Source organism: Emys orbicularis, chromosome 2 (genome assembly GCF_028017835.1).
Source record: "Emys orbicularis isolate rEmyOrb1 chromosome 2, rEmyOrb1.hap1, whole genome shotgun sequence".
Taxonomy (NCBI): domain Eukaryota; kingdom Metazoa; phylum Chordata; order Testudines; family Emydidae; genus Emys; species Emys orbicularis.
In genome coordinates, this window is record NC_088684.1 from 100,885,802 (window position 1) to 100,957,890 (window position 72,089).

Here is a 72,089-nt window from a genome sequence, read left to right on the forward strand (position 1 = left end):
TTCAGAAGGGCTTAAAGGGTTCAGATGCTCAACTCTGATTTCCATTAGACATCAGCTTCCCTTCATTCTCCTGCACTTTTTTACAGATAGAATCATAGGACTGGAAGGGACCTTGAGAGGTCATCTAGTCCAGTCCCCTGGTGTTTATCTAGCCTGCTCTTAAAAATCTCCAATGATGGAGATTCCACAACCTCCCTAGGCAATTTATTCCAGTGCTTAACCACCCTGACAGGAAGTTTTTCCTAATTTCCAACCTAAACTTTGCTGCAATTTAAGCCCATTATTTCTTGTCCTATCCTCAAAGGTTAAGAAAAACGTTTCTCCCTCCTCCTTGTAACAACCTTTTACGTATTTGAAAACTGTTATGTCCCTGCTCAGTCCTCTCTTTTCCAGACTAAACAAACCCATTTTTTTTCAATCTTCCCTCATAGGTCATGTTTTTTAGACTTTTAATCATTTTTGTCGCTCTTCTCTGGACTCGCTCCAATTTGTCCACATCCTTCCTGAAATGTAGTACCCAAACTGAATACAATACTCCAATTGAGGCTTAATCAGCGCAGATGGTCTAAAGACACAGTAAATACTATCAAATTTGCTCTTGATTCCAGACTGAACATGCCCTACTTTATTCACCTGCAATTTCACTTCCTTGGCTATTTCTATGATAGCAGAGTCGTCATTCCTTACCAGGCAGTTTCTAAAAGTCAGAACTTAATTAAGATTACCATTGTTTTTCTTCCATACACACTTTAAATATAGATTCAAAAAGAAAGACAGGTAAAAGTTCTGACACATCATCTATACCAGGATACCCCAAAACACTTCTATTATTTTGTTTACTTTTTGCATCTCACCTTGTACAACAAAAAATATCAACTCTGCTTCTATAGAGGGACAATTTATACTCCATACCACAGATATGTGGAATTTTCGCAGATCAGTGCAAAGAAGAGTTAAAATGCATCAAAACTTAATGTCACCATTTCCATTTGTTCTAAGTTTTCTAAAATCTTTAATTTAGTGTGTGTAAAGTGTGACTTGTTCCCCCTAAATCTGCACATAAAACTTAGCTCAGTAAATATTTGAGTTAGTAGTAATATTTGGCACCTAAACAATGTTGATTGCCTAATTTAGACTCCATACAAGAGATTAAGCTTAAAAACTACCCTCTATAGAGTACATATGTTCATTTTTAAAAAAAAACTACAACCCAAAACTATTTAATGACTGTTTGAATTTCTAGGTTTTTTTCCCCCCGAGGTGGTGGTGGTGGGCGGGGGGGACATTTTCACAAGGATCTATTTTCAATTGCAGTTTAGATTGGTACCACAAAGACAATAAGCTTTCAAATAAAAGGGATATTACCACATACTGTAAGCCATATGCACATCTCAGCTTTAAGAATAATTGACAGACACTCAGGCCCAGACTGTCCCCCTGAGATCTGTTGAAGAATCTTCCCAATTATGCAGCACCCTGCCCTCAATTGCCCCTGTATGGTAAGGGGCTAGGAACTTGGGAAACATGCATTAGCCCTCCATTGCTTATTTGAAAATACAGCCGAGGACTATATTCTCTCTTCTGTAGAACTAACCTGGGGGCAACCCTTCATAGCATTATCCCAATCCAGCTGAACTACCAGGGACACAGACTATAGGCCTGGGCTCCTGCGTATATGCCACAGTAGAGGGCAAGCACTGTAGCCCTTCCCCTGGCACCAATGAAATGAGGTAACTTCCAGTAGCAGATCTCCAAATGTTTCTTTTCATACAGGTTTTTCTGGATGAACAGGGGCGTGGTGCAGGAATTTAAGTTTGACAGCTTTTGGAGAGGCATATTAAACACACACGTATTATACAGGTTAAACCATAACACACGCACATACATCATATACATAAACAGCAGTACACTCACCATTTCAATGAAAAATCTGTGCACTGTGGAGCCACCTGACTAAATGTATCCACAACTTCTTGGATACATTGGGCGGGGTCACAGAGCTAGGGCCCTGGCAGTGAGACAGAGCTCCTCCAGCCCTAGGGCCAGAGAAGTTCTGTGCCCGCACTACAGCCCCAGGGCTGGAGGAACTCACTGTCCCTGCCACGGGGAGCTCACACACTCTATTATCTTTTAAAGACTTACAGTATGCCTACACAGCAACATAAGCCAGCGGCTTGAGCCCAGGCTCAAGCCTAACCCCTCCTGTGTTCACACACCAATTGTGCTAATTTAGGGCTCAGGCCCTGCAGGGCTGGAGGGTCTGAGCCTGTTAAGCTGTGACCTAGAGTCCAAGCCCTATTGCTTTCTTATATGCACATAGCCCCGGCTTGACTTGGGTCCCAAAAATCCTCCTCCTCACTCTGGCACAGAGCTTGCCCAGAGCAGGGAGCAATGCTGACAGGCAGAAAGCAACTCCCAGCTGCCAGGCCACTGGGGGGTCATCCCTGCCCTGGCTGTGCTGAGCCATGAGTTCTACTGCTCCTCTCGTCCTGATCCACTCTCTGGCCATTGCTCCCAGGCCTTCCCGGGAGCTTATGTGCAAGCACAGCTGGGCAGCATGAACTATCAGGGCATGGAGTGGGAGCTAACCACAAAACCTGACCACATTGAGGAACTAGCGCCATCACCATCATGCAAGGCTGCAGGTTGTTTTGGGGCTGACCCCCGCCCTTTACTGCCCGGGCCCCCCTGCACAAACAGCCCCAGGAAGGGCAGGGGGGACCCAGGGGCCAGAGAGCGGAGTGGGACCAAGTAGCTACCCTGCAGGGTGGGGTAATGGTAGAGTTCCCAGCTCAGCACAGCCAGGGGAGGGATGACCCCAAGCAACCTGGCTGCTCCCCCTCTGCAGGGCAGCCAGTTGGTCCCACTCCACTCTCTGGCCCCCACTGCCTTCCCTGGGGCTGCATGTGCAGGGCTGCCCAGAGGATTCAGGGGGCCTGGGGCAAAGCAATTTCAGGGGCCCCTTCCACAAAAAAAAAAGTTGCAATACTATAGTAACATGTATTTGGAAATGTAAAAAATAACCAGTGAAATACATTCAAAAATTAATTTGTAATAATTTGAAAATACACTAAATACATGTAAAAATCATTAAATGCTTTAATGGTATGTATACATTTGCAATTACATAATGGGCTGTCGCTGGGTGATGGTGATGGTTGGTGCCAATGGGCTGTCGCTGCCTGGAGGTGGTGCTGCTGTTGCCCAGGGCTAGGTGGGAAGCTGAGCTTTGGGTTGGGGGATGCCCGGCTCACAGGGGCTGGACTCAGGGCTGGGGGGGGGGGGGGGGGTGCCTGGCTCACAGGGGCTGGACTCAGGGCTGGGGGGGGGAGGGGGGAGTCAGGGGTTGTCTGGCTCAGAGGGCTGGGCTCGAAGCTGGGGGTCAGGGCTGTGGGAGGGATGGGGTCGGGGGGTGTCTGGCTCAGAGGGCTGGGCTCGAAGCTGGGGGTCAGGGCTGTGGGGGATGGGGATGGGGTCGGGGGGGGATGGGGATGGGGTCGGGGGGGGGTGCCCGGCCCCTTACCATGCTGCTTACCCCCTCTCCCAGAGCCTCAGCACGCCGTGTCCAGTGCTGCAGCGGCATGCTGTTTCTAGCGGGGCCTGAGCTCCCGCCGCTCGGCCGCAGCCCCGCCCCCTTACCAGCTGAGATGCCGGGGGATGGGAGAAGACGGAGGTGGGGGGAGCCTCCGACATACTCGTGGGGGCCCCTGTGGGGCTCAGGGCAAATTGCCCCACTTGCCCCCCCCTCTGGGCAGCCCTGTGCAGGTGTGACCAGGCAGTGTGCACTATGAGGGCAGGTGAGTGGGGGCCAGCCCCAAAACTTCCCCACTGCCTCCCAGTGGCAGCTTCAGTTCCTCCTTGCTGCTGTGCAGCTTGGCCAGAACAGGAAGCAAAGTTGACAGGCGGGCGGTGGCTCCTGACTGCCAGGGGTCATCTCTCCAGCAGCTGTTCTGAGCCAGTAGGTCTGCTGCTCACACTCCCTTTAGGGGGCAGCTGCTTGGTCCCTCTTCCGGTCTGCCTGGGAAGTGCTGGAGCACACTGCACCCACAGTCCTAGGGATTCATGGTAGCCAGCAACAGCCAGGCTGGACTGTGTGTTTTTCCTGTGAAACTTACAATTTATGTCAAACTTAAAACCAGACAAAAATAAATTAAAAACCAAACAAAAACACCTTTAGTGCACATCCCATTTTAAAAATGAAGAATTGCGAAGTTTCATTGTAATAGTTTGACAGTCCTGGATACGGATGTCCTAATTATCCTCAGAACAGGTGCACATGGGCATTTTCCTGCCCATGTGACTCAGCCTAGTGGAGAATCCAGTCCTCAGATTAGATGGCAAATCAGTATAAAGTCTTCTCAAACTGCATTCATTCTACTGAGACAGCCACCAAAAGAGCTAATTATGTAGTATATGTACTCACATGCTCCTTATTGGCACCTGAGTTCCATCAATAGCACCATCAGTTATAAAACAGGGTGGGCAGTTTTCCCACAATGCAACCCATTTGTAGGGCTGGAGTGTTGACACTGTGGGGTGCAGGGCACTAGACGCTCTTGGATAGGGTTATTTTGATTCAGGTCTGTACACTGCTGTGTGGACACCAGAGCCCCAGGTTCAAGCACAGGTCAAAAAATCCTTAACCTAGGTTAACCAGTGCGGACACTCAAGCCCTGGGTTCTGACACGAGTCAGCTGACTCAAGCCCACTAATCCTAGGCTTACATTGCTGTGTAGACATACCCATAGAAAAATCCATCTGCTGAGCTGGAATTAATACATTTGAGAGACAGAAAATCCAATTTTATAGGAATATGGGAAGATACACCAGGGATTTGCTTTTATTCATGAATATTGTGCATACAAACACACAGAAAAAATAGTAGCAGAAGTTAAAAACATTGCCCCAGAAAATGCAAACAGCAAGATTCCTCTGCCAAAGAGTTATTTTCATGGTAAGTACAAGTTGTATGTTACCTTTTTTCCTTAGTACTAAGAAGGAACACAGTAAACTGAGTAGTTACTGCAGATTTAGATAAAGAGTTTCACTCACTAGGAACCATAGCTTCAAGTTGAAGATTTCCTAAAGGTTTGACTCAAGTTGTAGGATAAGTTATAGTCACGTCAGTAGAGCTCTGGTTGCTAAAAGCAATATTTTGCTCCTCTTAGAAAAATTACCTGTTGTGGAAATTACATAAAATATTTCCCCCCAAAAAGGCAGAACCAATAAAAGAGCTTTTGATGTGTATGTTTTTTTCAAAATAGATAGGGAAATAATTGGGACACTTCATATAAACATTATCCTAAGTTTAATTTTCACTGTGCTTCAGTGATGGTTTTCCAAAGAGCAACTGAATTAAGCAATCTGGCTTTTTTTATGGTAGCACTCTGTACCAGTCCTAGGTACCAAGATGTCAGGAAGGTCTTTTAAGTAGGCCATTGTACAGCCTGACATGTAGGTCCACATATTGTATAGGCTACACTCTACATATGTTTACAAGCTTTACGGACCCTTAGACCTACTACCACAGAACTTACTCCCTTTTATTTTTAAATAAAAGGTACAAAAAATGGAATTTGTTTCTTTATGTAGAAAGAAAAAAACAATTGATTTGAAAGAAGTGCTAGACTGCAAGCAAAGAATACAAGATTATGGGTAAAAGGTAAAATGAACAGTATTTTCATGGACACATGCCCACCAGTTTTCATAGTTATTTAGGGCTGAAGGATTCATATTAAATTCAGACAGAACCTTAATAAACATTAAAGAAGCAATGTTACAAGTTTCAGGCTGGTACATACATAACGTCTGCTGAAATACAGAAATCAGCGTTATCTCAAATGGTTCATTAGAGAATATAACAGTGTTATACAGAAGATAAACACTACCTTTAGCGCTTAAACAGTGAGTAAAAGGTAGCATTAAGAGGAAAGTGCACAGCAGAAAGTTTTCTGGAAAAGTTCAATTTTAAAAATTTCTCTTTTCAGCTATTATGCTTTTGTCAGGAAGTGTAGTGGGTTAAGATGGCTTCTGTTTTCTTTCCCAAATCAGTGTCTCCTTTTATTGGTTCTCAGAGGATGCTTACTCTGACATGTAGAAATGATACATCAGGGCCACAATAATTGCTGCTATTCCTGGGATCACCCAACTGGTCCACCAACTAGAAGGAATCACAGTGAGAATTATTTTCATGCAATGTCTAACAGCTGCTAAATTACAGACAAGATATTTTATTGCTTATAAAAGTTTACTTTGTAATCTCTTCTTTTTCCACCCTTCAAATGAGGATAAGAGCCTTTGACTGGGGGAGTGTTTAGGTTGGTCTAGTACTAAATGCTGGTGATATGCTCTTGCCAGCCAACATGATAGTGTCCACAGTTAGACTTTGAAATAAAGTTTTTGTAAGTTTGCTGATTGGAGAACAATAAGATTCCAGTCAAACTTAAAGTCATGACTTGTCGCCACAGAGCTGTGCCATCCACTGAAGAGCAGATACAGGTGAGCTTTCCCAATAAAACTTTTGGTACTTCAATTCCTCTATTGGAAGTGACGTGGAAGGTTCTTGAGTCACAGGATTCCTCTATGTAATGAACAGTATTAATGCATGAAGTTCTGGCTGGATTGTGTTGAAATGCCCGGAACATTTGTGCACATTTTAAAATTCTACTATATGTGCTGCTCTACGTTTAGCCCAGAATCCTTTTTATATTTAACTTAGATGCAGCAACAATAGCAAAGACTTTTCTGAGCTGATGCTGATCAATAAGGCATCCAGAGTAGCTAGCGACAGCAGCAGCACTAGTGAGTAAGATCACCAAGCATCTCCTGCATTAGTAGCATACCAGCTCTTCTCTAGAACAAGGTAACCTCTTAACTTCAAGATGAAGTGTAAAATCTTCATGGTAAGATGACAACATGCCCTGGAGAGTTTTGAGAGCAAACCTGGGATTTACATATGGCAACAGCCTTCACATGTCATCCATTCCTAGGGTCTGATTCCACAGGAAGTTATTCCCTGTGTGGACACACTCATTCTAGAATAAAGAGCATCCACACAGAGAGTTCATCAGGAATGCCTTTTTGCTTTAAATTCACTCCTTATCTTACTACAAATTAACTTCCTAGCATTGATAAGCCCTTAATATCCACCATCTTATTTGCTAGTAGTTTGAACTGAACCGTATTTTTCCCCCCACTTCATTGAATTAGGGAAGGGCAACCATGAAGCACCATTCTGTTTTAATTTATGACATTACAAGCCATACTATACCTGGAATTAGAGTCCACAGTGGTAATAAGTGTTTCCTGAAAAACAAAGTCATAACTAAGATACTGAACATGAGTGACAATTTCCCCCCACCTCCCCGCAGAGAACTGGCTAAAGGAAATGGATTCACCATAACACTTTTGTTTGTACCTTTTCCTAACAACTAGTCAAAGCAAGCCACAAATGCAGCTTTCGTGCCAGGATGAAGGCAGCCTTATAGTTAAAAGCTTCAGTAGTAATTTGCTAATCAGATAACATTCTGATCCCATGTTTCCTGCTGCAATTTATAACAAAATGGTTACCTAAAATTGTTGCCAAGTAGTTTTTTAATGTCCCTCTCTTACTAGTTAGTGGTTGCATTAACATCTGTAGTTAAGGTTATATCAAGAGACTATGAACTGTTTAGATATTCTTTGGGGCCTAAACTTTCCATGCTTGTTTCAATCTCAGGGTAAACATTTCAAAAGCTGAATTATTGCAATGGAAAAACAAAATCATTTTAAGACCAAGGCTTCTTGGTTGCCAATAATTCAAGCTAAATACTCCAAATTTGTACATAAATATTCTTTATTGAGAATGAGGGTGGAGTGATTAATTCACTTGATTAATTTACATCATATTGAAGCTTTGTAAAACTAATTTGAAGTTTTGTGCTACTGCAACTTTAAAGTTAATAATAAATTATTATTTTTTTAAATGCCACTGCTGTTAGGATGTCTTATTCAAACAAAGAAACTGCTACTGGCAGAAACAAAATATTTAACATTTAGACTCTGATCAACAGTTAAGCAGGTATATAGCTTTACTCACATGAGTAGCTCTATTAACAGCAATGGAACTATCAATGTGCTTGAAGTTAAGCATGTGCATAAGTATTCACATCAAGGGTTAACATTGTATTCAACAACTTCATTAGTGACATTAGATTGGTGTCATGTCAAAAGCATATTGCTTTAGTGTTAGATATTTAGACTTCCAATACATTAAAGTTATTGTGATTTTGAAATCCGGAGCCTAAAGTTAGGCTCCTATAACCCCTGGATAGGCATTAAGGGTGGGATTTTCAAAACACTTAAGAGACTTTGGAGCACAAACCTCAGTGACTTCAAACAGCAACTCCTAATGGAGAAGTATAGTCTCCATTTCAGTTTTCTTGATTTATGGAAGTGCAACACATCAGAAGATAGTTTTGGTTGTAAAGATAGCACAGGCTATTTGCTTATCAATTCTGTGTTGTTCTCACAGGAAAAAAACAACAATGAGCTCCTGGACTTGTCATTCAGCACAGATCTAAAATGTGAAACTTCTTAGTAGAAAATCTATGGAAAACTGAAATTCCACTAACAATTAAGAAACAAGTACAAATTGCTAAAGTAGGTGTTTTAGGACTATATAATGGGAAGAAAGTAAAGAACTAGCAACATGGAAATAAAAACTTTAGCTTTTTAAAATTGATTAAAAACTATTTTTTTAAATCATGATTTTTATCCACTCTTCAGAGTGGAATTAAAGACAGGTTATCAGCAACTGAAAAAAAGTCACTACTGAATATACTCAAGCATTTGCCAACACGTTACAAAGCCCAGTGATGTTACAAGGGATATAACAATGCATAGTCTTCCTTGTTCAACTAAAACACAGGATGCTGGGACTGTTCACAAAAGGAATACCAATTCTTATTGAAAGAGTGAACTCTCTCTGTGTAAATCCTTCAGAAACACAAAGACCCTGGTCCCATATACCTGCATGTACATCTTCATAGAATATTAGGGTTGGAAGGGACCTCAGGAGGTCATCTAGTCCAACCCCCTGCTCAAAGCAGGACCAATCCCCAACTAAATCATCCCAGCCAGGACTTTGTCAAGCCTGACCTTAAAAACCTCTAAGGAAGGAGATTCCACCACCTCCCTAGGTAACCCATTCCAGTGCTTCACCACCCTTCTAGTGAAAAAGTTTTTCCTAATATCCAACTTAAACTTCCTCCACTGCAACTTGAGACCATTACTCCTTGTTCTGTCATCTGCTACCACTGAGAACAGCCTAGATCCATCCTCTTTGGAACTCCCTTTCAGGTAGTTGAAAGCAGCTATCAAATCCCGCCTCATTCTTCTCTTCTGCAGTCTAAACAATCCCAGTTCCCTCAGCCTCTCCTCATAAGTCATGTACTCCAGCCCCCTAATCATTTTTGTTGCCCTCTGCTGGACTCTCTCCAATTTTTCCACATCCTTCTTGTAGTGTGGGGCCCAAAACTGGACACACTACTCCAGATGAGGCTTCACCAATGCCGAATAGAGGGGAATGATCACGTCCCTCGATCTGCTGGCAATGCTCCTACTTATACAGCCCAAAATGCCATTAGCTTTCTTGGCAACAAGGGCCCACTGTTGACTCATATCCAGCCTCTCGTCCACTGTAACCCCTAGGTCCTTTTCTGCAGAACTGCTGCCTAGCCATTCGGTCCCTAGTCCGTAGCAGTGCATGGGATTCTTCAGTCCTACGTGCAAGACTCTGGACTTGTCCTTGTTGAACCTCATCAGATTTCTTTTGGCCCAATCCACTAATTTGTCTAGGTCCCTCTGTATCCTATCCCTACCCTCCAGCATATCTACTCCTCCTCCCAGTTTAGTGTCATCTGCAAACTTGCTGAGGGTGCAATCCATGCCATCCTCCAGATCATTAATGAAGTTATTGAACAAAAACGGCCCCAGGACCGACCCTTGAGGCACTCGGCTTGATACCAGCTGCCAACTAGACATGGAGCCATTGATAACTACCTGTTGAGCCAGACAATCTAGCCAGCTTTCTATCCACCTTATAGTCCATTCATCCAGCCCATACTTCTTGAACTTTCTGGCAAGACTACTGTGGGAAACCATTTCAAAAGCTTTGCTAAAGTCAAGGAATAACACATCCACTGCTTTCCCCTCATCCACAGAGCCAGTTATCTCGTCATAGAAGGCAATTAGGTTAGTCAGGCATGACTTGCCCTTGGTGAATCCATGTTGACTGTTCCTGATCACTTTCCTCTCCTTTAAGTGCTTCAAAATTGATTCCTTGAGGACCTGCTCCATGATTTTTCCAGGGACTGAGGTGAGGCTGACTGGCCTGTACTTCCTAAGTGTTTATATTCTTTAATGACTTTTTTCAAATGTGCTGCTGCCCTGTTAACCCAACTCTTAACAGTTCCTCCAGCTAAACAGCAGGAGCAATTGTGAGAACTCACTCATCCACCATCCCATTTATCTCAGGGACATCTGGACTTAATCATTTAAAGTCGGAAGTTTTTGTTTTTAAAAACAAGATACTAAAACAAAGAACTGCAATGCCAAGGTTACACATTTCAACAGAAAGTCAGAAAATAAAGTTAATGTTCTCATTAAAATCTGCTCAGTGTAGCAGTTAGTTTACTAATTAAACTACTAGTAGCTGAAAGCTTGAGCAGTTGCACAGCGGTAATTTGTAAAGCCATGTGTCTAAAAGCCACTGAGAACTTAAAAATTGGATGGTAACAGACCATGAATCCCAGTGATGATTGAAAATTGATGATATTCTAAACAAAAAGGTCTCAACTATGCTTGTAACTATTTCCATCACTTCACACCGACTCAGACATTTTAGACTTCAGTGACATTTAGGATTATTGTGTATGCTGGTTGTTTTTCTGTGTGGGTGGTTGTGCTGATTTGTCTATAGGTTGTGTTGTGCTGGGAGAGGTGTATAGATTTGTGTGGGTGGTGAATGAGGGGTCTGTGATGCCATGAGATGCTGTGAGTGTTTAGATTGTTTTGTCTGCTGATTGTTGTGTGGGTGGTTACATTGACTTTTGTCTTGGAAGGTTGTAGTGGGAGATGTGTTGCTTTGTGCAGGAGGCAGTTGGGCCAAGTAACCCACTATCTGTACCATCTCCCCCATACAACCACTGAAATGGCTGTATGCAAATTAACTGTACATTAACTCAGATATCAGGATGCTCTAGGACAGCATTTCTAAAGTGGGGGCCACAAAGCCCCAGGCGCCCCATGGGGCTGAAGGCCCAAGGCCTCCCCCCTGCCAGGCAGCTGAAGCCCAGAACCCCAAGCTTGCCCCCATTTCCCCCAGCTGAAGCCCTGAGTTTTTATAGCATGTTGGGAGGGCCTTAAAGAAAAAGGTTGAGAACGCCTGCTCTAGGACTCTTGACATGGCATAGATACATGCCTTACTATAGCTATGCACCACGTGGGTGTAATTTGTAAAGTCAAAATGATAGAAAACTTAAAAACTGGAGGGTAACAGATTGCAAAACCCAGTGATATTCTGAACAAAAAAAGCCCTCGATGATGCTTGCTGTTTCCAGAGCTTCACAATGACTCTAGAGACATAATAGGCTTCAGAGTGACAATCCTGGAATCTTGTTGTATAGAATACATAGTTTAGTTGTTAAACATATAGACAGTGGGTGAGTTAATGTTACTAGAGTACTTTTAAAATATTTTTTAGAGAGTAATAGGAAATGTATACTTTTTTCAAAGCAAATTATTTGGGGGGCTCTCAAAGTTATTGCTCTCTTAATAATTGCCCCAAGACATCCCTGACTGGGTGGGTAAGTCTCCAGGAAACTAAGTTTTGGAGGAGATAATTAGCAAGCAAGAGTGCATAGTTTAATCTAATTGCCTACTGGGCATTCTGCTGCACCTACTACAGGTGTACTAGCATCAGAATCTAAACAAGCACTGGCCCTCATAATTTGCTGCTTACTTCCAACTTGCTGGCACCACTTCTACTAATTCCTGTGGGTTTATTTTAACTGTAGATACACCCAAAAGCGTCTGTTATGGATGCATGTCCTGTAAATACAGAAGTAGCACTAAAAAAATCCATGATAGTAGTATTGTGTGTTTACCTAACCTAAAATGTTTCAGGTGTTGATAGTGAAGGTATAATTAGCTCAGACCTGATGCAGTTTTTTCCCCTAGTTTCACCTTAATTGTGCACAGGTGTGGTAACTGTCATGCTTGTAATATTTGTGAGTTGTGTCCATTTTGCCAAGAGCTACACTGCAAAAGTTGAGGTAATTAGAAACCCTTCAGCTCTGTCCCCAACTGTTCATATAAAACAAACAAGGACAACTTAATAACCTGTGCCTAAAAGTTTAACTTTTACACTTAACACTCAAGATTATTTTTATTTAAAAACTAGAAAAGATAGTTAATTTGTGCATTTGGTGGCACTTTTTATACAGTGAAACAATGAGAGACTGGAATTAATTTCCTATTTTGTTTGGTGAGAGGGGGGATTTTAGCAAGAACAGAAGAAAACATTTTTAGACAATAGGAAATGTTTACTGTAAAGCCACGCAGATTGACAGGGGGTCTCACAGCAAGTACAGTACTTTAAACTACTTTAAGGTTTTATTTTTAAAGGCCTTGGCTACACTTGCAAGTTACAGCGCTGTAAAGCCTCCCCCAGCGCTGTAACTCACTCCCCGTCCACATTGGCAGGGCACTTACAGCGCTGTATCTCCCTGGGTACACCGCTGCAGGTACTCCACATCTCCGAGAGGAATAACAGCTGCAGCGGAGTGGCTATGACTCAGGGGTGTGAGGGTAAACGCTTGCAGAGCTGTACTAATCACCTTGTTAAGTGGCCAATCCTCTCCATTGTTGTGACCCGCTGCAGGAATGCGGAAGTGCCGGTTTCAAAGCTCGTACCACAGAGAAAAGCAAACAGTTTGCAGCTTGCTTTGAGTGAGTAAATGAATGAGCAGGGGGCCGGGAGTTCGGAACTTGCAAAATAGAGAGCTGACATGCTCCAAAAAACACTCTCTCTCCCCCCACACTCCCTGTCACAATCCACCCCACCACCCCTGTTTTGAAAAGCACATTGCAGCCACATGAATGCTGGAATAGCTGCCCATAATGCACCGCTCCCAACACAGCTACAAATGTTGCAAGTGTGGCCACACCACTGTGCTGTCAGCAGTCAGTGTGGACATACTGCAGCGCATTTCCCTACTCAGCTGTACGAAGACAGGTTTACCTCACAGCACTGTACAGCTGCAAGTGTAGCCAAGGCCAAAGTAAACTTGACCTTCATGTCCTTTTGTGTCTCAGTCTGCACACTGTGTGCAAAAATCCTCAGTGTCCAGATGAAACACTGGATTTGAGATTTCAGAGTGATGACACTTACCGTTGGTTTCTGAACTTTGTCTCTGTCATCCTGCAAGAAAATAAGGGAAAAAAGATTAGACAAGAATTAAGTGTACAAAAGAGGATTTCTGAGAAGGTCACTAGTTTCAGTTAACAATGCTGTGCCAATAATTTTTTTTACAGTATAGACTTAAGATCATGAAGCTGCCTTCCACTAGTAGGTTGTGGGTCTGAGGATAGAATAGGCCCACTGCTCCTCCTGCATCTCGTAACAGGTGACTAAAAGGGGGCTGCCTGGAGAGGGATGGGCTCCGTCAGGTTAGAAATTTGCCCAAGACACAACATATGATGAGCAACCATGCAACCATGTCCATATCGGATTGATTGCACCCCAAATTAATAATGACTGCATCATCAGTCTCCCACCAGAGCGGACGCAACAAGTATATTACTGGTGTAACCACAACAAAAGATCCGTGGAAGAGATAACATCACCATAGCCACATGGAATGTAGGGACATTCAGACAAACAGGGAGGTTGAAAGAACTCACTTACGAAACGGAACAATACACCTGGCACCTCCTAGGAATCTCTGAGGTCAGATGGAAGAACTTTGGAGAGGCACTAACAGAAGGCCATGTACTCTATTACAGTGGAAAGGACAAACATGTCAGCAGCGTAGGATTTCTTGTGCATAAAGATATCAAGAATTCATTATTAGGATGCTGCCCAATGTCCAGCAGGCTTATTTCCATCCGTCTAAAGGCAGTGGTACAAGTCTACGCCCCTACAACAGACTGATGATGAGCAAACTGAAGATTTTTACGATCAGCTCCAAGGACATCATGGATAAGGTACACAAGAAAGATATCCTGATTGTACAGGGAGATTGGAATGCAAAAGTAGGTACTGATGCACAGGCAGATAGGGTCACAATAATCTCACCATTCTGTAATGCGATAACCAATGAGAGAGGATTGAGGCTTTTGGAGTTTGTCAGCTATAACAATCTAGTTCTTGCAAACACATTAGGAGCACATAAAGCATGCAGACGATCAACCTGGCACACACCTAAGGGTCTAAATAACAGCCAGATCGACTACATCATGGTGCAAAACCGATTTCGTTCTGGGATTAACAGAGCTAAAACAAGGAGCTTCCCTGGTGCTGATATTGGAAGTGATCATGACACCTTGTGATTCTAAATTTCTGGCTGCAGCTATGGAAAATCGTCAGGCCAAAATTCACCAGAACCAAGTTTGATTTGGAAAGACTCAGAAACCGAAACATTGCAGAGTCATTCCAAGCAATGATCGGCAGAAAATTTTGTTCCACTGCTTGCTCTAGAGGAAGACGTAGAAACAATGACCAACAATTTCAACGCTAATGAATGAGGCAGCAATGAACATCCTTGGGAAACACTGTAAGAAGACAAAACCATGGGTCACAAATGAAACACTACAGATGTGTGACATTAGAAGAGAACTTAAGAGAGACAAGAACAGCAATGAGGGATCTGATAAATATAGAGCAATTAGCAGAAAGATCAAGAAAGTAATGAAGGTGGCCAAGGAGACATGGATTGAAAAATGATGTTCTAAAATTGAAGAGTGTATCAATGATAAAAATAGCAAACGAGCCCACCAGGTTGTAAAAGATCTGACAAAGGAAAGATGGACCAATGCTAATGCAATTCAAGACAAAGACGGGAACAGTCTTACAGAAGAAAGGGACATCAATAGGTGGACAAACTACTGCTCTTATCAATACAACCACCAGACAAATGGAGATCCTAGTGTCGTAGATAGCCCAGATTCAACAGAGGAGGATGACTTTCCAATACTGTGTGAAGAAGTGCAGACAGCTGTGAAATCACTCAAGAATGGAAAGGCTACATGTATTGACAATATCCCAGCCAAACTGATGAAATTCGGAGGAGAAATAGTAATAGATGTACTCACCAAGATCTGGCAGACCAGTGAGTGGCCCTCCACATGGACAAGTCACTAATAATCACTCTGCCAAAGAAAGACAACCTGCAATTGTGTCAAAATTACCGGACCATAAGCTTAATTAGCCATCTCAGCAAAGTGATATTGAAAGTCATATTGAACAAATTGAAGCCACAAACAGAAGATCATCGCTGAAGAACAGGCTGGCTTTTGTGCTGGAAGACATACCACAGAACAGATTTTCAACCTTCATGTTCTATGTGAGAAGTACTTACAACACCAGCAGGACATCTAACACGTCTTTGACGACTTCAAGAAGGCATTTGACAGAGTATGGCATGAAGCTCTCTGGGCAACCATGAAATAGTACAGTGTTGGTCCTAAGCTTATTCTTACCATTAAATAACTGTATGCCAAGGCCAGCAGTGCAGTTCCCGTCAATGGCACAATAGGAAAGTGGTTTCACACCACTGTTGGAGTCCGGCAAGGTTGCCTTCTTTCACCCACACTGTTTAACATCTACTTGGATGCATAATGACTGATGCCCTAGAACAGGGGTCGGCAGCCTTTCAGAATTGGTGTGCCAAGTCTTCATTTATTCACTCTAATTTAAGGTTTCGCGTGCCAGTCATACATAGTAATGTTTTTAGAAGGTCTCTTTCTATAAGTCTATGTATAATATATAACTAAACTATTGTTGTATGTAAAATAAATAAGGTTTTTAAAATGTTTAAGAAGCTTCATTTAAAATTAAATTAAAATGCAGAGCCCCCCGAACCGGTGGCCAGGACCCGAACAGTGTGAGTGCCACTGAAAATCAGCTCGTGTGCCGCCTTCGGCACGTGTGCCATAGGTTGCCTACCCCTGCCCTAGAAGATCACATATGCACAGTCAACATTGGGGGGCGAACAATCTCAAATCTTCGGTTCTCTGATGACATTGATGACCTGGCAGGCAGCGAAGATGAACTAACCAACCTTGTGAAATGATTGGATGAAACCTCCACAAAATACGGCATGGAAATCAGTGCAGAGAAAACCAAGCTGACGACAAAAACGTGATGGGATCAGCTCACATATCCCTGTCAGTGGACAAGAGCTGGAGACAGTGAAACAGTTCAAGTATTTGGGAGCAATCACTGATGAAGGATCAAAGGCAGAAATTCTGGCAAGAACTGTGCAAACAGCAGCAGCAGCCGCAAAGCTAAAGCGAATTTGGAGGAATAAGAACATCTCCCTGGAATCCAAACTGGAACTGCTGCACGCAATGGTCATCTCCATTTTTCCGTATGCATGTGAGACATGGACTCTTATGGAAGAACTTGAACGGAAAATACAGGTAGCAGAGACGAGATACTTTGGTAAAATCCTGGGCATCTCCTACTTCGACCACGTCACTAAGAGGTCCGTAACATCATCACTCAATGCACTGGATCATATGAAAACCTCCTGACAACCATGACGAAGTGCAAGCTGAAGTGCTACGGCCATGTAACAAGATCACCTGGCCTATCCAAGATCATCTTCCAAGGGACAGTACAGGGGAAGAGAACAAGAGGTAGACAAAAGAGATGAATTGACAACATAGAAGAGTGAACAGGAATGGACTTCGCAGAGACTAAAGCACTGACACACAATCGTCGGGGGTGGAGACAATTAGTTGATTTCTCATCAATGATGGTGCCCCGATGACCAATTCAGTTATGGGAGTGATGATGACGACGACGACGACATCATTTGCTTATAAATAATTCCCAGAATGTTTCCTTATTCAACTGAATGCAACTCTCCAATGCACTTCAAAATTCCATGCATCAGCAGATTTACGTTTCCTATGTTCCTAAAAGATACACGTCTTTAGTCTACTGCATAACCAACTGAACAATTACCCTGATTTGATAGCTCCTTCCACCATTCACACACGTACAATAGATAGACGCAAACTAATCAAGGTCCCATGTGCTTTGTGGCATTCTGTTGCAATGGCCCTGAATTCTACAGCACCCTAAGGCAACAGATGAAAAGTCTGTGGCAGATTCAGGTAAGTTTTTAAAAGGCAGTTTATAAAAGCATAAATTATGAACCACACACAGTATGAAGCCAGTGTTTTCTGTTTGTTATACCTCATAACTGTGTGCATAACAAAATCACAGAAGTTGTCAAGATGACAGAAGCTGAAGATTGGCAGTTAAGTGAGGGACAGCTGGGTCTTTTACATGAGGTGTGAAGCAGTTTAGGGTTAGCACACTGGCTGCATATTTCTACTATAATACCCCAAAATAACAAATAGTTAATGTTGATATTGTCATCTTTGTTTCAGAATAACCCATGGATGAAGAGTGTGGCAGCTCACCTTAGATTTGTTTTTCCAAATTTTCTCCGGCCTCAGGGATCATTTTAGTAGTAGTAGTAGTAGTAGTAGTAGTAGTAGTAGTAGTAGCAGTATCATAGCAACTAGGAGCCCTAGTTATGGACCAGGACCTCACTGTACTAGGTGATGTACAAGTAGAAGCAGAACAAAAAAGAAAGGTTCTCCAAAGTAAATTAAGAGACAAAAGATGGATACAGACCAAAGGGGGATTCCAAGAAAACAATACTGGTCAACACAATAGGCAGTGGGATCAACACACCAGCGAACCTGAACACTGACCAATTTTTCTGGACATCAGAGCAAAGGAGAGTTAGGATAGGCCATGAAGGGCCTTGAAAGTAGCTTATGTTTGATGTGAAAGAGAAAAGGGAGTCAGTGAGGGATGCAAACAGGTGAGATGGTCAAAGACACAGTGGGCTAGGAAAATGACCTTTGCAGCAGCGTTCTGAATGGATGTGAATGGGACACGATTGCATTTGTCTGGGCCAGAGAAAAATATTTTTTTCAGTAACTGAGACATGAGTTGATAAGAGTCTGGAGGAATTTTAGCTGAGTGGATAAACAGGAATGGTTGTATCTTAGGGCACATCTTCACTACCCGCCGGATCGGCGGGTAGCAATCGATCTATTGGGGATCGACTTATCGCATCTAGTGAAGACGCGATAAAATCGATCCCCGATCGCTCTGCCGTCGACTCCGGAAATCCACCGCGGCAAGAGGCGGCAGCGGAGTCGACGGCAGCGCAGCAGCGGTCGACTTGCCGCCGTCCTCACAGCCAGGTAAGTCGACCTAAAATACGCAACTTCAGCTACGCTATTCACGTAGCTCAAGTTGCGTATCTTAGGTCGACCCCCCGCTGTAGTGTAGACCTAGCCTTAGAGATGTTCTGCAAAAGAATCAGCAAGACTTAACCATAGCCTGGATGCAGGGAACTCATGAGAGGTGATGGCCAGGTTATAGGCCCAAGTGACAGGTTGGATGGTGGTGTTTTCCATGGTGATCAAAAAAGAAGCTGGAGGTGAAGATTTAGAACTTTGTTTTAACCATTTAATCATTTATACTCTCCTCATGTTTTCAATATTACCTTGACAACAAAAAGGGCTAGCAATATATTTAAGTAATGAAGCATAGATTCTGAAATTCACTTCTATTCCAACGAATAAATGGCACAGATATTGACTAGACAGGACCCTGTCCAATTTCAGCTTACATATCCTGTGCAAGATGTTAATGATCATTTTGAATACTTCCTTCAGTACAGTAGATGACTACTCCTTATAAAAGGTTTACACAAATTCAAAGATATACTATTTTAAAGAATTATATCTTATCTTTAGGGAGATCATGATGTACAGATTGAAGAGTACAGTATGATTTAGTGCTCTGTAGTGTTATTTGTCAACCTAAGTTAAAACCCCGGCTGTAATGCATTTCAAAGAGGAGAGATAAGCCGTACCCTTACGATGATTTGATACCACATTATCTGAGCACTTCAGAGTGCTCAACTCTCAGTTTCTGCCTGAGCAGGAAAGAGCAGCCTGGCTTCACCCAAAGTTAGCTGGTGTGGTGGAATAAGGAGGTATGGCTAGCATAAATGGTTACCAGCTCTATTTTTAGTGTGCTTATCACAGAAATGTCTAAACACTGAAACTTGCAGTGACATTAATATCTGTACACTGATCATGTACTCACAGGATGAAGCTCCCCTACAATGAATGTCTCAGACAGCGTTCTGGCATCTGTGGAATGGCCGACATCTTCAAAGCTTTCAGTAGCATCTCCTCCAGCTTGTTCCCTTAGGACTTCTTCACCACCTGGATGCTGTGAGAGAATAAAAATTTCAGATCTCATGCACTGTTACTGAAAATTTGGTATTTTCCAGAAGTCACAGGAGGTGGAAGGATTTTTCAGATGTCAAACCAGACCCTGATTATGAAAAAAAATTGTGTTGGGCATGTTCTAAGGACATTCAATTTTATTCAATATTTTAAAGAGCCCCATGGTTTACACCAGGGGTAGGCAACCTTTCAGAAGTGGTGTGCCGAGTCTTCATTTATTCACTTTAATTTAAGGTTTCGCATGCCGGTAATACATTTTAACGTTTTTTAGAAAGTCTCTCTCTATAAGTCTATATTATATAACTAAACTATTGTTGTATGTAAAGTAAACAAGGTTTTCAAAATGTTTAAGAAGCTTCATTTAAAATTAAATTAAAATGCTGATCTTACGCCGCCAGCCTGCTCAGCCCACTGCCAGCTTGGGGGTCTGTTCACCTAGGCTGGCAGGGGCTGAGCGGGGCCTGCGGCCGGGACACCAGCTGGCAAGGGGCCGGCAGCCAGGACCCCAGACCTGGGGGGTGGTTCAGGGCAGAGAGATGGGGGCTGTGGGGGTGCAGGGCAGAAGGCTGGGTGTGGGGGGGGGTTCAGGGCAGAGGGCAGTGGGGGTGTGGGGGGTTCAGGGGTCAGGGCAGAGGGCTGGGGTGTGTGGGGGTGTAGGGCAGAAGGCTGGGTATGTGGGGGGTTCAGGGGTCAGGGCAGAGGGCTGGGGGCATGGGGGTGCAGGGCAGAGGGCTGGGTGTATTGGAGGTTCAGGGATCAGGGCAGAGGGCTGGGTGTGTGGGGGGGTGCAGGGGTCAGGGCAGAGGGCTGGGGGGGTGCAGGGCAGAAGGCAGGGTGTGTGTGGGGGGTTCAGGGGTCAGGACTGAGGGCAGTGGTGGGGGGCGTTCAGGGGTCAGGGCAAAGGGCTGGGGTGTGGGGGGGTGTAGGGCAGAAGGCTGGGTGTGTGGGGCGGTTCAGGGCAGAGGGCTGGGGGTGTGTGGGGGTGCAGGGAAGAAGGCTGGGGGTGGGGGGAGTTCAGGGCAGAGGACTGGGGTGCTCACCTCATGGGGGTGATCCCAGCCCCCTGCCCTAAGCAGCTCGTGGCAGGGGGCTGGAAGGGATATGCCCTGTTCCACCCCCTTCCCCAAGGTCCCTATCTCTTCTCTGCCTCCTCTATGGAGCAGGGAGCACGCTGCCGCTCGGCTCTGCTCCGCTCCGCCTCGCAAGGGCCATCAGCTGATCGGCGCAGGGAGAGGGAGGGGGAGGAGGGGCAGGAAAGAACCACGCTGGGGGAAGAAGCGGGGGGGGGAGGGAAGCTTGGCTGCTGCAGGACCAAGCTTCTGCCTCCTGCCCCCACAGGGGAGAGCAGTGGGCGGGGGGGGGGGGGGGCTGAGTGGGGCTGGGGGCCAGGACCTCGGCAGTGTGCCACTCAAAATCAGCTTGCGTGCCGTGTTTGGCACGTGTGCCGTAGGTTGCCGACCCCTGGTTTACACACTGAGTGAAAATAAAATCCCTTCCCTTATTTTTTTCCCAATTCCCTTTTGCAAAACTGATTTCTTCCCTACATTCTAAACTATAATTTCTTCATTCAAAACTTCCACCTGGATGACTACAATTGCTAGAAGCAGCATCTGACATTCCTGACAGAACTATTCAAGGCATGACAGAAAGTTAAATACATAAGCAAATTAACTTTAAACAATACAACAACACTTTTCCTATATAGGGATTATTTACACTTGTGACAGTTGAAACAAATCCTAACGTACTACACGCTATGGACTTCAATAATGAGGGCAACAAATGTTTACTTTATTAAAGCTTTATATATCTTTAGAGTCTCCCTAGTATCTGTAAACCAAAACTAGAGAGCTTGCTTTTGAAAATGTTACCTCATAACTCTTATAACTACACATAATGTAACGCAAAGGAATGCTGGCATTCAAAATGCTTCCATCTGCTCAATTGTCCCTGCCGATGTGGTTTCACAACCAGATTTTCTTTACGAAAAAAATCTGCTACTGCTGTGTATAAGAGCTATCAAATGCACTAATCCTGAAAAAGAGAAGAGTACTCTCTTCTCTGCCTTAGTTATTTCTGATAACTATAAGCAGTACAAGTCAGACCAGTGAGATTTCAGCTGAGTGTCCAAGAACAGCAAGGCAGAGTTAATATGAAATGCACAGTTGACGATGCTGTTTTAAAAGCAAAATCAGCGCTCAGGTAAGATCCCCTCAGGTTACTGGAGAATGAAGTCTTCTACTTATTTACAAGAGAGGAACAGAGCCAAAAGCAATGCAAGTTTCCTCTGACTTTTCATTTAAACTATTCTGGATGTACCAAAGGGATGGAAAGAGAATGAGGAGAACTGTTCTCTCAACATCCATTCAACACTTCTCTGCAGGTATGGCCAACTGGACTTATATGTAATTGGTAATTAAGTTACACTGAACCCAAATCATAAACCAGTAAATTAAGTGAAAACCTCCTCATTCTATTACCACTCTCCTAAACCAGCCAGTATCTATGACTAGGACCCTACCAAATTTATGGCCGTGAAAAAACACATCGCGGACTGTGAAATCTGTTCTCCCCCGCGAAATCTGGTCTTTTTTTGTACTTTTATCTTATACTATACAGATTTCACAGGGGAAATCAGCATTTTTCAAACTGGGGATCCTGACCCCAAAGTGGTTTGTGGGGGGATTGCAAGGTCATTGTAGGGGAGTCAGGGTATTGCCACCCTTACTTCTGCAGTGCCTTCAGAGCTGGGTGGCAAGAGAACAGTGGCTGCTGGCCAGGAGCCCAGCTCTGAAGGCAGCAGTGCAGCAGAAAGGGTAGCGACAACATACCATGCCATCCTTACTTCTGCGCTGCTGCTGCCTTCAGAGCTGGGCTCCCAGCCAGCAGCTGCTGCTCTCCGGCTGCCCAGCTCTGAATGCAGCACCGCCACTAACAGCAGTACAGAAGTAAGGGTGACAATACCAAGACTCCCCCTACAATAACCTTGTGACCACCCCACAACCTCCTTTTGGGACAGGACCCCTACAGTTACAACACTGAAATTTCAAATTTAAATATCTGAAATCATTACATTTACGATTTTTAAAATCCTATGAAACCGTAAAATTGACCAAAATGGCCCATGAATTTGGTAGGGCCCTATCTGTGACAACATACTACTTCCTCACCCCACTCCCCTCAGAGACAGCCAGCCAGAGACACACTCTTGAAGGTTCTCTAGGTTTCCTCAACAAGTGCTTACCAGATGGTAGAGATGAATCATGCTGTGAATCAAGTTGTGGGATGGAACTCAGCCATAATAAGAATAAGAGAACACCATGCTTTCCAATTCAGAAAGATTTTCTTCAACACCTAAAAGTATTCAATCTAATTTAAGTGATAAGAAGTGTTTGCTGCTCTAGACTTAGAATTGGGAAAATTGCACCCCAGCAGTAAAGCAGCATAAATGATTAGATGCTAAAACAGCATCTTAATTTAATAATCTACTGATTAAATACTAGCACCTTGCACCACTGAAGTTAAAACATTTATTTCAATAGAGCCACAGAATAGGTTTTTAATACTTTATCCAATGGTGGGGGATATAATAGATGTTATATGCATGTGTACATATATAACATTAGAAAAAATGTTAAAAGAACATTAAGATTGAAAAGTCAAGCACTCAGATGTTAGGCAATGCCAGAATTAAGGTTGTCTGTGCAACCTTAATTCACCTATTTTTTGCATATGCATGATGAGACGTCTAATCATATGATCACAGTGTGAGACACGTAGGACCAGATCTACCGAAGTGTTTGGCACTCACTGCAGCCGAAGTCAGTTGGATCTAAACTCTGAAGATGAGCTATAAAATGTTAAGTACTCTGAAAAAAATCAGGCATTAGAAGTCTCAATTTGGGCTCTCTAAACTAGTGGACATTGACAATTTCAACCTTAATCTCTTTAGGCCTTAGTTCTCCAACTGTAAAATGGCGATAATACCACCTAATTTCACAGAAATGTTGTGAAGATTAATTAATGTTTGCACAGTAGTCAGATCTTATGATCAAAGCATCAGAGAAACGCCTATGAAGAAATTATATTTGAATTCAGCAAAGAGTTTAGGTGATGTACATTAATTAAAGCTGGAGGCCAAACACTGAATGGAAAAGATGAAAAATATGGCATAACTAGCCAGTCACAGAATGAGGCAGGGAGGCTGTGAGGAAAAAAATAGTATATAATCATATACCGTAATGCAAACACACTAGGGAGCCAAATCAAAGTTACATAGACAATCTAACCTTCAAGTGTTCTACTTGGCAAGCATCATATTTTTAATGTAGATTTGGGGATATAATTGTATATTATATATAAAATATGAATTAATAAAAATTACTGGCAGACAAGTTCCCTCCTGTTGTCTAAGTTCAGCCATGTCTGAGCCAAGATGGACAGAAAGGCCCTATAGTTGAAGCACAGGGGGAAAAAGCTCTGTTTATACACTTTAGCTGCTCTGAGCTGTGTGTACCGGCATTATAGCCTACTGCCCATCTTCCGAAGTTAAGAAAATAATCCCGGCTCACACTTATCACAAGGAAACAGTTGCTACTACCAAAGTTTCAAGTAGTGTGGCAGTGCCAAAACACCCATAAATTGTACTAATTCTCATTATTTTAAATACGTTTATTGTGTAACTTTAGAAGTTCTTTAAAGAAGTCAGATCTGTGTTCATCCACAATGACTAAGCAAAAGAGGGAGAGGCTAAACAAGTGCAAAGAGTAAAGATTATACATAGTAACTGAGCCAAACGAGGGTATGCAGAGGAGAGATTACACAAGGCAGATGTGGCACTCATTACAAATCCTGGCCATGAATCAGTTTTGATAACTATGTGGTGAAATGCCAGGACAAAGGTCTTAAATGAGCACTAAACTTGACTACCTTTGAAATTTACAGTATGTTTAACAAACTGAATCAACATAACCTGTTCGACAGCAAAGTTACTTGCATAACTAAGTATTCAGAAAGGGTTAATCTAGCTTTAAAAAAAGCTTTGAGTATTTTTACATCTACTATGCTTGGATATAAATAGCCCCCAAATAGAAGAGAAAACCACTTCAGGACTTCTTAGGCCCTAAAAGTAGGATCTCTTATCCACAGCAAGTAACTTAGGCCTTGTCTACATTTAAAAGTATCCTACAGATACAATGGTAAAGCCCTCCCTAGCAGAGATGCAGCTGATACTAGCCAAAGAGTTCTTTTGCTGGTATTGCTTGAGCCAGTTCCCCATATGTAATAAATTATACCAGCAAATGGATTTTTTTGCCAGTATAATTGCATCTACCCCCAATTAGGGTTGTAATTTATTTTTTTCACATTACTGATAGCTATGCTGGTACAACTTAAGGGTAAATCAAACCTCAGATAGTCATACATACTTGCCAGCCATACAGTAGACAAAATACATAACCCAGTGATTTATTTGTACCTTGAACTGCTAAACATTAAATACAAATGTTTCAAAATTTTACATGTCAGTGAAGCTCTTGCCATTTATCTTACTCATTAAATAAACAAACTCACATACCTACAAACATCCCCACAGAAGTGCTCAGTTCTCTGTAGAAGACAAAAAAAGAAACATAATACTGTACTACACCCTCTTAACAAATGAAAGTGACAATTGTAAGGCCTAGTCAATGGCTTCAAAGAAATGACTTTTCCATTGGAAAGTCATTAAAATCAAGTTTCCAAGTTGTGTTAAGGTTCTCTTTTAGTTTACTTTAATAGCTTAATGTAACACCAGCAAGTTAATTTTGAGCCCTGCTCACAGTAAATTATTTCAGTTTGATTATCTGACATTTGTTTACACATGAGTTGCTAAAAAATGCTGAACCAGGGAATTTTTTCCTTTAATGGAGAATCTTGGAATTTCTTAATACATACTTGGCCAGGTCTACATTAGAAAAGTTGTATCAGGATAGCTATACCAAACCCTTGTAGTGTAGACACAGCTATACACAAATGCTTTTTCTGATATTGCTTATGCCAGTTCCCCAAGCAAAATAAGTTACATCAGCGAAAACACTTTTATGATGCTATAACTGCATCTACTCTAGGGTTTTGGCAGTATAGAAACGCTGCAAAATAGAAAAATCACACACCTGACATTACGATATCAGCAAAGTTTTCTACTTTAGACTTGGCCTTAAATTCCCAGAAAACTCACAATAATTTTAACAAAAGCATACAGTGATTAGAAAAATTGTATCAAATAAAGTGAACTTATCAACTTAGTCAACTGTCTGTATTACTTAATATTCTGAAACCCTCCAAGTGATACAAGTCATTAATCCTTTTCTATGTCAGAGTTCAAAGCTTCATGAAGTTAGCCACCCTAATTAAGCAACTTTTCATACACCGTGGGTTAAGGCAATATCCATGAATCTTCAGATCTGTATCCAGCACTGAAGATGGGTTAGCAATCTTGCAAAATCTGGATCCATAGTAGGGAAAAGGCCACTATCAGAATATTTGGGTCTCCACTATAGGGAATAAAGAGCAGGAAGCAGCACTGGCAGGGAGTCAGAATACCACAAGCACTTTAATTTTATAGCAGCAGGCCCTTTGATTGCATTTGGGAGAGATCTAGACTTAATCCACCGCCACTCACTTCAAAAGGATTGAAAGACTGCTCCCAGAATGACTGATTCCTCCCCCTCCCCCACACATGGTATACTGTATAGGGTGCTTTTCCAAATAAAGTAGCTGACACTAAAGTTATCTGATGAATTCTATACTCAGCTAAGTTTTCAAAAGCCTGGAAGAATGATTTCCATTTGGTCTTTGTACTTTTAAACTATTACAGCTGCAGAGGGAGCCAAAGAAAAAACTGGATTTTTTTTTTTTTTTAAATAATTCACCTATCAGCTGAGTCACCATGGACAAGTCAGTTCACTTCTGTGCCCTTTTCCCCATCTGTTAAAGGAGAAGGATAGTATTTACTCTTTATAAAGCACTAAGAACTATTAGAAATAAGAGCTAAATATTTCTTCTTTTAATTGAATCTGCACAAATTCTAGTAAGTCCCCACAAATGCTTTTCATGCTCCTTAGCTGCAGTTCTCAGAGCTAGGACTTTGGAGTCTTCTCAGACCATTCCCCATGCTTCATCAATATTTTAGTTATGTGATACAACTGAAAGGTTCTGCGGTCAATGTTAAGATAGCATGCACACGTTATATTCACAGACTGTTACATTTAAGCAGCACATGCCCCAAAGATACTTTACCAGTGTTCTTTGCTGTGCAGGTGGAACTAAACTATACTGTTACATTACAGAATGATGCTATGGAGTCCTGTAATATTGTCACTTAGGCTACCTCATACTTGGAGCTGGGGTGCGGGGGTGATTCCCAGCTTACACAGACATACCAGTGCTAGCTCTGCTTGAGCTAGCATGTGAAAATCACAGTGTAACTGGAGTGGTACAGGCTAGCTGCCCAAAGTACGTACCTGTCCAAGCCCTCTGGCTACGTACTGAGACAGCTAACCCAAGCCACTGCCCATTCTACACCAGCTACAGTGCTATTTTTGAGCAAGCTAGTTCGAGCGGAGCTAATATGGGTACATCTACATGTGCTGGGAATCACACCCAAGCTCCACTGTAGACAAATAGATTCATTCTGTCCATACAAAAAAAATGAATAGTCACATGGTGAGTTCTACTGTGTTGTGACATAGTACTCTGACACAGTAGTCTCCTTCCTGCATCCCGGTAACATTTTAATTTTTGTCTGTAATCTCCCCAAATTCCATTTTTGAGATAGCTGACTAGCCTCTTATCAGATGAATTTCCCCCAAAGTGACATCACAGCTAGAGCAGAATCAACTGGAATTGATTGTCACACAAAATACATTTTTTACCTTTGAAAATTATATTGCTAAAACAAACTTTTGGGAGGCAAGTCCCCAAAGCTGATAATAATTAGTTAATACAAACGGGAGACTGAAGATTAGACAAACATTAAAACAAGTGTTGTAGTGTGTTTCTAGTATGGATCACATCTAGAGTCTTTGAAGGGAGAGGCACAATTCAGATTCAGATTCTGATCAACAGTTTCTCTGCCAAATCTGTCTCTCCAAGGGTCTGATCCAGTTCCCACTGAAGTTAATGGCAAAGCTCTAATAAACTTCAACAGGAGCTGGATCAGGCCACAATATGTTTCAGTCTCTCTTTTACAGGGAACAAGTACTCTTCAGTTAATCACACCAGACTTGCAGATTGATAAGGGGATCACTATGCTTAGATATGGGAAAAAAAGTCAGAAACCTGACAGGCATCCTTTAAAGCCTGCCATTTATCACTTACCATATTTACAGAGTCTGTGCTACTCCCTATACTTTAAATATCTTAACCATTTAAAGAGCACTAGGCTCTCAAACTGGGGTCATGATGACACTGTTTCCTAAAGGCGGGACCTGAAACTATGGGAGAGGCATCTCAAATATCTTTTGTAATAGGGCCATAGTACTGAACAGGCTGAGAACCACTTAAGTGCAATATATGCAAGTTTAAAAGCCTCAATTGTATTGATCACTTTTTTCAGCTAAAAATCTACATTGAGAATCCTGTCTCATACCCAGGACTTGCAGAGTAATAGCTCTCCACAAGCTGGAGTCTTTGCTGACCTTCCCTCATGGACAAGAGATAAACTTGTTCAATAAACCTGTTCATATTTCTGAGAATTCTCCATCATCCTAAACAGTTTAAAAAACAAACAAACAAAAAAACACACAAAGCTGTTGGGTCTTCCTTATCAATCTCCTCTAGGACCCAGAATGTAACCTATCCACCACCTCAAAGAGCCATAAGCAGTGTGGATTGATTTAAATCAACATGATTTAGAATCACCAATTTTAATTATGATTTATGTCAGCAAGCAGGAAATCTTGATTTAAATAATTGATCTGAATCATGTTTTGAGTTGTACTTTTTAGTTATTTTGCTAAAGAAAGGCTGATTCTCACTGGTTGGTAACTATTAAAACATGTTGATTTGCAACTAACTATATAGCAAGGGTTCTCAAACTGGGGGTCATGACCCCTCAGGGGGTCACAAAGTTATTACTTGGGGCGTTGCAAGCTGTCAGCCTCCACCCCAAGCCCTGCTTCGCCTCCAGCATTTATAATAGTGTTAAATATAAAAAAATGTGGGTTTAATTTATAAGGGGGGGGTCGCACTCATAGGCTTGCTGTGTGAAAGGGGTCACCAATACAAAAGTTTGAGAACCACTGAACTATAGCCTTTACACTAAATATGGTACTTTTTGCTAATTAAGAGGATACACTACATCTATACAAATTTATTTAAGCAATTATATAGCTTAATGTACATTTATTCAGATTCTTTTTACATTTTTATTATATTAGAAAACGGTGAATAATACATGCTTTATTTACTATTCAGATTTTACTTGTGTCAAGATCTATTTTGGATGAAAACTCAAATTTAATTAATGCAAAAAATTTGCATTTTATTTTCTGTTAAATAAAAACTATCATACATGCATTTGATATATAAAAAGTTTACTAAAACATGTTTTGCACTTGAAACTAATTCAATAAACAAAGGAAGTATTATCTGTAGAGTTAATACATTGAACTGATTGTTTTTTATTACCATGTCCTTCAGTGTTTTAGAACTAGTAGATCTCATCCCCTCACACCTTGAATCTATGAATGAAAACTAAGAGGAAAACAAGCTTTCCAGCTTTTTTCAACTCCCAATTGTTTTTTTTTAAACTTTGCATGAACTAGGCATTGAACTGAATAAACTGAAATGCAGAAAATATTCTTTGCACCTGCAGAAAAGGCTATGCTGTCGAAAGTTAGTTTGGGTACTTCAACGAAACTTCGGTTCTAGATACATAGCCATAAGCTTCCACTCCTTGAGTAGTTTTACTTTCTTTAAAACTTGATAGCAAACGTGTACTATTTAATTTAAATGATTTTAATAGATAAGTTCAGGCTTCACCATAGGCTGTCAATTTAAAATTTAATTGTAAATGATTTTTTAAAAAAGCTTGTATTTAACTTAAATTAACAAAGCTGATATCAATAAATTGATTTAAAAAAAAAAATCTTTATCCACCCTACACATCAAGCATACAATGTTGTCCACTCCCTGCAATTCACAAGTGTTTGCAAGAAATGATGATCTTTTATTTAAGGCGTGGAACAGACTTCTACGGTCTTTTCCCAGACTCCCTCTTTGACCTTAGGCAAGCTAACCTCTGTTCCACCTTCCTCACTTTCACAATGGAAATAGTATTTACTTAACTCATAGGAGATACACAAGTGGAAACCGCTAGGTATTGGGTACTACTGGAGCTATTTTTAATACAAATCTATTACCTTCCAATTGATTCATGCATTGCTTTTAAGCAAATTCACTCCCACAAGGAATTGCTGTATATAAGGTTTAAGTCATTTCATTGTCGGAACAGGCAATTCTCTCTCCTGTTAGCACGAAACAATTTATTTCAAGCTGATATATTTGTCTCTTATGTAAGAGTACAGACAACCAAAACAAATTTAATAAATCTTATGTTGCAGAAATGTATTCTCCTGAACTACCAGGTTTGATTTTGTAGACATGCCAGAAGACAATAAAATATTACTGGTTTTCAACCTATTAAGAGGAATGCAGTAAATACTTTAAAAATGCGTGTGGAGGAGGGGTGAAGAAAGGAAGTTAATGGCTTGTGCTGCACTATTACAGGTTCAAACCTGCAAGAAATTCAATGGATATGAAGGAGCCCTCAGTACTTCTGAAGAGTAATTCCTAAACGGCCAACAAGTTTTTGCTATGGTAGGATGTAACCTGAGTTTGAGTAACAGTGTTATTACAATGGCCCAGACAACTGAAAGATCAGGTGTGGCACATCCAGTGAAAGCATTCACAGCTTTCCAGCATGTAGTGAAAATACCACAGAGACAGGATAGTCCAATGCCCTCTCACCTATGTGATGTAATGCCTTCACAGAATCGACTGGAAGGGAACTCGAGAAGTCAAGTCCAGCCCCTTGCACTGTGGTAAGATCAAGTAACCCTAGACAGATGTTTGTCCAACCTGGTCTTAAAAGCTTCCAACGATAGGGATTCCACAACCTCCCTTGTAAGCTTATTCCAGTGATTATGTACCCTGATATGGTTCCTCCTAGTCTAGAGTATGTTAGGACATCAGACGAGCTGTGCACAGAGGGTCTTAAAAGCAGCCAAGAAGAAATACAAATGCCACCAGCCTTATTAAATGATGCCTACTAAGGCATGATATTTTCCCCCAGACTCATTAACCACACACAACTGTACACTCCAATACTGAAGTCTTTTTTTTAAAGACTATTAATTTAGAACAATTAGTTAATTGTTTAGAACAATTAGTTCAAATGTCCATTTCTTTCACTTGAATTTGTTTTTATTTACCACCTCAACCGATAGTACCACTAAGTACATCACTAAAGTCAATAAAGCTCAGTTTCAGAAATATCCATTCAAAGATGTTGAAATACAACCTCAGAACTTTAAGACTGTGGTCCCAATCTTTTTGCTTCTTAATGGCCCTGTAGAGCTGTGGTTCTCAATCTTTTGTACTGGTGATCCCTTTCACATAGCTAGCCTCTGAGTGCGACCCTCTCTCCCCCCCATATAAATTAAAAACACTTTTATATATGTAACACCATTATAAATGCTGGATGCTAAGCGGGGGTTTGAGGTGGAGGCTGATAGCTCGCGACCCACCATGTAATAACTTTGCGACCACCTGAGGGGTCCCAACCCCCAGTTTGAGAACCCCTGCTGTAGAGGAAAATCTTTACTCTTGTTCAGGTTGCTGCATAAAATGCTCTCATAAAAGGCTTCTGTTTCTGTTACAAATAAACATTGCAGTAATTCTCCAGTCTCCTTCCCCACCAACAACAGGACAAATGCAGGATTTGAAACAATTACAGGCATGTGTGAATGTAGTACCCTCCCAGGTAGGAGTAGTTCCCTTCCCCTAGAACAGTGGTTCTCAAACTTTTGTACCGGTGACCCCTGTCGCATAGCAAGCCTCTGAGTGCGTCCCCCCATAATAAATTAAAAACACTTTTTTATATATTTTACACCATTATAAATGCTGGAGACGAAGCAGGGTTTGGGGTGAAGGCTGACAGCTCGCGACCCCCCATGTAATACCCTCACAACCCCCTGAGGGGTCCCTACCCCCAGTTTGAGAATCCCTGCCCTAGAATGATGTTGAAGTATTGAAGAGATATGGACACACTAAATAGTCTCAATGTTGCAGTGGTGAGGGTATCAAGCTTTCAGTCTTCATGATCAAACTGTGTTCTCAAATGAGCTTCTATACTAACAGAGTTGCAGTATCTTATAAAAATAGAGTTCCCAGACATGTGCAAGATGACTATTGTACTACATATGAACCAAGTGCTTAAAAAAACTGAAAGCATAAGGGAAACATCTATTACAAACAGCAGATTCAGCCCTGTAGAAAAGATGTCACGGTATTAAAAACTATTAAAATTTTTATTATTCAAAAAAATGTGTACATACTATGGGGGTATCATCAAATTTTGCACATTAAAAATATTCTATACAAAGATAAATAGCTGCATATGAAGCCTCCTCTCAGTTACACCAATGTAAGAGCAGAATTTGACGCTGAGCAACTGAAGTGTTCCTTTGCTGCCTGAATAACATTTCTAGTTGATCTTGCAAATTCTGGTTATGGACAAGTTATTCTTTGAGACACACTATTTCTACACGGCTTACTCATGTGTTCTATGGATATTAAAACTGGAATCATTTCATTGTAAACGGAAAATAAGACATGTTAGTTTGAAAATGTTTGTACAGAGATTGTTCCCTTTAATATTTACAAATTGCATTACACACACACACTGGGAAGAGAGAATGATTTAAGCTGTTGTTTCTGAGCAAACATTTCATTTGTTGCCAGAAGTTCACTGGCTATCTCTCTCATAAGTTTTTCTAGCATTGCTACCTGCCAGGTGAAAATTGGCTTAGTCAGAAAGAATTACTAATTTCAGTAGCTGCATGAAATCTCTCCCCAGCCACAGGATTTAATCATCAGTTACACATGGACCTTGTCTGCATAAGCAAGCATGATGGCCATCATTTACCAAAGGTGCAGTTCCACTGGTGACAGCAACAGCAAGACCTACAGTATAGGCAGGTCTCATGTTCTCACCACAACATCTAACCCTACTCAGATTTATGCTAATTTAATCCAACCCCCATCCCCAATGAGGCAAAGATTTATAGATTAACAAGGCTTGGGTTTTATGTATCATCTAGATTGCACAGCAGATAATTTTTTCCCCTCTAATCTTTTAGTTGATAGTAATTTTAGGTAAAAAGAACGAGGTAAAAAAAAATTAGCATGGAAATTAGGCTTGAATAAAGACTGGGAGTGGATGGGTCATTACACAAAGTAAAAACTATTTCCCCATGCTATTTTTCCCCCTACTGTTACTCACACCTTCTTGTAAACTGTTGGAAATGGGCCATCCTGATTATCACTACAAATTTTTTTCCCTCCTGCTGATAATAGCCCACCTTAATTGATTAGTCTCATTATAGTTGGTATGGCAACACCCATTTTTTCATGTTCAACGTGTTTATGTATCTTCCTACTGTATTTTCCACTGCATGCATCCGATGAAGTGGGTTTTAGCCCACAAAAGCTTATGCTCAAATAAATTTGTTAGTCTCTAAAGTGCCACAAGTACTCCTGGTTCTTTTTGCTGATACAGACTAACATGGCTACCACTCTGAAACCTGTCACCAAGTAATTTTAGGTGTTACCTGCAACAGCAGATAAAACCCTTCTTCACACAGAATATGAGTCAGTACTCTGTTAAAGATTACTAATGAATACATGGAACTCAATCCTGCATTTTCATAGTCCTGAGCATTTTACTTTGCAGGCTTCACATACTTTTATATAGTCCTTAAGTGTGTTTTAAGCCCCCACTTCAAACCATAAGAATCTGAATTCTCTATGGCTGTGTCTACACTAGTATGTGTCTCACCAGTAATTCATCACTGATGCAGACAGTAATTGTGGGCACTACTGTAGACGTATGACTTGAGCATTTCACATAAATAGTGGTGAAGACAACTACGGTCTCGGTCTGCACTACAGCTTCTACCAGTAAAGCTGCACCAGCAGTTAGTTAAAGCTACAAGTACCTTTGTATAGACAAAACCTTAGAGTAATCTGCATATGTCCTGAAGCACAAGTATTTAAAGCACATTTAAATACCAAAGCAGGATTTTGAAATAATTGGAGGCCTCAGTTTTACAGACCCATACATATTCTGAGCCAAAGTCTATTCAAAGTTACAGTAAATTTGGAGTAACTCCCTTGAACTAACTGAAGTCACACCTGTGCTTATTTTGAATAGCAGAGCAAAATTTTGGCCATCATATATAAGTTGAATACTTCATAGTGAATGAACCAAGGATACAAGATGAATGCATTGCTAAATCAGATAATCTAATTTTAAAAGCATCATAATGAAGAGAATTTTTTCAAAAAATTGGCTAGGGAATTTGTACAGTGCACAATTGCTCTCTTCATTGCTGTTTTATTAAGTTATTGGAAACAATGTCATTAATTATGCACCATCGCATTTGTTCACTAAATAAGTCAGGGGCTCTGAAAAAAGAAAGGTGATCATGCAGTTAAAGATGATTCTAACACATGCCTACAAGCTTAACTGTTAAAGTTAAGTGCTCACTCACTAGCTTCATCACATTCATATTTTTTTTAATGTAGCTTTTCTATGCTGTTTAAAGGGGGGGAAGGCAAACATGCACCATTAAAATGCACAGAGTGAAACCAGGTTAAATTATATCATATGCCCTGGACATCAAGTTTTCAACACGTCAGGCTTCCAGGAGAACGACTGGGACGTTTTGGGGACCCGTGTGTTGAAACAGGCAGGGTCCTGGGCATCGGAGAGCATGCGCTGCACTGCACAAAGAATGAGGCAGGGTTATGTTTTTGACCTCGATCCCCGGCGAGCAGCCAAACCTACAGCCCCTTCCCCCTCAGGGAACAAAGGTGCTTTCTAGCAAACGCTGCACAAGAACCAACCGCAGTTTTCAAGCCCTCCTAACTTGACCAAACCAACAGTCTCAAAAGCAACTCTGAGCAGCAACTCCCCAAGTCTAGCACCTCCTCCTCCTCCACACACCGTGTGACTCTCCAAACTGGTTTGAAGTGATACCCCCACGTGTTCCCAATGGGGGGCCGCACCCTTCCCCCTACGCGGAGAAACAACTATCTTTGCTCAGGCTCTGACCCCAGAGGCCTACGCGTAAGCGGGACGTTCTGATACAGGTGGTCAGGAGTTTTGCACCCCGTCCCCGGCTTGCGAGTGCCCAGCCCGCGGGGGCAGCGGGTGCTTTGCCAGGGAGCCTGAGCGGCGCTTGGCGCTGGGATCCCCCAGCGTTCCACCCACCGCCAGGGGATTTAACCCGCCCAGCGCGCCCCGGCACTCGCCTCCTCCAGGAACTTGGTGAGGTCGTAGATTCGGTGGTGCAGGAGGATCCAGGTGCTTTGGCTGTGGTTGTGCGTCTGGATCTCCTCGAGCCGGTAGTAACGGCCCCGCCACTCCTCGCGGGCACTCGCCGCCATCGCCCCAGCTGAGCAGCGCGCGACCCTCCTCTCGTAACAGCAGCTCTCGACGGAGTAGGAGTGACTCAACCCCCCCCTCTCGGGGCAGACTTATCACCTCGCGCGCAAGCTGATTGGATGTCCGGCAGCGCCCGGCCTATCAGAGCCCGTCTCTTCCGCCTTTCCCCGCCGGCCCCTCATTGGCTGAATGATGAATGAGAGGCTTTTCCCAGTATTACAGCCTGTTTTTTCCCTTAATTCTAAGAAACTATTGCGTCGCGGTCTGGTTATATCAATGGGGGGGGGGGAGGGAGGGGAAGGACACAGTCTCGTGCCCTCCGTTCAACTCTCCCCACCATACGGCCGCTATTAGCCTCGGGATCACGTGACGCTGCGATTGCTAACCCCCCCCCAAGCAGTACCCGAGACTGAGCCCCGCCCCCTTCCCCCTTCTGGCTGAATCCTGCCCACACGGCTGTGTCCCCTTTTTCCCTTCCTACAATAACCGCTCCGCAGCCCACCCCCCAGTATAGGACCTGGGCCTGAGAGCTGCTGCTTCGTAGGGGAACCGCTCTCTGCATCCCACGTGCTGTTAATGTGGCCCCTGTCTCCAGGAGCTTCCCCCCTCCCCCGTCTCCTCTTGTCAATTGCTCGTGGTGAAACCTCACTTCTCAGGCTGCTTAGGACTAGAGCTCCCCTTCAACCTCCCTTTTCCATAGGCCTTGCCGCTCTCTCATCTTCCAAGGCCACGTCCCAATTATCCTTGTGTACTAGTTCAGTACAGCGCATTCATAAATTCCCCTGAAGTATGAGAGGGGGGAGGGATAGCTCAGGGGTTTAAGCATTGGCCTGCTAAACCCCCAGGGTTGTGAGTTCAATCCTTGAGGGGGCCATTTAGGGAACTGGGGTAAAAATGTATCTGGGGATTGGTCCTGCTTTGAGCAGGGGGTTGGACTAGATGATCTCCTCAGGTCCTTTCCAACCCTAATAGTCTATGAAATCCCACTTAATAGGGGAAGCCAGAGAAGGCGAGCAGCGGTGTAAGGCAGGAATTCCTCAATGAAATCTGTAAGCAAGAAATCTCACATTAAAAATGGAGAAAAACTGAGCATAACTTCAGAAGTGAAAGAAACAGAATAAATAGTTCAGTGTAGGGGGCAGCAACCTATTGCCAGTTTAGAAATGGATGTTACCACCAAATAGGCATGTTGTACAGACAGCTACTGCCTAAGATGAAGTCTTATTCTGGGCCCCTAGACTGATGATGAAACTGGTTGAAAATGAGGGTAAAATTGCATGGAAATATTTTTGTCTGTTTTTCATCAATTTTTTTCAACCAGCTGTAACTGTTTAGCTTAGCAGAACAAATCTTTAGCCATACAAATACATTTCATTACACTGAATTGTGAATTCTGTACTGGTGATTTGATCATCTCCTTAAATGTAATTTTCCTTTCCTCCAAACCATTCAGTAAACACGTGCTGACCCTTGTTATGCCATTTACAACTGTAGCCGGATTGTCACAGTTACGCAAATCAGTGAAGTCAAAACGCTTCAGTATCAATTAGCAGTAAACGCTTAATTGAAAAGAGGAAATGCAGTAATCGTAAAATATTGCGACAGAAATGTGTAATTCCCCTTCTACTAGTTAAGCTCATTTTGCTAATTTATTCAGGCAACTTCCATTCATTAAATTCAAGCGATACTTCTGCAACACTAATGGATGGTAATGGCGTCACCTCCGACTTATTATCTAGACCGGGCCTTAAGGGAATCCGGCGATTGTTAGTTTCATAGTTTCACCCACCTGGTGGTGACTGACGAGCCCCCCGGGAGCCCCGCAGGTCGCACTGTGGGCATAGTGCAGGCAGCGTTTCGTTTCAATCTAACACAGAATGTGCCCAGTGGCCCTTCAGACCCAAGGGGGGGGGGGGGGGGGGTTAATGTGACTTCTCCTCTCCTGCCAGACATGCCGTGTGTCATGGGGCGGCTTGGACTGTAGGGGCGCTGTGTGGTCTCTGCATTGTCCTGGTACCCGGCCTTGGGCGAGGGGAGGGCAAGCTGAAATCTTGAAAATTGGCGGGAGAGCGGCGAGGCGGAGCTTCGACGCGCCACGACAATTATCTGGGGAGCAAGGTGACACCCGCAGCAACTTGCTGTTAGCACGCAGGGTCTGCAGGAGGCCGGTTTTCTCGTCGTGTGCTGGGGCTGGGCTACATCTGCGGCGCATGTTTGGGCCCCCTATACATCTCCCTATTAGGTATATGCTTTGCATAGGGAGGGATCTCAGCGCCTCGTGCCAACACCCGTCCCCATCACCCAGCAGGACGTTGCTGCTGCCGTCTCTCGCAGCCACTCCCAAGATGCTGCTAGCGCAAGCTCGGCGCTCACCCCCAGGCGAGCGCGCCCACCAGGCTCGTTCGTCCGTCCGTCCGTCGAGCCCCGAGCTCCCCCGGCCGACGCCCGCGTACGCAGCAGCCTCGCGCACCTGCTCTAAGCCGCGCGAGCTGAAGGTGGCCGGTGGCCGCGGGAGGAAAGGCGCGAAGCGAGTCGAGGAGGGAGCGCGCGGTTAGCATGCCGAGTCGCCCCCTCCCGTGAGAGCGCCGTGCTGAGGCGAGGAGCGGCGTGGGGAGAGGGTCTAGGGGCTGCCCTGGCCTGGTTCCGTCCCTGCCCCTCCATTTGACACCCCCATTCACTTGTCACTACTGGGGATGAGCGGGGGCTTGGTCCTTCTCCCCTTTGCCCCAGGGAAGCTGCTTCCTCAGCTTTATTCCGGGAATAAAGTACTCCACAGAACTAACCCCATCCACATTTTGCGGAAAGAGGAGGTTCAATAGTGATCTGATAAATCTCTCAGCAGCCCCCCCCCCCCCCATTCCTCATGCTCTAAATCAGGGGCAGGCAAACTTTTTGGCCTGAGGGCCGCATTGGGTTTTGGAAATTGTATGCAGGACCAGTTAGGGGAGGTGGTCGTGGCCCAGCCTCCATCTCCTATCTGCCCCCCCTCCCCCTCCGGGACTCCTACCCCATCCAACCCTCCTGTTCCCTGATGCCCCCCCTCCCTGACCCCTGCCCCATCCACACACACACACACACACACCCCGCTCCCTGTCCCCTGACCGCCCCCGGATCCCTGCCCCTGACTACCCCCCGCCGCCCCATCCAACCCCTTCTCTCATTCCTGACCGCCCCCCCAGGACCCCTGCCCCATCCAACCACGCCTTCTCCCTGTCCCCTGACTGTCCCGGGAACCCCTGCCCCTGACTGCCCCCCATCGGCCCATCCAACCCCCCCTCTCATTCCTGACTGCCCCCCTGGGACCCCTGCCCCATCCAACCACCCCTTCTCCCTGACTGCCCCTGGAATCCCTGCCCCTGACTGCCCCCTGCCACCCCATCCAACCCCCCTCCCCTTCCTGACTGCCCCCCTGGGACCCCTGCCCCCATTCAACCCCCATTCCCCCTCTGACCACCCCGACCCCAATCCACACCACCGCCCCCTGACCACCACCCCGAACTCCCCTGCCCTCTATCCAACCACCCCGCTCCCTGCCCCCTTACCGCGCTGCCTGGAGCACCGGTGGCTGGCAGCTCTACAGCCACGCCACCCGGCTGCAGACGGGCCACACCGCTGCCGCCACCACCCAGCACAGAGCACCAGGTCAGGCCTGACTCTGCAGCCGCGCTGCCCAGGAGCTGACAGCCCTGCCGCCCAGAGCATTGCGCTGGCGGCGGAGTGAGTGAGCTGGGGGTGGGAGGGCTGCAGGGAAGGGGCTGGGGCCTAGTCTCCCCGGCCGGGAGCTCAGGCCAGGCAGGACTGTCCCGCGGGCCGTAGTTTGCCCACCTCTGCTCTAAATCCAAAGCAAAGCGTCCCAAACGCTGCTCCTGTGGGCTGGAAGTTGCTCTGGGCGGTGGCCAGCTAGGGGCAGTTTTCTCCAGTTTAGAAGGATTTGGGGAAAGAAATAGATGGGGTGAAATTAAATAGTTGGGGCAAACTAAACAGTTGTTTGAACTGTATTTATTTGAAGGGCATCCTTAATCTGCCTTCCATCATTGAACCCTGCTGACAATCTGTAAACAGCCTGTGCCACCTTGGAGGTCCGGTGGGGCAGAGCTTTCCTCTTTGTAAGTGACTCATGAACAAGTGAGTGTTGGGGGCGGGGGCAGGGAGTGTGTCTTATCTGCCGGTTTGAGGCGTTGGCCTATTGGACCGTGCTTCTCTTCATATTTGGTATTTATATGGATTATGTGGCTACCTGCAGTTATATTAGGATACATTTTTTACTGTAATCCAACCACTAACTGACGGGATTGGAAAAAACATCTCTATTGGCAAGATACACCATAATTGTCTAGTATGGGGTTACTTGTACCTTTCTTTGAAGTATTTGATACCAAGAGAGACAGGTTACTGGACTAGTTGGGCCACTGGTCTGATCCAGAAGGGTAAATTCTATATGCATATATACCTATTAAAGTGTTCAATCACAAATCATCTTCTAAGACTTAAAGTGCAGTTTTCACACTGACATCACTTTTCATAAAACAGAAAACTGAGTATCAGGGAGACTATGTGACCAAACTTGGTTTTTAAAATGTTATTTCTTCTCTTTGGTCCACTGATGGGGAAGTAGGGAAAAGGAGAAGGGACCTGTGAGTGCCTCCACCAGCCTGGGATCCCTCTTCTCATGATTTTTGAACACTTGGGTTGGCAATACTGTTTACTTATTCAGCTCGCATGTGACTCTGCTGAGGTCTTGTCTACACTACCCTGCAGTTCACACTATGGGAGTGTGACTAGCATTTCACACCAAAGTGCTGTGTTGTAATTCCCCCCATGTGGACACTCTGGGCACAAACTAAAAGGTTGCTGCTACACATGAATGTAATCGTCTTCAAACAGCTTCAAAGAAACTGTTAGTTCAGACTTGCAGCATCCACTTGGGGGAGCTACAGCACAGCATTTGGTGCACACTCCTATTCAGACCCCTGTAATCCAAACTGCAGGACAATTTAGATGTGCCCTTAGTTTCAGCTTTCAGTCTGTATGATGAGGCTGTATGATGTGTAGCTCCACATTTTACCCTGCATTTTATTTGCATGGGATTATTTAATTGATAAACTGCTGGTCTTTCAGTTTTTGGGCCACAGATTTAATCATACTTAAACTCTTTTTAGAGAAATGTGGTTGATTTTAAGCAAGGTATTCATTAGAGTAAAATTACAAATGTAACATTAATCTGTAACATTTATTCCTTAATAAATGTTTGTTCAGATTTCTTAAAGTCATAATTTACAAATAATCTTTTCAGATGAATTGTAACTTTGCAGAATTTTAACAAGGGGATTGCATTATTATTGTTACTATTTCTTCTGCTCTGGTAAGGCCATTCCATCCTTCATGATTATTTGGGGGGTGGGAGGAGATTATGAGAACAGCTATAATTATCAGGCAATACCTGGATGACGGATTGGATATAAGTAGTCTTTCTTAGTTAACTATTTCTTTTTTTCTGGAATATTTCTGTTAATTGAATACGTTTTCTTTGTGCAGTGAAATAGCTGTTCATTAACTTTTTGTGTCATAAGTGATCTAGTTCCAAACAGGTTACACTATAGCCTTCAGACTTTATCTGGTCTGCAGTGCAATAACTAAAGGCATAAGGGCAAATCTTCAGATAATGTACATTGTTATAGCTTTCATTGATTTTAGTGAAACCAATGACAGTTTACACCAGCTGAAGCTCTGCTTCCTAATCATCCATTCCTATGGGAAAACCAGCACAAGGGAGCTGAAGAGGAGGAATTATCAGCATGGATCTCCTTGCTTTAATATTGGCCTTCAGCACTTAAGAAACTCCAGCTGCGTGTGTTTTTTAGCAGCAATATAATAAGGATAAAACTCATCTTTGCCAGAGACATAGCTTTCTCAGGAGTAGTGTGAGACTGTGGAATAAATTCCTAATGATTATCACAAATGTCACCACCTTCCATTCCTAATGCAGGGCATGTTTTGTTGATCTTGCCTTCTGTAACATAAACATAGCTGCATGTATATTAAAAAATCCCTACCAAAACATACCACTGCACTGTGCATACTTCTTCTTCTGGGTAGAGAATGGAAACAAATAATATGTGACAGATGCTGAATGCACTAGAAAATGCTCAGGTATAAGCATGGTATAAGAAACTATATAGAATATAATATTCCCCTATAGTTTGAAAAGGGGGACAAACTTTGGTGGAGGACACAGAAATAGCTTCTAGGATATATTACATTTCCAGCACGGTGCGTTGGGAGGGACTTTTACGTGTGTCTAGTCTAGTCGTGTGGCTTGCAATCTGTTCCTCAGCCTGCCTATTACCATTGCTTGACTCAGATCCCTACTGGGACGCTGGGGTAAGAAAAAAGATTACAGTGCAGAGGCAGATGACTCCCCTTTCCATGCAGGAAGGCGTGATCCTGACCGAGAGAGGTCTCCACTTGTGGCTCACAGGGTCTTGATTGGTGCAAAATGTTGACACAACAATGTCATTCTTGCCTTAACTCTGAAGCGTCTTGCTTTTGTGAACATAAGATGGGCCCATAACATTACTTTAACATCATCTGTGAGGATTATGCTTACTGTGTTATAAAATGCATGAAATGTGATAAATTGTCTAAGCTGACTAAGCTATTATATGTTATAAACTCCCACCTAATGTTAATAGGAATACAGTCGTATTGATGAATTTGTTTGTGTAACCCTTCTGCCCGTCAGAGATGGCAGCAACAAGGGCCGGGTTCAGTATCTAGGAGTTCCGTTTCAAAAACACAATGCAAAACCGGCTCAAGCCCCCATCCAGTGACCTCAGACAATTACATACCACCCCCCCCGGGCACCTCTAAGAGGCAGTACTTCCCCTCTCGCAAGTACAGAGTCTGAGTGTAGCAAAAGCCTTTTAATAACAGAGGGAAACAATGTGGCATTATGTTGGAGAAACACCACAAACAGGATTCATAACACAAACCATGAGCAAAAGACCCACCCCCAAGTAAGTTTGGCTTAGTTGAGGGCGAGAATTAATTTTGAGTCCCTCTGTTATAAAATGCCAAGTACAGTTCTACTGTCCTTGATTCACATAACCAGGATAACAACACTTTATTACTCCTGCCCCAATAACAAAGAGACTGGGGATCCCACAGGAGCCAAAGTGACCATTTGGGCAAGCAGTCCCATCATGCTAGGTGGGGTGGGTGTGCCCATGCAAACGAGATCAGCCCCTGAAGTCCTTTTCCACAACTCACCACCAGATGTCAGGGTAGAGCTCATTCTGACTCTGCTTAAGTCTGCATTATCTCATAATTACACAATATCCTAATAATAGCCTCCTCTTTTTGATAATGAAGTAATATTTTTCTTTTATTAAAGACTAAGCTGCTGAGTTGGGACAGTTAACAAAATAAGATGAATGACACAAGACACCAGTCGCTGTTCTTCGTCAGTCTGCCTGAGTTACAAAAACTCTGTGCCATTAAGGTTACACTGAGTTCTAAATTGGCAGAAAATGAGATTAGGAATACACAGATGAAGATTTGCAGGTAAAGGCAAATAAGGGTTGCCATTCTCAAGAAGCAATTTTATTTTATTTTTTGTTAAAGTATTTCATTAGTAGTAGTAGTTAACTGTAACAAGATCAGTAAAGTTCCTAACAGTTATGACATACTTATTACATAATACATTTTTTTCCTATAGCTGTTCTGGTAAGGTACATGATGATTGTTTTAAAAAAAAAAAAAGGCAACAAAATCCTTTATAGGTTGTAAAGGTGTTCAATTTTAAGTCACTTGTCAAGAGTGGACCACTGAATTAGTAAGGGAATAATAAAAGATTATAAAAGAATAAAATAGAATAAAAAGAATAAAAGTTAGTCCATAGTCCTATGCAAAGCTGGAACTCTTTGAATGTATCACCTGAGATATTACAGTGTTTTACAGAGGTTGAGGTGAGGAATAAAGTGGTAGTTCTCTCCCAAAAAGCACACTCTCATTCCCAACATACTCCAGTTACCATTCCTACTCTTGTTTTGTTTCACATTTACCTTCCCACCTTCTGGGAGAGAGTGAGTGCCAATTCTGAATGTGGATTTTGTTTCTTCTCACAAAGGTCTCCAAACAATTATCAGATAACTGTTTGTGACTGACCAGTCTGGGTGGGATGTGACTCAGTAACTTGAGCTATCTAGCATTTTCTACTGAACTACTGGAAAATGTAGTTAAGCTTTAGGAAAATATAGCTAAAATAAAGGTAACCTAATGCTGAGATGTCAAGCCCAATTTAGAGGAAATTCAGTTCAGAATTAATTTTGAAAAGTTTTATCTTTGTAGGCAATTGTTATTTCTTCATCAAGACATCCTTTCCTCACCTGTCCCTGGAACACTGAATCAAATTTCAGTTGTAATGGCGGTCAGTAATAAAATCTCTGATACTTACAGTATTTCTATCTGTATATTCAAGTTGTTTTATTAGTAGAACTACTATAAGTAAATAGATACAGTTTAAATATAAATTGTTGTTACTGCAAAATACGTAAATTAACACCAATAATGTATGTGGCATATTATTTGAAAGGACAGTGGTAAGTAATGTGTATCATCACTTCATATAGAGAAGTACAGTGAAATGTTCCTTAAGTGTTGAGGAGGAGTGAAATCCTGGTCATACTGAAGACAATGGTAAAACTGTTGACTTCAGTAGGTCCAGGATTTTACCCAAAATATTTGGCGATGCTTTGGGGGTGTCTTTTTACATAATAAGGCAATCTCTTAACTTTCACTGTAAACTAAATTACACAATTTTTAATGTTATATACTACTATATATTTTATGTATTTTTAAAATATTGTGCCTGGTGCTTTTAAACTATCATTCACTTCACATATTAATGAGCTAGTTCTTATAAAACAAAGATGCTGTTGGGCCAGGCCTGACGTCTAACACTGAAAAGTGACTTTATTTAAATTATGTATTAACTTTTTAATGTATAAAAAAATCTCTTTCATATCAAGATGAATATACAAAATCTAATAAAACATATAATTATTGCTCCTAAACAGCAAAAATTGAAATGGACATTGCTACGTTTGTCACTTAAAAATATTCTTTCCTCCTTCCCCAGTGTCACGATCAAGAGCCTCCGAAATTGTGGTGGGGGGAATATAATGGGACCCTGCATGTCATGAGTTGCACAGAGCTGTATAAAAACCTAGAGCCAGCCCTGTCTGAAGACATTTTCATCCAACTGCATTAATTAAATATTTTATGTTGGTCATTGGTTAGGGACAAAGCAAAATAGCTCTTCCCCGCTGACCTTGAGAACGGAGTTAGCCAGGGAAGAGACCAACAGCAGCCATCCTGGGTCCATTATGGATCTTTTCAGTCACCAGCCCCACTTCAGGACAGTTGAGGTAGTTTCAAAGCAATTTTATTAGAAATTTCTGCCATAGTGGGTTCTGGTCCATGACTAGGGCTTCTAGGCTCTATAATAATACAACAACCCCACCAATAATTAAGACAGGTAGATATCAAGGACTTGGCTCTGGAAGAATGGTTAGTACCGAATGTGGTAAGGCTGCACCAGTAATTGTTGAATACTCCTTTTAAGTTCAAAAGGTTCAGATAATTCTTTTTTGTTTTTGTTTAGATATCTTTTTACAAAACAGGAAAATGTCAGGCTTATGTAGAGAAACATGGAGCTACAGTAAGTGATTCTTCACACTTTTACACTTATTCATTGTTGCCAGTACTTGTGATCCCAGTAGTAATGATGTTTTTCATAGTGCTTGCAATTTCCATTCCAACAGAAAAGCTCCCCCCTACTTAAATTTTGCACAAAATGCGTATGCTGTGTATTATAGGATTGGCTTACAGTACCAAATAATGCAAAGTATAGAAAACTTTGTGAAGCCTTGTCCATGACCTGTTTTTGTTTTGTTTGCAATGTATATTATGATTCTGTTGTGCTACATTGCCTGTGATACAACGTTTGCATTTGTATGGCTGAGTGTGGACTTTCAGAAACTGCTAAGTAGGAAGCCAGTAGTTATAATCAAAACCAAGTTGTAATCATGCATGTGCATCTTCATTGTGGCCTACCTTTCTTTGTTCCTAGATGTATGACCTTGCATTTGATTGTATAAAAAGACCTTTTGTTCAGATGAGCCCACCTTACCAAGTGATCTATGTCAAATTGTATAACTAATCTGACCCCATCATTATTTACCATTCTACCATTTTTTGTGTCATTTGAAAGTTTTATTAGCAATTATTTTACATTGTCTTCCAGATCACTGATAAAGGTATTGAATAGCATTGGACTGAGAACAGATAGGACCTCACTAGAAACATCCTTTTTGAGAGCTATCAGCTAACCAGTTTTTAATGTGTTTAGTATAGGCTACATTGATTTTTGTCTAGTGCTATTTTTTAACAGATTGTCATGTGGGACTGAGTCACGTGCTTTACTGATGTCTAGGTATATTATGTCAACACAATTATCTTAATCAACCAAACTTGTGATCTCATCAAAAAACATCCTTGATCTCAGGCTAGACCGGCAGCTGGGTTTGATGTGTGTACATGTTGGGACTCACTGGTTAGAGTTTGGCATGAGATATAAACAGTATCCACTGAAAAGTACTGTATATAACTCATTCAGTCATTCCTTTCCCCCCAACCTTCTGACCCTTCAAAAACCCAGAATGCATTAGAATGCACCTTAATGTTGGTGTCCAGTAAAATGTAAAAGGCCAAATCCCAAGGGGCTCAAATCTGTTGCAGTTCCCAACTATAATAAAGGGTACAGGTGCTCAGGATCTTTCAGGATCTGGCCCAAAATGACAGTATGATTATCTTTTATAAAATCTTGATTTAATTGCTTTAAAATCTACTTATTATATAATTATTTAAATCTTTTTTTCCCCTTGGTTAATATTACTAGATTGAGGCTCCAGAGAGAGTTGGCCCAGCCATCCTTCAACCATGTCTCTGTTACACACTTATAACCAGACTTGCCCCCAGCTGGAATAAGGCTGGTCATCTGTTGGTACAAGGTATCTTACTCAACTGGGTCAGAGTCTGACCCTTTGACTTTCAGTACTTTATTATTTTTAAATTATATTTGCCATGCATATGCTGCCTACTCTTTGATTATTAGTCTTACATTTTGTTTGTTTGTATTTCTATGATTGTTTCTTTATCCCAGTTCAATTTTTTAATGAATAATATAAAAGGGCAAGTAATTCAAATTTTCTGTCTCTCCTTCCCGTGTAATTGATCTAATAACCATTTAAATTGACCATAGCATATTCAGTTAATAATTTCAAAATCAAATTTTGCAGTACAGCAAATAATTTATGAAAATACTGTAAATAGGTTTCAAAATCAGCTGTTCATAATCCACACTTCTGTTTCACAGAAGTTGCACACTTCACTTACATAGGATGACCGTGACATGCTTTACGACCATGTCTTTCCACCAAGTTTCATAAGGCTAGATGTTGTTCTTACCACCTAACAATGTTTCCCCTACTAACTGAACAAGGGGAGAAGAGTGCCAAATTAGCAAATGTAGAAGACCAGACACCGGTGGATGTGGTTCTAAGGGTATGTCTACACTACGAGAGTAGTTCGATTTTACTTAAAGCGAATTTGTGGAACCGATATTACAAAGTCGAACGTGTGTATCCACACTAAGGACAGTAATTCGACTTTGTGAGTCCACACTAACGGGGCAAGCGTCGACATTGGAAGCGGTGCACTGTGGGTAGCTATCCCACAGTTCCCGCAGTCCCCGCTGCCCATTGGAATTCTGGGTCGAGCCCCCAATGCCTGCTGGGGCAAAAAATGTGTTGAGGGTGGTTTTGGGTAACTGTCGTCATTCAACCCTCACTCCCGCTCTCCCTCCGTGAAAGCACCGGCGGGCAATCAGTTCGCGCACTTTTCTGGTGATTGACAGCGCAGACGCCACAGCACTGCGAGCATGGATCCCGCTGCAATCATCGCTGCAGTTATGGCCGTTGTCAACACCTCGCACCTTATCATCCACCTTTTTCAGAGGCAGATGCTGAGAAATCGGGCGAGGAGGCTACGGCAGCGCGGTGAGGACATTAAGTCTGAGAGGGGCACAGACCTCTCACAAAGCATGGGACCCCGCGCCGTGAACATCATGGTGGCAATGGGTCATGTTGATGCTGTGGAACGGCGATTCTGGGCCCGGGAAACAAGCACGGACTGGTGGGACCGCATAGTGCTGCAGGTCTGGGATGAATCATAGTGGCTGCGAAACTTTAGGATGCGTAAGGGAACTTTCCTGGAACTTTGTGAGTTGCTGTCCCCTGCCCTGAAGCGCAAGGACACCCGGATGCGAGCAGCCCTGACTGTCCAGAAGTGAGTGGCCATAGCCCTCTGGAAGCTTGCAATGCCAGACAGCTACCGGTCAGTCGCGAATCACTTTGGCATGGGCAAATCTACCATGGGGGTGCTGTGATGCAAGTAGCCAATGCAATCGTTGAGCTACTGCTCTCAAAGGTAGTGACCCTGGGAAACATGCAGGTGATCATAGATGGCTTCGCTGCGATGGGATTCCCAAACTGCGGTGGGGCTATAGATGGAACTCACATCCCTATCCTGGGTCCGGACCACCAGGCCAGCCAGTACATTAACCGAAAGGGCTACTTTTCAATGGTGCTGCAAGCACTGATGGACCATAGGGGACGTTTTACAAACATCAACGTCGGATGGCCGGGCAAGGTTCATGATGCTCGCGTTTTCAGGAACTCTGGTCTGTTTAGACGGCTGCAGGAAGGTATTTATTTCCTGGACCACAAAATAACTGTTGGGGATGTGGAGATGCCTATAGTGATCCTCGGGGACCCAGCCTACCCGCTAATGCCCTGGCTCATGAAGCCCTATACAGGCGCCCTGGACAGTGAAAAAGAACTCTTCAACTACCGGCTGAGCAAGTGCAGAATGGTGGTGGAGTGTGCTTTTGGACGTCTGAAGGGGAGATGGAGAAGCTTACTGACTCGCTCTGATCTCAGCGAAACCAATATCCCCATTGTTATTGCAGCTTGCTGTGTGCTCCACAATCTCTGTGAGAGCAAGGGGGAGACGTTTATGGCGGGGTGGGAGGTTGAGGCAAATAGCCTGGCTGCTGATTACGCCCAGCCAGACAGCCGGGCGAATAGAAGAGCCCAGCGGGATGCGCTGTGCATCCGGGAAGCTTTGAAAGCTAGGTTCCAGAGTGAGCAGGGTAACCTGTGACTATTAAGTTTGTTTAAACAGAAGCTGAACCTGTCCCCGTTTCTTTACCCAGTTAATGTTGGCTATCCTCTCCAGTTACCAACCCCCTTCCCCCCCTTCCAACACACCTTTAAAAATAAAATAAATGAAACTTTGTTCATTAACACCGTTTTCTTTATTACGGATTTCGTGGTAAAGTGTTGAAACTGGGACGCAGACTGTGGTGCGGAGCGGGTGTAGTGATGGAAAGGACGCGTCTAAACTCGAGGAATGACAGGCTCCTGCTCCTAGAGCGGTCCGCAGTGGTGGACTGGTTGTTTCAATGGAGCCTGCCACCCCTCCTTTTCGGGACTCTGTGTGTGGGGGCTATGTGACTTTGTGGCGGGGGAGGGCGGTTACAGATCCCCTGCTGCGTGGCTCTGTCATCCAGGCTGCATAAGATCTGTTTTTCGCCCTCCCCCGCCACAAACTCACATAGCCCCCCCCACACACAGAACATGAAAACCACCTCCCAGACTGACCAGGGTGCCTAGTGACTGCAATGTGTGTGTGACCTTCTGCTGAACCTGCCCCCGTGTCTGTACCCTGGTAAAGGTGACTGTCCTCTCCAATTACCAACCCCCTTCCCCCCTTCAAACACACTCTCCTCTAAAAGAACATGACGGAAACAGTAATTAACAGAAACTTATTTTTTATTAACAACTACACACTTAGGAGATGAAACTGGGACGGGGGCTTGGGTGAGGTGCTTTTGGAGTGAAGGAAAGGACTTATCAAATCTTTGGGAATGAGAGTCTTCTGCTACTTGAGCAGTCTGCAGGGGTGGAGTGACTCTTTTCACGGCCCCTGCCGCCCCTCCTTCTTGGGACTTTGGGTGAGGGGGGGGATGGGACTTTGTGGCGGGGGAGGGCGGTTAGAGATAAAATGCAGCGGGGCTCTGTCCTCCTGCCTCCGGTCCTGCAGAACATCTACAAGGCGCCGGAGCGTGTCCGTTTGCTCCCTCATTAGTCCAAGCAGCGTTTGAGTCGCCTGCTGGTCTTCCTGCCGCCACCTGTCCTCCCGTTCGCTGTGTGATCGCTGGTATTGCGACATGTTCTCCCTCCACTGGGTCTGCTGGGCTGCCTCGGCTCGGGAGCAGCCCATAAGTTCTGAGAACATCTCATCCCGTGTCCTTTTCTTTCGTCGCCTGATCTGCGCCAGCCTCTGGGAGGGGGATGCCGGGGTAGCTCGGGAGATACTCGCAGCTGTGGGATGGGAAAAAGGGAGTGAATTCCTCACAAAGATACAGTTTTGCGAACAATGAATATAGTCTCTCTGTGAACAAGACCATGCACAGTACCTATCACATGCGCACTCAGTACAAGGTCGAATTTTCGGCCTTCCCATTGAGTGCCTGGGGTCTTGCTGTACAGATCACACAAGCGGGGCCGGACAACGGAATTCGGCTAGCAGGCGGACATGGTAAGCCGTAGACTTTTGGCTGCTTAAAGCTTAATTTATAGCAGTGCCCTCCTTTCACATTCCAAGCAGTGCTCCTAGCATTGGCCAGTTCCTGCTGCCGGCAATCCGGCCAGCATGAACTCTGCCCCTGTCCCACCCCCCTCGCGGCTGTCCCCAGGAAAGATCCCTGCATGCTGCCCCTATCCCGCCTCCACAGCGTGGCTGTAAACTGCCGGTTACAGTTATGTAAAGGAATAGGCAGTCAGTCCCAATACTAACATTCCCCTAATTCAAAGCAGGTCACCATGAGTGATATCACTCTGATGAGGATTTCGGAGACAGAGAAAGACCGCATGCTGCGTGAATGCCAGCAAACACCAGGGCCGTATGCCGCCATGCTTTGCGAGGCAATGATCCCGGAGTACTTGCTGGTAGCCATGGTAGGAAACTTTTCCGCGCCAGGAGGACGCAATAAGGCCGCTCTCCCCAGGAACCTGATGCAAAGGCTTTCACAATACCTCCAGGAGATCTTCGTGGAGATGTCCCAGGAGGATTTCTGCTCTATCCCCGTACATATTGACAGAATTTTCCAGTAGCTGCACTGGCAAGGACTAAAAACTAAAGCACCTAGGGCAAACTAATCATGAAAAACCCATTGTTAAGCTACCATTCCTATTCTGTTCAAAATAAATGTTTAAAACACTTACCTACTGATCCTTCCCCTGATTCACGGTCCGGGTTACCGCCTTGGGAGGGTTGGTAGGGGATCTCCGTGAGGGTGATGAAGAGATCCTGGCTGTTGGGGAAATCAGCGTTGAAAGCGCTGTCGACTGCCTCGTCCTCCTCATCTCCTTTCTCATCTTCCCTGTCCGCGAACATCTCCGAGGAAGCGGCCGTCGACAATACCCCATCGTCAGAGTCCACGGACAATGGTGGGGTAGTGTTGGCGGCCGCACCTAGAATGGAATGCAGTGCCTCGTAGAAACGGCATGTCTGGGGCTGGGATCCGGAGCGTCCGTTTGACGCTTTGGTCTTCTGGTACCCTTGTCTCAGCTCCTTGATTTTCACGCGGCACTGCGTTGCATCCCAGCTGTATCCTCTCTCCATCATGGCTTTTGAGATCTTCTCGTAGATCTTCGCATTCCGTTTTTTCGATCGCAGCTCCGAAAGCACGGACTCATCGCCCCACACAGCGATCAGATCCAAGACTTCCCGATCAGTCCATGCTGGGGCCCTCTTTCTATTCTGCGATTGCATGGTCACCTCTGCCGGAGAGCTCTGCATCGTTGCCAGTACTGCTCAGCTCGCCATGATGTCCAAACAGGAAATGAGATTCAAACTGGCCAGACAGGAAAAGGAATTCAAATTTTCCCGGGGCTTTTCCTGTGTGGCTGGTGGCTGGTCAGAGCATCCGAGCTCATACTGCTGTCCAGAGCGTCAACAGAGTGGTGCACTGTGGGATAGCTCCCGGAGCTATTAGCGTAGAATTCCATCCACACCTACCCTAATTCGACATGGCCATGTCGAATTTAGCACTACTCCCTTCGTCGGGGAGGAGTACAGAAATCGATTTAAAGAGACCTCTATGTCGAAATAAATAGCTTCATTGTGTGGACGGGTGCAGGTTTAATTCGAGTTAACGCTGCTAAATTCGACATAACCTCCTAGTGTAGACCAGGCCTAACACAACCACATGCTATTCATCCCTTACAGAAATTGTATGGATTTATTCTACAGTATAAATTGGGATAAAAATGCATTTTTCTGTTTTAGTTCCAGTCTCACTGTTATCAGAATCTTTTATTTTATTTTGAATCATTTTTTCTTCATTGACTATTTTCAAAACAGATTTACATCCCTTTAAAACCAAGTCAGTGTACTCAAGAAAAAGAATTAAAATCAGAGGGCCAGATCCTCAGATGGTGTGAAATTGGTTTACTTTTATTGAACTAAACTTTTAATGTTTGTTCTGGGGTGTACAGTCTATCTACCCAAAGGATGATATTGCTACAATAGTTATTTTATATTTCAAGGTTACACTGTATCTTGTTATGTATAGTTATGCTAATGAAGAAGAGTGTTCAGACAGCTCTTTCCTCCTTCCACCAAGTGCCCTTCATGTGACCTAGGCAGAATGTTTCCACAAGCTTTCCATGGCCAAGGGGCATGGCTAGCTGGTTGGTATGAGGGAGAGTGGAGACAAAGTACACACTAGCCCTTCTTCAACCAGTATGAAAAGCACTATCCAGCACCTTTACCCCCAACTCCCCTGGGTACTTTCTGAGACATTCTACCCATCTGTTGTCAGTGGCCCCTCCTCACTGGAATCAAGGCCACTATTTGGTTCTTAATTTCATAGTATCATTTAGACCAGGGGTCGGCTACCTCTGGCACGCTGCTCACCAGGGTAAGCACCCTGGTGGGCCGGGCCAGTTTGTTTACCTGCCGCGTCTGCAAGTTCGGCCAATCGCGGCTCCCACTGGCCGCGGTTTGCCGCTCCAGGCCAATGGGGGCGGCGGGAAGCCGCGGCCAGCACATCCCTCGGCCCGCGCCGCTTCCGCAGCCCCCATTGGCCTGGAGCAGCGAACCACTGCCAGTGGGAGCCGCGATCAGCCAAACCTGCGGACGCGGCAGGTAAACAAACTGGCCCGGCCCGCCAGGGTGCTTACCCTGGCGAGCCGCGTGCCAGAGGTTGCCGACCCCTGACTTAGACTAAAACTTTTTCTTGTGAAACATACATGGTAGCTCTGGGGTTGCTTCTAATCTATCAGCTGGTTTGGGTGGATGGAAGAAGACAAAGCAATGTTTCTATCCAGCTCTCCTTTTGAGCCTGAGGAATTTGTCCCAGACATTTAAGAAAAACAAGAAGATGTGAGGAATGTGGCTTTTTAGGCTGCAACTTTAATAACTTAATTCATCTGGGAATTACCAGCAATAACTCATACAGTGCAGGTTATCATTCATTTCTCACTCATTTCCAACTGTTTGTGGAGGGCTGCCAACAGCCCCCACCCCTCCAACCTTGATTGCAACCATTGCTGGGACCCCACCGCCTTTCCCTCATGTGAGGGTTAAGGGGCTGGGGAAAGGGAGTTGTCTCCTCACTGTAACAGACATTAGGAGCACCAGCCCTGTTGCCCAGCTTCTTTAGGGGGTGCCTTCCCCTAAGTCCACTTCCAACTCCAGTTAATCAGAGAACCAGACTCCCTATGGAATAATTACCTGCACTGGACACTGCTACCAACCACATTGCAACAACTTTAACCTTACTTCCTGGCTGACCCAATCAGGTCCTGAAGGTGTGTGGAAGGTGAAAAATCCCACACTATTCCAGCCAATCTGATAAGGGAAAAATTCCTTCCCAGTCCTGAAAAAGGCAACTAGCACAGTGCCCACAACAGACTACACTTGTCCAGTGGGTGGGAACTGCTGATCCATGAGAGAGGGTTCTGTCTGGCAGGACAGAGCATATATACCTTTTCCCAGCCCTGCAGGAGGCCAGTGGCTTACCTTACCCCCTCTGGCCAGCCCTAGCTTAGGTAATGCCTCCCTCTCCCTACCCACCTCAGTTTGAAGGAGAGGAGCAACCTTACAGGAGCCACATCCTTTTCTTCCCACTTATCCAGACAAAGTGCCCCCCGCCCCCCCCCACACACACATACACATGGTGGTGGAAGTTGCATTATTAACTGTTACCTAATGAAAAACAATTCTGTGTACAAATTCCTTACTGAGAGATAAACATCATGTATATAGGTGTTGTGCTTTCATGCATATTTCTGAGATAAAAGTCTTAAAGTATACTAGGTTTATGCATACATTTTATAAAAATAATACATACTTATTTTATTTATTAAGGAAGCAATTTTTTGTCTCAAATGGGAAGGCAAAATGCTGTTGGTAAGTACAATATTGTGTTAATATTGTAAGTATATTAGACATTAGTAAGACTGTACTAAAGCTTCCATGGTCTTAGTATATCAACTCAATATCTTTTCATTTTGCAATCTACAAATAATTTCAATCATATGATACCTGCTGGCAGATTCTTCTTTAAATTATATGGACAGTTTTCAAATTAATTGAATATAAGAGAGAGAGGAGTATTTTTATACTATTAATCTTAACCTATGACCATAGATTGAAATATATGGTTGAAAGAACCTGGTTATAACCGTTCATTTTAGGCAAATGTAGTTCAGACTGCACAAGTGGTATGGAGGTTTGATGAACATGGGTAAAGTAAAATGAGTAACTATGATTAACTGCCTTAAATTTACAGTTCTCAAAACATCAGGCCACAGTGGGGTTGTTCCTTAGTATGTTATGAATAAATATATAGAAAAATATATTTATTTTATTTCTATAACTCAAATATAAATTTTAAGAACTAAATTTTAAAACATTTGCACCTAAATTTGCACCTGGAAATATTTTCAGGAGCAGGTAATTGGCTGTGCAAATTGGTATTTGTGCATTCAAGTGACCATTTGGACATACATAATTGCACAAAGCTCACAGTTGTATGTTCACATACATTTTACAAGTGAAATTTAGTCACTGGTATTAGGAATTAGCCAGACAATGCTTATTTTGATTTTTAAAAATTGAATATAATTCTTTATACATGAAGAGGAATTCTTCTTTTTTGGTACTGCTACACAGCATAATGGTGGGAGGGTTGTTTTGGGTTTTTTTTGTTTTTTTAAATAAGCATCTTGGCTTTACCTTTTCATTTAATAGACAATTATATAGATATACAGAGTGGTTTTGGTTTTGATTTTATTTCAGTCATGGACCTCAATGTATCAGAGACCCAACTTTGCATCAGTGTAGAGGCTTGCACAATTCGACTACCGCCACCCAAGGTACAGAACAGTTCTAATTTCTATGGCTAATTTTGTTCATCCTACTTGCACTTTTTTATTGGCTGTATTTTATCTGGGATGCTTTATTTGAAAAGGACATGGGGGATCAAGATGTTTACTCCCAATTGCCATTGGACATGCACTATGTTAGTTGTTTATCCTCATCTTGTACTAAATATATATGCCATATATTATTGGATATGGCTGTACTCATATGAGTCTGACAGTCATTCCAATCAGAATGTCAGAGCTGTGAGATTTCCCTACAGTTACTGTTTGAAGAGAATTTCATAGAAAATAATAACAGAGCATGGGAAAAGGGAAGTGCATTCTGGTAGAACTATTTCCCCAAGGATAGTAGATTTTTCACATGAAACATTTTGGGGACATTTGGGACTGCTGCGCAAAGATGTTACAGAACAGTCCTCCTCTGGAGGAGAAGATGAATTAGTAGCAATAGAGGCAGATGAAGCCATTGAGATTTAAGCACTGTATCATCCACAAACACCAAAAACCCTGTTTGACACCAGGGTTTCTGACCCCTTTCTTGTAGTCTCCACAGAATAGAAGGACATCTACACACAGTGCATGAAGATTACAATGGATGGACCTCTTTATGCCACTAGGTCGCCTTATACCATAATATTCCCCAGGAGATAATCCTTCTTTCACTTTCATCCTATAATAACTTACAGCAAATATATCAGGAAACCATACTTCAGTATTAAGTAATTAACATCAGCTCTGATAGCCGCCAGATCCGGAAAGTATAGGTTTTTAAAGTTTGAAACAGACTCTGCCATGTGATAATGTGAATATAATTCTAAAATTAGCAGTTTGCAATGACTGATAAATGAATATTCATGTATAAGTTTCAGTAGTACATTTGAATGCACGTTAGGTGTTTTGCGTGTTCCTTTTTCACTTTGTATAAATGAAGCAATATTTGAAAATAACAAAACACTTTTTTCTATTTGAAGCTGGAAGACTTTGACATTTCAGCAAACATCTTAGAAATATTTGACAACAAAAATACAGTCATTCAGAGACACTCCATTTTAAGTAACTGGTGCTATGTCTTGCCAAGGTAAAATTCTATTTAATTTCCAACAAAAACAAACAGTTTACCAAATAACTGTGTTTTCAACTATGCTGTGGGTTGTATCTAGCATTCTGTCTTTGCTTTACCCCTGTACAGCATGAAAATGGGTCAGATCATAAGTATTAGCCATATAATTCCACCAGAGTCTCCTTTTCATTCATACAAAGACTTTCAGATGCACTGGAAGAATCTGGTAGGAAAGAACATGATTTTTTTCCCTTTTGTCTCTTTTTTGAATGTTTTTGTATTAATCACGTTGTTTATAATAACATTCCATTTATATGTGTATTTTATTTTTAGTATGGGTATATCCTTCCAGAGGATCATGGAGAGACAAAAATATATTGCAGTGTTTACTTCAAACTGATAGGGGAACGACTCTTTACATATCCTTTATATATATTTTCTTTTGTGTTGGACCGCCTTCTCTTTTACCATGCTAGCCAAGATCCAAACTCTAATCCAAATAGAGGGCCAAATTCACTGCAGTTGTAATTCCATTGAAGTGAATGAGGCTATGCCATCAGAAAATACGGTCCAAAATATTTAATTCAGTCCTTCTGTGTTATTAATGAATAATGTCAAATCTGGTCTTCCCTATTTTGCTGGAGATGTTTCTTAAAGGACCCTGAGATATTAATTGGAACTCTTGTAGGGGCTGGGATGCCAAATCTTAGAGAGAATAATTTTTCTTCAGCCTGTTTGTTCAGGCATATGGGTTAAATAGGCTTTAACAACAAAAACAAAAAAAGCCCATCAAATAAAAATTACGTTTTAGTAAATCTTAATCTGAATAAAATTACTTCACCACACAGGCTCTGATCCTGCTAACATTTACTCTCATGCTTAAAGTTCAGCACATTTTAAGTGTTTTCACAATTGAAGCCTAAGTCTGGTTTCACCCCCATAATATCTGTGAAGTTACTTGTTCCTCACAATCATCAAGAGTCTTCCAGGAAAAACAGGCTAGACGACCTATGACTTTATAATCTTAAAAACAAGCAGAAACTCCCCCCCCCCTTTTTATAAAAATAAATCTTTTCAGGCCTCCTTGATATGGAAACAAGAAATGGCACTAACAGAATATTTTTCTTAGCAGGTCACCCTTTACCAGGGGCATTATTAATTAGTTTAGGCCTCATTTTTCCTTTGCTTTTCAATTTATGCAATCCAGTGAGGAATATCCTCCATAGTCTAGCTTTACTTTTTTTAATCAACCTCTGTGTCATTGAAATACTGAAAAAATAATACTTGTTTCAGACATTTTATGTTGCTGCTGAAATGACTGCCAGTAGAGGGTGTTCACATTAATTAGGGAATTCTGATTTCAGTACCATGCTCACAAAGAAAGAAGTCAGACTAAAAACCAAGATTCATATTGAGTTGTGCTTTGAATGAGAAAATAATTAAAATATCCAGAGAAGGCAATGAAGAAAACCAGGAGGATATTACAAATAAAGCACTAGTTTCTATCACTTTTACTCATGTTGAATAAATACCTTATTCTGCAAGAAATCCCATTGATTTCAACGGGACTGCTCAAGCAATAAAGTACTTCTCAATGGGAATGAAAATGGCTTAATTTAGCCTAATAAGAGTAACACTTTTAAATCTCTAAACCCATTAAAACTACTAAAATTTTGGTCCCTTTAAAAATAGTAAAGCTGCTTTTTTTTATTTTAAATTCTTTTGAAGAAATTTTAGTGTGTATTTAAGCTTTTACTCAAGAAAAGGATAAACAGTTTCATTATACAAAATGCTAAAAGCCATCTTACATAGCCCTTAACACTTATTCAGGTACCCTTTAAGTTGCATAAGAAGCCAACCAGTCCAATATTTTACTAGAATAGATTTAGAAGGTGTGTTAAACTCTTTTGTTTCTGACCTAAAGTCTAAACTTCCTCATCTATGTGGATTTCCAGTAAAAATGACAAGTAAAGCATTGTATGCCACAAAGGAACTCATCAAACATCCCATGCACGTAAGAAGTTTTATGTTTATATTAATATTTATATTGATGGGCACAGTGTTGTTAATGATAATACGTGCTCTTTCCCATGTGAATTTTCAGAACATTACAAGAGTATAAAAGTATTTCTCACCATGAATCATTGTTAATACTTGTGTTTTTCTAGTTAAATGGGTAGCCTGACATATTACTGTTCACATCATAACTGTATAACAAAATATGGAAGTGATATGTAGCCAAATTAACAGTTCAGCTGGAATCTAAGGTTTCCTTTTCCTGAATTTTTTTTATCTTAACTCTGCCACCATAATATCACAATAATATTTTTCCTTGTTTTGAAAAAAAAATAGAGAAAATAAGTGGTCTGGACTTATTATCGCAAGCATTTAAATGGTTCTCGTCAGGCTGAAGTTCACACTTCAGAGGTGAAGAGGATGGGAAGGAGCAGAATTTACAACCCTTTTAGAATAATAGGCTATATGAAATATGAATTTCAGCCTTTGCCAAGCAGTAGCACACATGCTGATTATGTTGTCAGTGAAAGAAGAAAAACTTCATTTTTTAAAAACAAAGAGTAGAATTTGAAGAATGCAGTAGAAATTGCAGAGTTTTGAAAATGTTAAGATCTGGTGTTAAGATCTCCTGTTTCTCTCTTTCCAGCAGCTGCAGCCCCTAATGGAGAAAGTTAGGATGGCTCCTCCTTATTTCCCACAGTTTTCACAGGCATCCAGGCATTTCTTTGCTATGAAAAGTCTAGATGTCTGTAGAAGTAACTAGAGACAAGGACAGTCAGCCAGCTCTGTGTGGAACACTAGAAATTGCTTTGCATTCCACAATTTTAGAAGTACTGCTCTAAGATAATGACTAAGGATTAGGTCTTCCCCTTTTGAGAAATGTGGCAATCCGAAAAGTGCCTCATCAACCAAATGTAGCTCATAATGAGCAGAGAATGGGGAGACTGGATCCAGTGAGTTTTGTCCTTCATCCCTCAAAACCACACAATCAGAGTTCTGTGAGGTTTCAGGTGGTTTGTCAGCCTGGTGTGAGACAGAGGGCATAGCCATAGTATTACCATCTGTGATAACTGTGCAATTAAGGAGAATGTCCTAATGGAAGATAATTGTAATCAGATCAAAACTTATTTTGAATGATAGCAGCCACTACTCATTTAAAGAGGGTTGATTGAACATATCTGCTGATTAGGGAGTCAAAGGCATCTAGGTTTCCTGTGGCACAATAGGAGCACTGAGGAGCAGCATAGAGGAGTTTGCTCTGCATGCACATGCCATAATATCCTGAAGGGTGGAACTGGATCTCTCCCTATGGGCTGTAGACCCTTTTCCTCAAAGAGGATATTGTAGCAGAAACTCAGTGTGGCAAGTCACACAGAATTTTCAGAGTAGTTCTTCCATTTCAGTGGATTTTTTCCATGAGAGGGAATAAAATGATCTGATATACTGCATATGAAAGGGGCACATTACTGAAATGGTTTCTCCACTTGTATTTGTAACAGAAAAATTCCCCTTGTGTCTTTTATTGTTGCTATGTGATGTTAAAAGGTTGCTGGATTCCATTTCAGTGGTGGGTGAAGTGATCTCCGTATATAGCTTGTGGCATGCTTTTTTATTCTTGCTTGAAAGGATATATATTGTGCAACATATTTGCCATCTTGACAATCAGATATTTGCATACATATTACTTTTCATTTAGCAAGCTGAAAAAATCTTTCCTTAAATGTCTTAATAGCAAGCATACAATGTTCTTAATTCTAGGTTGTTTTTAAAAAACAGAATTGTAAAATAACCAACACAAAAATGTGTACAGTGTATGTTGTATACAGACTAAGTTGTTATAGCATTGTAAACTAACTCTCTTTATTCAGTTGAATCAGTTTGGCAACAGCTGTGTGTTTCAGGGAGTAAATGCCAACCCTGCAAATCTGACTGGCAAACCGATATGCAAGGTATCTCTGACTCAAGCACCTCCAAGGAGAGAGACTTTGCAGCAGAGGTCTTCACAAGGCAGTTCAAGAATTAGCCACAGGATGGAGCTTTTGATCAGTCAGCCAAAACAATGTATTTTCTCAAATCTCATTCCATGTCCAGAGGATGCTGTTGCTGAGGCCATGAAGAAAACAGTGCATAGTAGACAGCAGCAGCGGACTCCAGGAGCATCAGGGGTACCAGTTCACTCAACTGAATCCTTAAGAATGTCTAAGAATTCATCTGTGGATTCTCAAAGGAACAATGCCACTAGAATTATACCTATTTTCAAAGGAAAGTTGTTGCAAATGGATGTAAAGGCCACAAGAGCCAATGAAGGAAAGAAAAAAGTGAGTGTTTTACAGCATTCTCCAAAAGTAGTTAGAGATGTCACCATGTCTAAATTAACTGTATGCAACCCCAGTGTAAATCAGGTATACAAACCTGTCCAAATTGTGTCATTCAAAAATCCTACTAATGGCACTGTTGCTCAGAGAATGACTGGGAAAGCAAGTGTAAAAAGTGGTAGACCTATATGTGACCAGAAAAAAGAAACTGGTAAACAGCTGACAAATTCTGCTTTTTCTAGTAGCCCAACTTCAGGTAGGAATTCAAGTAGAGTCAAACCTGAGAAGCTAAATTCTTCTTCATTATCTGCTAGTGACAAATCAATGCTTCAGATATCAAATGCCAATCTAGGTTTGAAAAAACCTGCACTACTCAGTTCTACTACAAAAAAGGCGGGAAAGTTATCAAATCAAAACACCACAAGAATACTTGGGGGAAGTCACAGTTCAAAGAAGGTACATATACAGATTTCTGAGTCAGACAAAGAAATTGCGAACACCAGCATATCACAGCATCAAACAAAGAGCCCAACTGAAGGAGCAGGGTTAAATATTCTCAGATTGGTTTTAAACAGTACAGTGCACAGAGCCAAAAGAGAAGAACATCAAAAATCATTAATACCATCAAAGGAGTATATCACCAAGACAACCAATCACCATTCACAAGTCAACTATGAGCAGGTACAGTAAATAATAGGTTTCACCTATACTAGCTCTCACCAACTGTGTGTGTGTGTGTGTGTGTGTGCGCGCGCTGAGGTAATTAGACTATTCATTGCATTTGATGCTATATCTTAGTTCTGCCAGGTAGATTGTGTGTTTCTAATATTTGCTGTAATTTGTATTAAAATCTTTAACCATTGCCTCCTTTTACAATAAAAGACTATGATTTGTTTTATCATCTGAGCTGTATGCTCTTGTAATTGTGACTTTCTGAAAGGAAGCGTAATTCCTTTAAATTTCATTCCAGATTTTTATTTAATGGGACTAGCAAAATTTATAAGCAATAATATGCTTCCATTTTTTGTGTGTCAGTCTGTCTTCACACAAAGTTGTGTACTACAACCTGCTAATGGATGGTATATCAGACCAGCTCAAGTATGTGATCGTATCACCTAGTAGCTGTAGACTACAGAATATGTAAGCCCAGTGCTTTTACACAAGCTTGAAACTTTACCAGGTTCAGTTATTACAACACATTCATTAAAAATCTTTGCATGTATAATAGCTGTTTAGATTACAAGTTAGTAAAAATTAGGGCTGTCCATTAATCGCAGTTAACTCATGTGATTAACTCAAAAATTAATCGCGATTAAAAAAATGAATCGTGATCAATTGCAGTTTTAATTGCGCTGTTAAACAATACCAATTGAAATGTATTAAATATTTTTGGATGTCTTTCTACATTTTATAAGATATTGATTTCAATTACAACACAGAATACAAAGTGTACATTCCCCCCCTTATATTATTATTTTGATTACAAATATTTGCACTGTAAAAATGATAAACAAAAGAAATAGTATTTTTCAGTTCACCTCATACAAGTACTGTAGTGCAATCTCTCTATCGTGAAAATGCAACTTACAAATGTAATTTTTTGTTACATCACTGCATTCAAAAACAAAACAACGTAAAACTTCAGAGTCTACAAGTCCACTCAGTCCTACTTCTTGTTCAGCCAATCACTAAGACAAACAAGTTTGTTTACATTTACGGGAGATAATGCTGTCCACTTCTTATTTACGTCACCTAAAAGTGAGAACAGGCATTTGCATGGCACTTTTGCAGCTGGCATTGCAAGGTATTTACATGCCAGATATGCTAAACATTCGTATGCCTCTTCATCCTTCCGCCACTATTCCAGAGGACGTGCTTCCATGCTGACTATGCTCGTTAAAAAAATAATGCATTAATTAAATATAGGACTGAACTCCTTTGGGGAGAATTGTATGTTTCCTGCTGTTTTACCTGCATTCTGCTATATATTTCATGTTATAGCAATCTCAGATGATGACCCAGCATATGTTGTTCATTTTAAGAACACTTTCACTGCAGATTTGACAAAATGCAAAGAAGGTACCAATGTGAAATTTCTTAAAGATAGCTACAACACTTGACCCAAGGTTTAAGAATCTGAAATGCCTTCCAAAATCTGAGGGCAACGAAGTGTGGCGCATGCTTTCAGAAGTCTTAAAAGCCCAACACTCTGACATGGAAACTACAGATCCTGAACCACTAAAAAGGAAAATCAACCTTCTACTAGTGGCATCTGACTCATAATGAAAATGAACATGCATCGGTCCACACTGCTTTGGATCGTTATCTAGCAGAACCCGTTATCAGCGTGGACATATGTCCTCTGGAATGGTGGGTGAAGCATGAAGATGTAGAAAACATCCAAAAATATTTAAACAAATGGGACATATGAATCTTTAGCACATCTGACATGTAAATATCTTGCGACGCCGGCTATAACAGTGCCATACAAACGCCCGTTCTCATTTTCAGATGACATTGTAAACAAGAAGTGGACAGCATTATCTCCCACAAATGTAAACCAACTTGTTTGTCTGAGCCATGGCTGTACAAGAAGTAGGACTGAGTGGACTTTCTAGGCTCTAAAGATTTACATTGTTTTATTTTTGAATGCAGTTGTTTTTGGTACATAATACTACATTTGTAAGTTCAACTTTCATGATGAAGAGATTGCACTACAGTACTTGTATTAGATTAATTTAAAAATACTATTTCTTTTACTTTCACTGTAAAAGCATTTGTAATCAAAAATAAATATTAAGTGAGCAGTGTACACTTTGTATTCTGTGTTGTAATTGAAATCAAAATATTTGAAAATTGTAGAAAACATCCAAAAATATTTAAACAAATGGTTTTCTATTATTGTTTAACGGTGCAATTAATCACGATTAATTTTTTTAATTACTTGACCACCCTAGTATAAATGCAACTTGTTAACAGCATTTGAACTTCTTGTTGAATGGCACAGTAAAAATAATTTAAATAGAGTATGATACTTCCTCTTGAGTTTTCATGAAACAAGAAGTGGTAAACTGAGTTCAGTGCAATAGTGATGAATTTAGCACCAAGTTTTTTCAGATTTTCAAGAACATAAATTGTGCTTTGAATCTCCTAATGTTGCTTTTAATTTGTGTCTACAAAGTCTTTTAACTCTAAGAAAATTATCCAGACATTTTTGTTGCACTTTCTTTACAAGATATAGAACCTTTTATTGCTGCTATTTAAGAATGCTCTTCACCAAAAGAAAATGAAAAGATGTTTTATCCTAAAAACTCCAGGGAGTTGGGCACAGGGTGTGAAGTGGTATTTTCTTTCCCATTTTCTTAAGATTTTCTTAATCTAAAAATATGAATTTGGTAGACTGTAATTATTTTTCAGCCTGACTTTATTATTGTTGGGGTTTGTTTGTTATGTGGGTGGGGGGCGTTGATGAAGGGGGTTGAGCAGAGAGGGGCTCTTGCATATATTCTGTGAACACAGTTCAATACCAAAGTCTCTAGAAATATGAAGCACTAGGCTATTAATCCCTCACAGACACAGGTTAGCTGCTAGAGTGAGAATGTACATCAGTAAGAAAGGGTATATATTGATAGTGGTCTGTTCTTTGGACAGTGAGTGATAGATTTATCTGCATAATTCACATTGGTGTTAGTGTTGTTAGAAGTGACAGGTCAGGGTGGATTGTAATGGTGAGATTCAGTGGCCAAAAAAAGTCGATCAGAAGTCCTGTCATGATAACCATTACAATAGTACTGGAGTTTTAGCTAATGAGGATATATCAACTTTTGTATTTTAAGATGTTGGCAGTGAATGATCCCTTGCATTGTGAAGCAGTGATCTCAAAACAGATTTACTCAAAGATGGAGACCCATTTGAAAACAACTTCAAAGAAAAGTTGTGGCAAAAGAAGGCAGGTAAAAAACTCACGAACATCCAGACACTAAGTGATGAAAAAGACAATATGTACTTTTTGATTTTAGAATGTTGACCAGTTAAAGCAAAACAAGGAATACAAGAAATCCCTTATGGCCTGGATAAAGTAAAACTTTTATTTCATTCCTGTATTTTCTGAATTTTTTTTGCCAACTTTTAAAACTTTGAAAACATACTCCTTCAGAAATTAAATATGTAGTAACGCTAATAAGGTTAACAATATTATTTAATGTAAATATTTTATTTTAGGGTTTATGAAAATAATTTTTCCAATTCCACATAAAAATCTTGTTAGGACATTCACAGTACCATACAACTTATTTCTGGGATTTATTAATCCATTTTATAATGGTCATATAAATGAAAATCTTCTGACTGCATGAAAGCTTTTCCTATTTGATGAAGTGTATGCAATCAATTTATAACATCCCTTTCTGCACTTGTATTTTACTCTGTTTAATCATAATTCAAAGAAACTTGCAGAAAATGTAAACTCTGTCTATTTCAAATACCAATACACATAATTACAGTGGAGACTGATTTAATTTTATGGTTCCATACAGTCATTTCTGTTTGTGGATAATCCAGGTATGTTACAGATTACCACCATCTCCTTGATCCAAAGTATTGAGACATTTAAATTGAGGTGCGTAGTTATCAGCTTCATTGATCATGTCAGCACCGCATAAGTATCCACACAGCACAAACTAGTGTGGCAGAGCTCTGACCTTGTCCCTGTGGGTCCTGCGCTTCTAGGCGGTATATGCTAGCCTCAGTGGCTCTCTGTGACCCTCCACGTAGCCCTTCTCTCTCTAGGGCCAGGGTTACAGTCTACTGAGCCCTTTTCATCATAAGCCAGCAAGGAGGTTGGTGAGAGAATTCCCAGTCTCTGTTGTCCCTAGGGCTTGTTTTAGAACAGTTTAGCCTCCTGTCCTGACAGGGGCCTAACTTCCCCTCCCAGGAGGTGTTCCTGTAGTGGTGGGTTGGGGGGAACCCGGGCCCGCCCTCTACTCCGGGTTCCGGCCCAGGGACCCTAATGGTAGCAGCTGTTGGCAGCCAACCTTTCACTGCCAGAGTTGCTACATTTCCCTGGGCCACTTCCCCACAGCTCTCCTGCTTCTCCCTTCTTCACCCTTACTTTAGGGCTCCCTTATCAATAACTTGAGGGTGTCTTCATTAACCAGTCCTTCAGCTGCACTTCCTCTCCTCTGGCTCCCTGGCTCTCCTCTACCTGACTGGAGTGAGCCCTTTTTATAGTATCAGCGGGCCTTAATTAGAGTCAGGTAGTCACATTAGCTTAATGGCCTCACCTGACTCTTTGCAGGTTAATTGGAGTCAGGTGTTCTCATTAGCCTGGCCCAGCCCCTGCTCTGGTCAGTCAGGGAACAGAAAACTGTTAATCCAGTGGCCAGTATATCTGCCTTCTGCTATTCTGCTGTACCCAACTGGCCTGGGTCTATCACACTAGGTATATAGTAAATGCTTTATTACATTAGACCACTGGTATATTTTGTCCCGTATTCCATCTTTAATGGTGACCAGTAGCTAATGCTCAAGTGGAAGGTGCATGAATTCCTGAAATGGCCCATCAGGACAGGTTTTTTTTCTTCCTGCCCCAAGCTGTTAGTAGGTGGCTTATGCCCTGCAACACAAGATTTGTATCATTTATTATTTGCATCGTTTATTTTAATGTAACTATGGATGCTCTCATTAGTTATATAAATGTCTCATCTTTTTTAATCGTGCTAAACTCTTGGATTCAGTAATATCCTGTGACAATAAATTCTATAGGCTAGGTATGCATTGTGTAAAACATAAAAAAAGTATTTCCTTTTACTGGTTTTAATTCTTTCTGTCTTTCAGTTTCACTTTTAATCCATTTACTCTTGTAGTATCAGAAAGGATCAATAGGAGCACCCAAATAACTGCTAGATACCATTCATAATTGTATGTACTTTATATCCCCTTTTATTTGTCTCCTCTCTGAATAAAACAGTCCTAACCTTTTCTCTCTCTCTCTTCTGATGGAAGTCTTTCCATGACTTTTAACCATATTGTTGCCTATTACTGAACCCCTTCTATTTCTACTACATCCTTTTTTTATATCTAATAATCCAAAGGGAAAGAGTATTAAATGTAAGGGAATACCATCCATTTATTTTGTGGTAAATATTTTCATTAGTATTTTCCATTCCCTTCTTTTTATGTTTTAACTGTTAGTTTGCATTATGAGTACTTGCAAACTGATGTGCAGTTTCACCAGCCAGGGAACAGAAATAAGGTCCAAACCTCAATCCTTTTAAGACTCTTTTATAATAAACACAAAAAATAAATGGACTTAAAAGCACTGGAGAATAATTCCCTAAATGCTTCCTCCCCACCCCCACTTTAGCCAGCCAGGAGAAAAGGCACACCTTTCTTCTTAGCTCCCCTTGGACCCAGCTTTTCCCCTAGGTCCCTTTCATACTCCACCCGGTCGCAGCCATGTGGCCACCTGGGCCCTGTTAACCCTGTAGAGGTTGCAATGCCTTTACCTTTTCACACCACCATGGCACATAACTATAATTGCTCAAGAAAAAGACACATTTATTTCAGAACCTAGAAATGTGTATGAGTAGTTCAAATTATTCCTTTTAACTTACATTTGTCAACAGTAAATGTCATCTGCCATCTTGCTGCTCATTCACTTAGTTTTGTTGAGTCCCTGTGGAGTTCATCATAGTGTTTTCAAGTCTTGACTATTCTAAATAATTTTGCGACATCTGCACATATTGCCCCCTTATTAATTATCTGGAAAAAGTGAAAAATTGTAAATATATTAACTACTGGTCCTATTGTGTGTTACCCAGGGTTTTCAGAACCCCCAACACTGGTAACTTAACTATTTCACTCCAGGCAATGTCAGGAATAAATCGATAGGAACACAGTTATTCTGTCTGATCAAGGATTAAATGCAAGTAAGCGTGCTCTTGTCTAAGCAGTTTATTAGAGTTAAGCACACACAGACATAAGCAATAGGTTTAGAACATCTCAGATATTTACCTATATTCTGAGACATTATTGAGTAATCAATGACAAGTCAGCGCTGGCCAAACGCCTCCCTGCTGGGGAGTAAAGATGTCAGGAAAAAATGTCTCTCCCGGAATAGCTCCAGAGGACTGCTCCCAAGTACACTCTATTATCTAAACTTTTTGTAACTAACTTTGACAAAACACAGAGGTCATAATGACCCTTACTGGATCATCACTTTTCCTAACTTTCAATAAACTTTTAATAGCTGAGACATCTAGACTGTAGGTTGTCCATCCACATATCTTCTTTAATTCTTAGTTATTTACTTTTCCTTCCCCCCTCCCATTCTGAGTAGCAAAACTGCCAGTAGTTATGACCTTGCTTCTGAAAGCCTGTCTCCAAATTAACCCTTAACTATGTGGTGTTCTATTTCATTAATTCATAGTGGCTGAGTGCACTTAATATGCCCTCAATCCACGGCAACATGTGTATCCCTGGGAAATCACTTTTAACCTAAGCACCCATCCTCTGAAAATTAGGCCCCTTTAAGGTATCTGAAGTTGGGCACTCAAAAGTCACTAGTTGCTCTTGGAATGCTTGGCCATTACTTTTGATCCAACATTTTTAAAGGATATTTTCAGTAGTTTTGGTTTTAATTTAATCTTCTGTTACATACGGTACATTATCCCCATATTTTGAACATTGTTTAATTGATCTATGAAATGTATGCTTATTTTCTATTTCCTGTACTGTTCAATCAAAATTTCTTATATGCAGACATGACATTTGTTAGTTTAGCTGTTGGCTTAGTGTTACTCAGCACTGAGTGCATTAATTTAACTTGCTTTATTACTTGTTAGCAGGAAGAAGGAGGAGGTTATTCAAAGTCAAAGAAATCCAAAACAAGTAAGCCTGCTATCTAGAATGTGGATGTAGAGGAGCATAGAAAGAAAAATCAGGTATGTCTGTGTTACAAACCTGAAAGATTCTTCTTTTAATGCTATATATGTCATCTCCCATTCTTAAGGATCACAATTACTTTATAAACTGTCTTTACAGAGATTGCCTTACACCAGGGGTGGGCAAACTTTTTGGCCTGAGGGCCACATCAAGGAATAGAATTGTATGGCAGGCCATGAATGCTCACAAAATTGGGGTTGGGCTGTGGGATGGGGTGAGGGCTCTGGTTGGGGGTACAGGATCTGGGGTGGGGCTGGGGATGAGGAGTTGGGGTGTAGGAGGGCGGGAGGGGGATCAGGGCTGGAGATGTGAGATTAGCATTGTCAAAACTTTGTACTGAAGCTGATTTCAGCTTTTTATTATGTGTGTACTAGTAGGGCCCAGCTTTCCCAAACAGGATCAGGGCCACATTGTGATAAGTGCTGTATAAACACACAAAAAGAGACAAGCTTTGTCCCAAATTGTTTAAAATATAATGATTTTTCTAAAGATCCTGTTAGTGTAGGTTCTTCCTCAGTGCTGGGAGCTGCCTAAAGAAGCCTATTGCCAAACTAATCCTTATCAGTGTAGTGATGCCAGAGTGTCTGGCCCTAAGAAGTCTTGGTCTACAACTTCTTTTTATAGTGTACTGTCCTGTTGTTGTGCCAGTGTTGCACCCATATTCAGCACTTACAAATGCTTGTTTGCATTTGACATTTGTTCTCTTGAGATTTACTCCTGAGCCTTTAAAGTTTACCATGGGGCAATATATTGAGATGAGATGTTTTTAAAATAAAATAATTGTTGTCTGCAGGAGGAGGTTGGCTTCACAACTTATCACTATATAAACATTTTTATTTACAATTTCCTTACAGAAAGGGGATAGTTGAATAGCTGAATAGGAACCAAGGTCCATAACTTCCAGTATCTGTCACAGAAAATCACAGATATGTTTCTGATTTTCTTCTCACTTTGGTTTTTGGAAATCAGCAGTATCTCCACTAAAGTCAATAGATTTCAGAGTGGTAGCTCTGTGTTAGTCTGTGTCAGCAAAAAGAACGAGGAGGACTTGTGGCACCTTAGAGACAAATAAATTTGTTACTCTCTAAAGTGCCACAAGTACTCCTCGTTCTTAAAGTCAATAGAGTTACACTGGTGTAAGACCAGTATGAGAGAAGCATCAAGCACAGCATTTAATAAATCTTGTCCACTATATATAATATCACCTTCTCTTGAGAGCGAGACTCAGGCCTTTCCTTGGGACAATAGGAGAAGTTAAAGATTAAGAGTTAAATTTAACTAACTTTGTTGACTTTTTATAGTTTACCTAAAACCTGTATGACCAAAATTTTTAGCAGTGATTTATAGACCATTTCAGCCACTTTTAATTCATTTTCTAAGGTACAAATTAAATTGGGAGCTGTTCAATATTCCACTTAGTCTTTTATAGAAGGAAGTGAATTGTAATTGTTTTCTGAGTCATAAAACTGCTGCTGAAAAGGAAGTTGGGCTTGTAGGGTACGTCAGGAGAGGTGCAGAAGATTCTTAAAAGGAGGAGGGGAAAGAGTTACAAGTGTAAAAGGAGTTAGAGCAATAACTATATTAAAAATAGCAGAACATATGTTCCCAAACTGCTCTGTGAATCACACTTGATTTTAAAAACACTTTCTGTTCTTCTGCAGAAATCTGCCTTTTCACATGGAGCTGGTTTTCTTCCTTAGTTTTAGTTGCTGAATTTCATTTAAAGAAGCTTAAAATATATTAATTACTTTCAAAATATTACTTTTCTATTGAAGCAATTGCTACAGATACCACAGGTATATTATGTGATGATGACTGGTAGAGGAGGAGATTCACATGATCACAAATGGAAAGGAAAGTAATCTCATCAGAAAGGCTACGTTTTAGTCACGGGTATTTTTAGTAAAAGTCACGGACAGGTCATGAGCAGTAAACAAAAATTCACGGCCCATGACCTGTCCATGACTTTTACTATATACCCCTGACTAAAACTAGGGGTGGGAAGTGGGGGGGCGGTGGCGCCCGGCCCAGGACCCCTGCTGGTGGTGGGGTGGGTTGGCAGGGCTGGCAGGCTCCCTATCTGACTCCGTGCCTCCCCCCCAGCAGCAGCAGAGTTTGGGTGTGGGAGGGAGCAAGGGGTTGGAGCACGGGATGGGGTGAGGTGGCTCTGGGGGGTGCTTACCTGGGGGGCTCCATGGAAGCGGTGACATCCCCCTCACTCAGCTGCTAGGCGGAGGCATGGCCAGGCAGCTCTGCGCGCTTCCTCCACCCAGAGCGCTGGCTTCACAGCTCCCATTGGCCAATTACTTACTGCTAAATTTGATTATCCAGTCCATCTGCCCATCAACGGAGGATTTTTCTGATTTAACATTACATATGTAATTACTAAAATGCATCGATTTTCCCCCTTGATGCCATTTTGCAGTGTCTTGTTGATACTGTTACCCCTTTTGATCTAACTGGCTAGCCAAATTCAGTGTGCTGCAGGTTATTCCAGTCATAGTGACCAACATTTTCAAAGTAATTTAAGGGAGATTTGGGTTGGGAAGCCCTGGTTGAGCCTGCACCACACTCACCTTGCAGCAGCAGCTCCTTGTCTCACAGGGCTGATGCGGCTCCCCACTCCATCCCCTTCGCTCTGGCTACAGTATGCAATACTGAAAAACAGCCTGTTGTATGCCTTTCTATTAAGCATTTGCATCTTTAGAAACATTATTGCCAATGTATAAGGTGGGATCTTTAATCTATGACTACTATTTCCATTTTGTAAAAATAATTGCACGCTGGATGCACCGATTCTTCCCTCCCACACTGAGCTAAAGTTTTAGCAACTTAAATCTGTGTATAAGATTGTTTATTTCAATATTTTTAATCCTATACTATTGCTCTAATTCTTCTTTTAGAAATGTATGCAGGGGGACAAAGCTGTCTATATTAAACTTTCATTGCAAAGCACACAAATTTTGGAGTACAGACGGAGAAGATTAAAATAACTTGCTCTTTTCTGAGAGCATTATGGCCCCCAGACAGTTTCTGGTTTGAAAACTGGGAGAGGGAGGAGGAGGAAGTCCCCCAAACCGATTATAATAGCTGACCAAATCTCAGTGTCACAATGAACTGAGACCCCTGCCCATCAATGGCCCTCCCCACCTAGTTCTGACTCCAGTCCAGAAGACATACGCCCTCCAGATCTGAGTCAAACCCAGCTTCACTCTCCTTTCTCACCTTTTCCCCCCAGGCCCAGCCCAAGCCCCTTCTCCCTCTTTGCCCAACACTGAGCCTGCGGCAGGGGAAGGCATCAGATACCTCCACCCCCCAGTGCGCCCTGCATTCCCCAGCTCCAGTCCTCTTGGGCTGTCAGTCTCTCTCTCATACACCCACAATTCCTACCTCAGCCAATAGCAAGCCAGCATCATTCCAGTTTTACAGGGTATGTGTCAGTGGAGTCACTTAGTGTTGAGCTATGTGATCCCAGATGTCAGCACCAATGACCTCCCATTCCAGTGACAACTGATGCTGTCTAGCCACAGCATGCAGGCAGAGCCTTGCCTGTGTATTCTCCTGCAATGACCCGTTCCTGGCCCTGGTACCACCAGATGACCTGTCCTGAGTTCCCCTTTCTACATTGTGGGAGCTACATTGTTACATTTATTTTTTGTTACACACCAGGAGACTTGGTCAATCTGGTTCCAATTAGGAGAAATTGGTGAGAGTCAGGTATTTCATTTAGGCAATCTTGTTTATTTACAAAGACAAAAAATTTCTGTTTACCTGACCACAGAAGGTATCAAACAGTAGGCAACAGGGTCCTTGCTCACAGATCCAGACCTCTTTCAGTCTGCTGGCCGATCCAAAACTTTTGTCTAGGCTTCTCTCAGGGCCCCATTACCAGCACTTCTGTTACTGTC

At 42.2% G+C, this 72,089-nt stretch overlaps 2 protein-coding genes across 2 annotated transcripts; one reads left to right on the forward strand and one right to left on the reverse strand.

Moving 5' to 3' along the window:
• Positions 1-4,809: 4,809 nt before the first annotated feature.
• LOC135873243 (cytochrome b5) lies at positions 4,810-35,342 on the reverse strand. Its single transcript, XM_065397635.1, has 5 exons — positions 35,134-35,342; positions 19,409-19,537; positions 13,433-13,462; positions 7,271-7,305; positions 4,810-6,160 (listed from the first exon to the last, which is right to left on the reverse strand). The coding sequence occupies exons 1-5, from the start codon at positions 35,266-35,268 to the stop codon at positions 6,082-6,084; spliced, it is 408 nt and encodes a 135-aa protein (XP_065253707.1). The 5' UTR covers positions 35,269-35,342; the 3' UTR covers positions 4,810-6,081.
• Positions 35,343-42,695: 7,353 nt separating this feature from the next.
• Positions 42,696-64,319, forward strand: C2H18orf63 (chromosome 2 C18orf63 homolog). The gene is made up of 12 exons (XM_065398326.1): positions 42,696-42,829; positions 43,616-43,694; positions 44,931-44,987; positions 46,227-46,338; positions 53,828-53,869; positions 54,761-54,837; positions 55,818-55,924; positions 56,036-56,132; positions 56,240-56,352; positions 57,737-57,920; positions 59,791-60,918; positions 64,257-64,319. Exons 1-12 carry the CDS (start codon positions 42,696-42,698, stop codon positions 64,317-64,319), a joined length of 2,193 nt encoding a protein of 730 aa, XP_065254398.1.
• Positions 64,320-72,089: the final 7,770 nt, after the last annotated feature.

Bases quoted from the DNA above. Each gene is read 5' to 3' on its own strand.
- LOC135873243 (XM_065397635.1), bottom strand. From the start codon at position 35,268: ATGGCGGCGAGTGCCCGCGAGGAGTGGCGGGGCCGTTACTACCGGCTC. The intron at 19,538-35,133 runs GCGAGTGCCGGG...ATTCTCTCACAG, and splicing joins TCACCAAGTTCCTGGAGGAG to CATCCAGGTGGTGAAGAAGT. The intron at 6,161-7,270 runs GTATAGTATGGC...GATTCCTTCTAG, and splicing joins ACTGTGGACTCTAATTCCAG to TTGGTGGACCAGTTGGGTGA.
- C2H18orf63 (XM_065398326.1), top strand. From the start codon at position 42,696: ATGAATGACACAAGACACCAGTCGCTGTTCTTCGTCAGTCTGCCTGAG. The intron at 43,695-44,930 runs GTCAGTAATAAA...GTTTTTGTTTAG, and splicing joins AAATTTCAGTTGTAATGGCG to ATATCTTTTTACAAAACAGG. The intron at 53,870-54,760 runs GTAAGTACAATA...ATTTTATTTCAG, and splicing joins GGGAAGGCAAAATGCTGTTG to TCATGGACCTCAATGTATCA.